Source organism: Cricetulus griseus (assembly GCF_003668045.3).
Source record: "Cricetulus griseus strain 17A/GY chromosome 1 unlocalized genomic scaffold, alternate assembly CriGri-PICRH-1.0 chr1_0, whole genome shotgun sequence".
NCBI classification, from domain to species: domain Eukaryota; kingdom Metazoa; phylum Chordata; class Mammalia; order Rodentia; family Cricetidae; genus Cricetulus; species Cricetulus griseus.
Window position 1 is genome coordinate 128824047 of NW_023276806.1, and position 59335 is coordinate 128883381.

Consider the following 59335-nt stretch of genomic DNA (forward strand, 5'->3'; position numbering starts at 1 on the left):
CTGAAACTGTTCCACACAGTAGAAGCAGAAGTGACATTGACAAACTCCTTTTACAAGGCTTGGAACCCAAGCTACACAAAGACATAACAAAGAAAGAGAAATACAGACCAATATCTCTCATGAACATTGATGCAAAAATACTCAATAAAATACTGGCAAACCAAACCCAAGAACACATCAGAAAAATCATCCATCATGAACAAGTGGGCTTCATCCCAGAGGTGAAGGGATAGTTCAACATACGAAAATCAATCAATGGAATCCACCATATAAACAAACTGAAAAAGAAAACCACATGATCATCTCACTAGATGCAGAAAAAGCCTTTGACAAAATCCAATACCCCTTCATGATAAAGGTCTTAGAGTGATCAGGGATAACAAGAACATACCTAAACATAATAAAAAGCAAATATACATCAAAGCAACAGCTAACATCAAACTCAATGGAGAGAAACTCAACTCCATTCCTCTAAAATCAGGAACAAAACAAGGCTGTCCACCCTCTCCATATCTCTTCAATATTGTACTTGATGTTCTAGCTAGAACAGTAAGACAACAAAAGGAGATCAAGGGGATACAAATTGGAAAGGAAGAAGTCAAACTTTCAGTATTTCAGCAGATGATATGATAGTTTACATTTACATAAGTGACCTGAAAAACTCTACCAGGGAATTCTTTTTTTTATTATTAGTTCTAGTTAGGGAACAAGCTTATTTCAAGTCCCTTCTCCCTCTCCCTCCCCTCACCCCCAACCTTCCTCCCCCACCTCCGGCCTACCCCCCACCCCATCCACCCACCACTCCCCAGGCAGGGTAGGGCCCTCAACGGGGGCTCTCTACCAGGGAATTCTTACACATTCAGCAAAGTGTCAGGATACAAGATTAACTCAAAAAAATCAGGAGTCCCACTATATACAGACGATAAATGTGCTAAGAAAGAAATCAGCGAAACATCACCCTTTAAAATAGCCACAAACAACAAAAAATATCATGGGGTAATGCTAACAAAACAAGTGAAAGACCTGTATAACAAGAAGTTTCTTTAAAGAAAGAAATTAAATGCGATACCAGAAAAATGGAAAGATCTCCCAGGCTCTTAGATAGCTAAGATCAACATAGTTAAAATGGCAATCTTGCCAAAAGCAATCTACAGATTCAATGCAACCCCCATCAAAATCCCAGCACAATTATTCATAGACCTTGAAAGAACAATACTCAAATTTATATGGTAAAACAAAAGACCCAGGATAGCCAAAACAACCCTGTACAATAAAGGAACTTCCAGAGGTATCAACATCCTTGACTTCAAGCTCAATTATAGAGCTATAGTCCTAAAAACAGCTTGCTATTGGTATAAAAATAGACAGGTAGACCAATGGAATCGTATTGAAAACCCTGATATTAACACACACACCTACAAACAACTGATTTTTGACAAAGAATATAAAATTATACAATGGGGAAAAAGCAACTTCAACAAATGGTGCTGGCATAATTGGATGCTGGCGTGTAGAAGACATATCTATCCATATCTATCACCATGCACAAAACTTAAATCCAAATGGATCAAAGACCTCAGTGTAAATCCAGCCACACTGACCTCTTAGAAGAGAAAATGGGAAGTACCCTTGAACAAATTGGTACAGGAGACCGCTTCTTAAACATAACACCAATAGCACAGACATCTTGATCTACAATTAATAAATGGGACCTCCTGAAACTGAGAAGCTTCTGTAAGGCAAAGGACACAGTCAGCAAGAAAAAATGGCAGCCCACATAATGGGAAAAGATATTCACCAACCCCACATCTGACAGAGAGCTGATCTCCAAAATATACAATGAACTCAAGAAGCTAGTCTCCAAAACACCAAATAATCCAATTTAAAAGTGGGGTACAAAACTAAATAGAGAATTCTCAATAGAGGAATCTAAAATGGCTGAAAGACACATAAGAAATTGTTCAACATCCTTAGCCATCAGGGAAATGCAACTCAAAACAACTCTGAGATACCAACTTAAACCAGCCAGAATGGCTAAAATCAAAAACGCCAATGACAGTCTATGCTTGAGAGGATGTGGAGAAAGGGGAACACTCCTCCATTGCTGGGAGGAGTGCAAACTTGTGCAGCCACTTTGGAAATCATTATGGCAGTTTTTCAGGAAAATGGGAATCAGTCTACCTCAAGATCCAGCAATTCCACCCTTAGGCATATACCCAAAGAATGCTCATTCATACAACAAGGACATCTGTTCAGCCATGTTCATAGCAGTGCTGTTTGTAATAGCCAGAACGTGGAAGTAACCTAGATGCCTCTCGACCGAAGAATGGATGGAGAACATGTGGTACATTCGCACAATGGAGTACTACTCAGCGGAAAAAACAATGGAATCTTGAAATTCACAGGCAAATGGATGGAACTAGAAGAAAAAAACCATCCTGAGTGATGTAACCCAGTCACAAAAAGACAAACATTGTCTTATATGAGTGAGTTTGTACTCACTCATATATGGATTTTAGACATAGAGCAAAGAAGTAGCAGTCTACAATCCATGCTGCAGGAGAAGCCAGGAAACAAGAAGGACCCTAAGAGAGACAAACATGGTCCCCAGAGAAAGGGAAAGGGACAAGATCTCCTAAGCTAATTGAGTGCATGGGGGAACAGGAGAGGGAGTTAGAAGAGAAGAAGAAAAAAGGAGGGGAGAGGAGGACATGAGGGAGCAGGAAGACCTAGTCAGGTGAAGAATAGAGGAGAGCAAGAAAATAGATACAATAGATGGGGCCATTATAGGTTTAAAGAGAATTCTGTCACTAGGGAAATGTCCAGAGATCTACAAATTTGACACCAACTAACAATCTAAGCAATAGTGGAGAGGCTACCTTAAATGCCCTTCTCTGATAATGATATTGATGACTACCTTATATGCCATCCTAGAGCCTTCATCTACTAGCTGATGGAAGCAGATGCAGAAGCCCACAGCTAAACACTGAGCTGAACTGTGGAATTCGATTGCAAAGACGGAGGATTGATGAACAAAGGGGTCAAGACCAGGCTGGAGAAACCCACAGAAACAGCTGACCTGAACAAGGGGGAGCTCATGGTCCCCAGACTGATAGCTGGGAACCCAGCATAGGACTGTTCTCCAGACCCCCTGAAGGAGGAAGTCAGTTTGGAGGTCTGAAAAATCTATGGTGCCACAGTCTATGGTAGTGGATCAGTATTTACCCCTAGTACACAAATGAACTTTGGGAGCCCTCTCCACATAGAGGGATACTCTCTCAGCCTAGACACACTGGGGGGGCCTAGACCCTGCTCCAAATGATGTGACAGACTTTAAAGATTCCCCCATGGAAGGCTTCACCCTCCCTGGGGAGCAGAAAGGGGATGGGATAGGGGGTTGGTGGGGAGAAGGGGAGGAGAGGAGGGAGAGGGAACTGGGATTGACATGTAAAAGAAGCTTGTTTCTAATTTAAATTTTAAGAAAAATGTTTTGTACCCAAATACATTCTACCACATTAATTTACTTTTTATCTCCCTGCAAACAAACATTTTTCAGAATAAATTCCCAATCAAAACAAATCATATTTTTCTAGTTAATGCAATCCTGATTTTATTTCTAATTTAACAATCAAAGGTAGAAAACAAAGCAAGATAATCAGACAATATTAAGCCCAATAAGAAAACAAAATAGCTTATGCTAAATTGGAACACTCAATATATCTTCCAGCTCAAATGATTCTGAATAGTTTAATGGATTCAGTTTAAAATGACAGTCAACCAGAAACAAAATTATAATAACCATGATATCAACACCTAGAATTACAATCATCATCCCAATCCACAAACCTACATGCCAGCATAAAAATACAACTAGATCCCAGCAACCCTATTGCAATATAGCTGAAGCACAAGACAAGGACTTCAAAATAGCTATCATGATATAGAAAAGAATAATTAATGCAATTAGTCGAAAACCTATTTTAATATGTACACAGAAAATGTTTCTAACATGTTACTAATTTGTTTGCCATATTCATAGGAGAAGCAATAATATTCATCATACATTGTTATTTTAAAAGAAAGTCACTTGCTATCATTATACTCAGCTAAGAAAAAAGTAGTGTAATAACATGACATTGTTTCAAGGTACCTCAAGATAATTGGATGTGTTTTACTAAACAAAATATAATTTCCTATGTATTTTTATAGTAAAAGACAAACATAATACATTGAAAAAGTAGCTATCCATGACTATGTTCAAGGACCTAAAGAAAATATGAATGAATCCACTAAGGAAATCTATGAAGACAAACAGTGGAATTAAATTAAGACAACAGATCAAGACACCAAGGTGGAAATGGGATAACTAAAGAAAACCCAAACTGAGGTAAAAATGGAAATGGAAAATTGGGGAAGTGGCACAGGAAACTCAGAGGCAAGCCTCACCAACAGAATAGAAGAGATGGAAGACAGAATCTCAAGCATTGAAGATAAGATAGAAGAAACAGATACTTCAGCCAAAGAAAATGTTAAAACTAAGAAAATCCAATCCAAAAAAAATCCAAGAAACATGAGACACTATAAAAAAAAATCAAATCTGAGACGTTCTCCTCCAGAGTCGCGTGGTTTCCTGCTTCAACAGTGCTTGAACGGAACCCGCGGTCAACCCCTCCGACCCCAGCCGGCCGCTTCAGGACAGAACCCTTTGCAACCTTGTCGCTCCCCCGCTCCAGTGTCGCCACCGAGCCCGCCGCCGCCATAACCACCACCGCCTGACCACCACCGCGTCTTCCTCGCAAGTGCCCCAGAACTACCACCAGGACTCAGAGGCTGCCATCAACCGCCAGATCAACCTGGAACTGTACGCCTCCTACGTCTATCAGTGTCTTGCTTCTTTGACCGGGATGATGTGGCTCTGAAGAACTTTGTCAAATACTTTCTCCACCAATCTCATGAGGACAGGGAACACGCTGAGAAACTGATGAAGCTGCAGAACCAACGAGGTGGCCGAATCTTCCTGCAGGATATCAAGAAACCAGACCGTGATGACTGGGAGAGCGGGCTGAACGCAATGGAGTGTGCACTCACTTGGAAAAGAGTGTGAATCAGTCACTACCGGAACTGCACAAACTGTCTACTGACAAAAATGACCCCCACTTGTGTGACTTCATTGAGACCCATTACCTGAATGAGCAGGTGAAATCCATCAAAGAGCTGGGTGTCGACGTGACCAACTTGCGCAAGATGGGAGCCCCTGAAGCTGGCATGGCAGAATATCCCTTTGACAAGCACACCCTGGGACATAGTGAGAGCTAAGCTGACTTCCCGAAGCCACCAGTGACGTCACTGAGGCAATGCACGCATGTCAGCTGCCGTTACCTTTTCTATAAGTCACCCAAACATCTGCTTAAGTTCTTTAATTTGTACCATTTCTTCAAATAAAGGATTTTGGTACCCCCCCAAAAAAAATCAAATTCTGCATACAGAACACCAAATGAACTAGACAGGCAAAGAAATTCCCCACAACATATAATAGCCAGAACACTAAACGTGCGGAACAAAGAAAGAGTACAAAAGAAGCCGCAAGGAAAAAACATCAAGTAACATCTGAACAGACCTATTAGACTAATATCTGATTTTTCAGTGATGACTCTAAAAGACAGAAGGGCCTGAATGGATGTACTTCAAATTCTGCAGCCATAGACACCATCCAAACTACTATGCCTAGTAAAACTTAGAATCATAATAGTTGGAGGAGGACATTCCACAACAGAACCAGATTTAAGCACCATCTATCTGAAGTACAGCTCTACAGAAGGCATTAGAAGGATGTTTTCTTCAATGGAGCCTTGCAGCGGATATAAACTACTCTAAAGGGCAAACCCCATACCCAGCAGCAGATGGCCAACACAAAACGAACTCAATGGTATTTTGGGAGGTTTTCTGTTTCATAATGCTTCATTGGGGCTATCTCCTGGAAGACAAAGACCATACATTCCATCCCTAGGATATCTGAGATTCATCTGAGAAGAATGAGTCACTCTAACTTCTGGCCTTCCTGCTGAACAATTATAGCTATCATTTAATATGCTGACAGAATATTAGATCCACTCCAGCCACGAATTCGTCTCCCCACATCCAGTTTCAACCACAATAATCTTTCTTAAAGCCTTAATTTCTACTACTCACACATTTTTTGTCTTTTCTAGGAAACTCCTGTTTGGAGGTGGGACTAGGCTGGGAAACTAAACTAATAGAAAGACATCCCTGAGGCCTGTTTCCCAGATATGACTGATACACATCCATCCCATATGTTCCAGTGATGAATAGTTCCTGCTCTGATTCTTTGACTATTAAAGGAATGAGATTATCCACAGACCCAGAGTGGCTAAGAAACAAGAAGGGCCCAAGGGGGGGATGCATGGATCTCCTTGAGAAAGGGAAATGTTTTTGCAAGTAGTCTGGGGGCAGGTGGGAATGGGAGCAGGAGGGATAGAGTTGGAGTTGAGGGAGAGAATACTGGGAGGGATGACTGGAATTGGGAGGAGGGGGCATTTGAGGACCAATGTAGAAACCAAGTACAGTGGAAATTCCTTGGAATCTGTGAGAGTGACCCTGCAAAACTCCTAGCAATGGGGGATATGGAGCCTGAACTAGACATCTTCTATAACCAGACAAGACTCCCAACAGTGGGACTAGGACACCAACACAGCCACAAAACTTTCAACCTACAATCTGTCCTGCCTCTAAGATGTGCTGAGGTAATGGTGACACAGAACTTGTGGGAGTGGCCAAGCCATGACTGGTCCAACTTGTGGCCCACTGTATGACAGGGGACCCACACCTGACACTGCCTGGATGTCCAGGAACCAGAGATTAGAACAGAATCAAACACACCTGGGAGAGGGTGGATTCAATGAAATGATTGCTAATGATAGTTTGCTAAACTCACAGATCAGTGCCTAACCCAATAGTCATCAGAGAGGTGTCATCCAGCGATTGATGGGATCAGCTGCAGAGACCCACAGCCAAACACTAGGCAGAGTCAGGGGGACCCCATAGAAATGAGGGAGGATTTCATAGTGGTCAAGGACGTTATGAGAACATAGCCTACAGAATCAACTAAGCAAGGCTCACAAGACTCACAGAGATTGAAGTGACCTGTATGGGTCTGAGCTTGGTCTTCTGCATACGTGTTATGGTGGTTGGTGTAGCTGGGAAAGTAGATCTGGGGAGGGGGGGATATAAGGGAGGACTGGGAAGAGTGGAGGGAGGGAAGACTGTGGTCAGGATGAATGTATGAGAGAAGGATAAAAGAAAAAATAATTAAGTTTTTAAAAAAAAATAAGATTACACTGGAGGTTCCTGGAATTTCCTGGGACATCTCCATTTACTGCCAATCTCTCATTCCTATTCATAAATAGTGCCTGAACTATCTTCAAAGTATGAGTTTTTCAAATATAAAAAGTCAAAATGTATATGAATCATGGTTTATTACAGAAAATTAACAGAATAAATGCTTCCTACAAGGATGAATATGTCAGAGTTTGAAATCAGTGATTACTGTATTGTCTTCATATAAATGTAAATGTTTTCAGCACTCTACATTGTCTACTGCTCTAGGTGAAAATTGAGCTCAAATTATCATCTATTTACATGCATCCGTTATTTCATGTGTCATTTATTGGCTTTAAAACATATATTTAAAGTAGCAACATGATGCTTTTATATACATAAAAATGGGTAAAACAGTCAAGCAATTTAACCTACCTATAATCTTAAAGGAATCCCCTTTTTGTATCTAGTAAAATCACCTAGGATCTCATAAATGTTTCTGATAAGATACAATAACATAAACCAGCCAGATGGTACACCCGTGTAGCCCTAGCACTCTAGAAGACTGAAGTAGCAAGATCATGAGTTTACAGTTGCCCCAGGCCAAACAGCAAGAAGCCAGGCAGGTTCCACCACCCTTGAGACCCAAAATAAACACACAGAGACATATATTAATTATGAAACTGTTGGATGGAGGCATAGTTTCTTATTGGCTAGCTCTATCTTAATTATTAACACACTTCTATTAATCTATGTATTTCCACATGGTCTTGGCTTACTGGAGTATGAGTTGTGCATCTTTTCTTCCTGGGATCTACATGATGACTGTAGTCTGACTACACTTCCCAGAATTCTCCTCAACTGATAGCCCCGCCTATCCTTCTGGCCTGGCCACTAGCCAAACAGTGTTTTATTCATTAACCAATAAGAGGAACATATATACAGAAGAACATTCTCCATAACTCCATTGTATCAATATACCGAATTTTCTTTATTCATTCTTCTGTTGGGCACATCTATGTTGTTTCCAGTTTCTAGCTGTTATGAACACAGCAGCAATGAACATGACTGAGCAAGGGTCCTTATGGTAAAATGAGGCTTCCTTTGGGTATATATCCAAGAATGGTATAGGTAGACCAATTCCTATCTTTCTGAGGAATCACAATATTGATTTCTAAAGTGGCTGTACAGGTTTGTACTCCCACCACGAATAGACAAGCTAGGTGTAATAGTTTACATTTGTAATTCCAGTACTCAGGAAGTTAAGACAGGAGGATCAGACCTTCAAAGTTCTCTTCTACTACAAAGACAGTTGAGAACAAACTGAGGCACATGTGACCCTATCTCAAAAAATAAAGTCATAAATACAAAATTAAGTGACGAGCTAATAAAAAGGTATCACAGCATAGTGGATTACTAAATGTCTGTTTCCACTTACTAGATATTATGAACAGAGCAGCAATTAACATGAATGAGCAGATATCTCTATCACAGAATGGAGTTTGGGGAATATATGATGAAGAGAGGTATAACTGGATCATATGGAGGATTTATTTTTAACTTTGAGGAACATCCACACTGATTTCCATAATGGTGGAACCAGTCTGCATTCCCATCATCAGTGAATAAGTGTTCCATTTTCAACACACTCAAGCCAGAATTTCATGAAGCAACCCAGTCCTAGGAAGATAAACTATATGTTTTCTTCCATTTGTGGATGCTAGCCTTGAATCTTCAGATGTGCATGTTCCCTTTGGGATACCCTAGAGATAAGGATATTAATAAGGGGGATATCAAGAGAGGGGAAACATAATAAGGTGGTATAAAGGTATTAAAGGGAGCATAATGGTACAAGATGACCTTAATACAAAAGGGGAGGAAATGGGAAGGTAGATAAGGGAATATAGGGAAGGATAGCTAACACTAAAGTCATTCAGAGAAAGCCATATAGAAACATACTACTGTAGAACCTTCCTAAAATACACACATATATTACATACATTATGTGAAATTACTCTGCAATGGGGCAAAAGTGCCCCTACTAGATACCATGGGATAACAAATAAAAAGCCTAGTGCCAAGAATGTGTTACCCCTTTGCAGAATGTTGACAAGTGAGACCCCACAGATCCCCAAATATTACATGCTATTGCTCATGTTCTTGGTTACCCTCAAAAATGTGTTGGTAAGACCCTGTTGCTGAAGACATCACACATTTGACTTGTAACGAGGAATCAAGCTGCCAAACAGCTGGAAGCTTCATCTCTGCTAGTTAGACTTCATAGTACTGGAATGAGCTGTGTGCTCTACTAGAGGAGAAATGGAATCACCAGTCTTATCAAGCTATGAATTCAACAAGCTACAACAATGATATCTTGTCATCACATGCGCACTGGTGCAATGGTGGCACAAATGTCAAGGAAGTAACCAGCCACTTTCTGATTGGATTAAGCCAAACCTATACCTAGCACTGTTATCAAGACCAAAGGTCTTTGGGTAAACAGGTCATAGGCCATAGAGGTCAATCTAATACTATTATTCTACTAAATTGTTTTTCCAGAAGTTCTTTTTAATAAAGTTTTAATAAATGAATGAAAGAACATAGTGTTATACTGATTCTTAATGACTTGTTGTTATACTCCTAGATTAGTGCATCAGTCAATCCTCATTGCAAATGGATGGAAATTAAAACAGAGACCCACTGGTCTCCAGAGAGAGTGCCAGGATAGGCTCCAAAGCTACACAAAGAAACCCTGTCTTGAAAAAAAAAAAAAACAGAGACCCACAATTGATCAAAGTGTACATGATAAGAGGCGATGGAACGCTCAGCCCCAAACAAGACACCTGTATCATACCCCATTTTCTCAAGGCCAGACATTATTTTGGAAGTAGGCACAGAAGGATTATAAGAGCCTTAGATAGTGGATGACTACAAGAAAAGGGTGTTTCCTGGATTTATCCTGATAGTTGCATCTATAAATTCAAAGCAGTTGATACAGCCCAAGACTTACAAAGGCTCACACAGATAGAATTCCAACATGGAAAGATAGTTTCTTTTTTGCATTTTTTATTAAATTATTAATATTTTCACATGTAAGATAGTTTCTTTTAAGGGTTCAACTCTTAGTGGGTTTCCCACCCTCCAGGAAAAGCCATAAATCCAAGACTATATAGGCAGGCAAAATTGTACTTGATGGGTTTCAAAAAAAAGACACAAAGTTGGATGGGCATGGGAGGGGGAGGGTAAGGGGTGAATATGATTGAAATACACTAGACAAAATTCTCAAAGAACTAATAAAAATGAGACAAACTAAAAGTGTTTTAAAATATAAATGGTTGTTGAAAAGTACTTAGTATGCATTATAATACAACTCCATGGCCATTATTTTGATAATAGCTTATGCAACTAAGTGAATAAGGAAGTTATAACTGTAAATGCTGGAAATAATATTTCCACTTTTAAATTTTCATAGCCATTTACTTCAAAATATTAAAAGGAAGATGCTTCAAGCTTACCAATGTTTTTGTTTTTATACATTCTTTTTCTTGTGTGTATGTTTCTGGGGAATCTTTTATTCCAACTTTTTATTTGAATTAGAAACAGGATTGTTTTATATGACAATCCCAGGTCCCTTCTCCCTCCGTCCTCCCCTACCCCCTGCCCAGACTTATGTGTCATGTATCTTTTCTGCTCCCCCTGGATGGTGAGGCCTTCCATAGGGTGTCACCAGAGTCTTTCGTATCCTTTGGGATAGGGCCTAGGCCCAACCACATGTGTCTTGACTCAGGGAGTATTCCTCTATATGGAATGGGCTCCCAGAATCCACACCTATGCTAGGGATAAATACTGGGCTTCTACAGGAGGTCCCATAGATTTTTGAGGTTTCCTCACAGAAACCCATATTCCTGGGGTCTGGATCAGTCCCATGCTGGTATTCCAGCTATCAGACTGGGGAGCAGGAGTTCCCGGATGTTCAGGTCAGCTGTTTGTGTGGGTTTCACCAGCCTGGTCTGGACCTCTGTGCTCTTCACTGGTCCTTCTCTGCATCTGGGTTCCAGTTCAGTTCGGTGATTAGTTATGGGTGTCTGCTTCTACTTCCACCAGCTGCCGAAGGCATATAAGTCAGTCATCAATCTCATAATCAGGGGAGGGCATTTAAGGTAGCCTCTCCTCTGTTTCTGAGATAGTTAGCTGGTGTCATCTTTGTAGATCTCCAGACATTTCCCTAGTGCCTGATTTCTCTGGAAACCTAAAATGTCTCCCTCTATTATGATATCTCCATTCTTGTTATTGTGTATTCTTTCCCTGGCTCATACTTTCTGTTCCCTCATGTCCTCAGCAACCCTCTTCTTCTCCCCTTCTCATTCTCCTAGCTCCCTCCCCCCTCTTCCCACGTTCCCAATTTGCTCAGCTCAGCAGATCTTGAACCTCTCCCCTTTTCCAGGGAACCATGTATGTCTCTTTTAGGGACCTCCTTGTTTATTAGCTTCTGTGGCAGTATGGATTGTAGGCTGGTAATACTTACTCTATGTCTAAAATCCGCATATGAGTGAGTACATACCATGTTTGTCTTTTTGAGATTGGGTTACCTCACTCAGAATGGTTTCCTCTAGATCCATCCATTTTCCTGCAAATTTCAAGATTCCTTTTTTTTTCCCGCTGAGTAGTACTCCATTGTGTAAATGTACCACATTTTCTCTATCTATTCTTCAGTTGAGGGGCATCTAGGCTGCTTCCAGTTTCTAGCTATTACAAATAGTGCTGCTATGAACATCGTTGAACAGATGTCCTTGTTGTATGAATGTGCTTCTTTTGGGTATATGCCTAAGAGTAGGATTGCTGGATCTTGTGGTAGACTGATTCCCATTTTTCTGAGGAGTCGCCATACTGATTTCCAAAGTGGCTGTACAAGTTGGCACTCCCACCAGCAGTGGGAGTGCCAACATCCACATCCACATCCTCTCCAACATGAACTGTCATTGGTGCAAATAGAATACAAAATCATATCAGAGAAATCATCCACCATGATCAAGTAGGCTTCATCCCAGGAATGCAAGGATAGTTCAACATTCGAAAATCCATCAATGTAATCCACCATATAAACAGACTGAGGAAAAAAAACCACATGATCATCTCACTAGATGCCGAAAAAGCCTTTGACAAAATCCAACACCCCTTCGTAATAAAGTTCTTGGAGAAATGAGGGATAACAGGAACATACCTCAACATAACAAAAGCAATATACAGCAAGCCAACAGCCAACACCAATGTTTTTGTTTTATCACTGAGGGAAAATTTTTTGTAGGTACTTTTTTATTTTTGTTTAAATTACAAACAAGATTGTTTTACATGTCAATCACCATTCCTTCTCTCTCCCTTTCTTCCCTGGACCCACTAACACCCTACCTATCCAATACCAATTCTGCTCCCAGGGAGAGTGAGGCCTTCCATGGGGGGGGATCTTCAGAGTCTGTCATTTCCATTGGGATAGGGCCTACACCCATCTCTGTGTGTCTAGGTTGAGGGAGTATCCCTCTATAAAATGGGCTCCTAAAGTCAGTTCCTATGCTAAGGATAAGTACTGATCTACTACAAGAGGCCCCATAGATTCCCGAGGCCTCCTCACTGACACCCACATTCATGGGGTCTTGAACAGTTCCATGCTGGTTTCCAAGTGATCAGTCTGGGGGACAAGAGCTCCCCCTTGTTCAAGTCAGCTGTTTCTGTGGGTTTCACTAGAGTAGTCTTGACCCCTTTGCTCATCACTCCTCCTTCTCTGCAACTGGATTCCAGTTCAGTTCAGTTTTTAGCTGTGGGTATCTGCTTCTACTTCCATAAGCTGCTGGATGAAGGCTCTAGGATGGTATACAAGTTAGTCATCAATCTCATTATCAGGGGAGGGCATTTAAGGTAGCCTCTCCACTGTTGCTTAGATGGTTAGTTGGTGTCATCCTTGTAGATCTCTGGAAATTTCCCTAGTGCCTGATTTCGCTTTAAACCTATACTGGCTCCTTCTTTGATGGTATCTCTTATTTTGCTCTCCTCTATTCTTCCCCCTACACAACCTTCCTGCTCCCTTATGTCCTCCTCACCCCTCGTCTTCTTCCCTTCTCATTCTCCTAGCTCCTACTGAGGAAAAATTTAGTAGTTGCAATAGCTTTACAGGCTTTCACCTTTCCATCATGATAAGGAGAAAAACATAGAGATGCAGGCTGGTTCTTGACCATCTGAATTTTTTCTCATGTGTCTCAGTCTGTACCTGTTGCTATGACTGCATCTTTAGGTCTCTAAGGACACTGTCTCCACTGCAACATATTTCAGAACTGTTTGCTCAAGATCATTAGAGAGACTCATTAGTGATGTCTGAACATAGGTCACTGAGGACTCGGATATTTATTTAATTAGTTTCAAGTTTAGGAAATAAATCAAATGCCAATTGTAACAGTGAAAACCTATCCAAAGAAATCACCATGTCCATGCTTTTAAAAAAGATAACATTTGTGGTTATATTTTATTTTCAACCAAAAGAAATCTAGAATGTATGCCTAAGACAAAAGCAAACCAAAGTCCTAATTAGAGACTGAAGAGAAAAAATTTGGAGGGACTATAGGGCTAGGCCTTGCCATAGCATCAGAGAGAAAGCAGGGATAGGTACACTGAAACTAGAAATTTCCATATGAGCCTTTGCTGTTAGGTTCTCTTCATCAAAATACACTTTGGAACTCTTGCTAAAGAATCAGCTGAACCTACTATTAGCTCTCAGAAGAGTAAGGACAATGGCTACTTCATTCAACTTCATATTTGGTGATGATTTTGTCTGGTAAGCATATTCAATCTGGCATAAAGCTACTGTAAATCAACCAAAATCAACTGTTATTACTTGTATAAATTGTTACATACAAATGCACAGATAGTCCTGGGTTGTGTTTTAAGGGTGTTGTTTTCAGTGTGAATTTATAGATGGCCAGTGCTGTGGTTCACAACCTCATTCTCCTGTTTAAATAGAAAAGATGTATGCACTAAAAATCACCCAGTGTGATAATTTATCCTGATGTGAAAAATATTGTTTCTCCAAAATTTTTTGATAAAAAATATCTTTGGAAGATGTAATTATTTTTTTAAATGTTGCCTCTTAAAAGCTAGGATTGTTGCTTTAATGGAGTGAGTAAATGAAGGTTTATTTTGTAGTCAGTGCCATCACACAGCATAAGCAAGTTACCACAAACTAACTCCAGGAGTGGACACTTGGAGATACAGGTTGGCAACCCCAGAGAGGTTAAAAAGAATGCATTCCCTTTACTAAAATCATCCATAGTTCCCGGGAATGTCATGGATCTTCAAAAACCACTACTGGTTCTCCTTCCCATTGATGGTGAAAATCTGCCATATGACTAAGGGGGGATGTAGCCCTCGTCTCTTGAGGCAGTGACTACTTGAAGGGCAAAAACGGCAATTGTTCACACAACATGCTATTTCATTAGGGAAATGGAAGCAAAATTGCTTTCTCTTCTTAATAGTAACTCAAACACTGGAGATGGTCATTCAAATTTTAAAATACACTGCATTAAATGTGCTGCTGAGACAAAGTATCACCTGGGAATAACAATAAAGCAGCTAATATTTTAAATAAAAAATTAAGAAGTCCTTAACTCTTATTTTTTATATCATTAAAGTATCCATTGAAGAAACAAAAATGGAAAATATAAGGGAAAAATCTTTATCTGTAGGAAGTGGTAGTGAAAGCCTTAAATGGAAACTAAAATGCTGACTATTCAATGATGTGATTGTGAATGGAAACATGATAGGCCAGAACCTATATCAAACAAAACTGCCATAAATCTTAAAGAGGAAGAAAATCGGACATGGTGATACACACCATTAATCCCAGCGCTACAGACACAGAAGATGGTGATTTCTGTGAGTTCAAGGCCAACACAGTCTATATATAGTGAGTTCCAGGCCAGTCAAGCCTACATAATTAGACTCTGTGTAAACAAGGAAAATTTTATCTTGAAAAAAAAGGTATATCTAACAAATCATACTGTGGTGATTAGAGTGTTATTACTGTGGTATTGCCAAACTGTAAACTCAAGGAAAAATTATGTAAAGTTCTTTCACACATAGAAAACATCCTGGTACACAAGGGTTCTAAATAAACGAAGCCTTTGTTCTTGAGGGTTACATTTGGAAGAATTATGAAACTGTGCAAAAAGTGCAAACACACTTTTCAGACATTTTAACAGTCTTAGAAAAATAAAGAGAAATATAATAGCATACAGGAAATTGTTTTAAAGTTTAGCAAGCATTCATGTTGTTTTTAATGTAGGTGAAACTTTAAAATGCTAACAGTTAACAAAAGTACAGAGAGTTCCTAACTTTTAACACAAATGTAGTGTGGTAAGTTCAATAGACTTACATGCATTTATAGAGATGCAAAAATATTTGTTATATATCACCATGTAAATAGCATGTGAAAATTATATACTAAGGTATATAAGGTATGTGAATTCCTTGACTTCTGACCTGAATATATTACTGACAAATAGCTTAAGAAGGCTAAAAGATTGCCAGTAAGTAAGTTATGATGACAGCTAATGCTAGAAGGAGATGCCACTTAGCACTGTGAACACCATGGAAAATAGCAACGACTTTATTCACTAGTAACTCTCTTATTTCAAATATGAAAAGAAAATCTCAAAGTCAAATGTAGAAAAATACAAAATTTTAAAAATTATGTCAATGGCATGGGCTGAGTTAATGGCTTGGTCAGTAAAGGACTTGCTGTGAAAGCATCAGTGCCTGAGTACAGACTCCCAGCACTCCATAAACAGCTGGTGATGTGATACATGCCTGTAATCCATTGACAGATCCCTGGAGTTCACTCATCAGATAGCTTTGCCAAGTCAACAAGCCCCAGGTTCTGTGAAAGACCTTATCTCAGAAAATAAGATGGGAGCAATAGAAGATACCTGGTGTGGACCTCTGGCCTCCAAATACATGTGCACACAAATACATGGACACCTACAAATACACTGCAAATGTACATGTGCATATACCATACACACAAAAAAAGGTTTAAGTCAGTCACAAAACTATTTGAAGATGAAGTCAAAAAAGAATGTAATGCCCCTTTCAGTGTGTAAGTCAATGGTGTAGGTATCTATATACTGATAAACTATTTCTTCCACATTGATTACCAATCTAGAACTGTGTTTGTTTGGGTTGCTATCTTGGTTTTAATAAGCTTGATTCAATAAGCTTGCTTTCTCAGAGAAAGTGCCAAAGTAGAATAAAGGACACAGGAGCACAAATGAACAATGCAGACAATGACTTGTTAGGCAACTTTTAGTAAAGGGACATTCAAACTAATAATCAGAAATAAGTAGTTGTTCAGAGTCAGTACACAGAAAGTATGTGTGGTGTTTTAAATTTGTCTTTGAACGTGATGGTAATAATAAGTTGTTAGAATATTTTCCATACTAAAGGACATATGATTTGTTTTCTCAGCTTGGATAAAACATTTTCTATGTGTAGACAATTGTGTATCCTAGTAACAATGAGTATGAATTGCACACTAATGGAGAAATATATAAGTAATCATCAGAGATACTATGGAGCAATGTAGAAATTTCAACTTAAAACAGAAAACATACTTCACAAATGTGTGCTTATCATCACAGCAAAATACAAAATATGTTATAGTTAAAGCAATACAGCCTGTTCATGGAATCCAGATGAGTTGTTACATGTTTATATTTTATCAAGGACCAAATGGGCTAGAGAGATGGCTCAGTGGTTAAGAGCACTGGCTGAAGTTCCAGAGGTCCTGAGTTCAGTTCCCAGCAACCACATCATGGGTCACAATCCTCTGTAATCAAGGACCAAACATTCTAGGAAAGGCATGATTGCATTTGAATGTGCATCTTTCAAATACAGAAGAAATAGACATATGAAGATAAGAATCTTATTGCAACACCATAGGAAGATCCAGCTATACGTAGATTACAAACATAAAACTGAAGACTATGAGTGTCATAGCAGTTATTTAGTTTATCTTTAAAATTATATCACAAACTGTCAAACCAATTGACTAAAGTCAATTGTTGAATAGCTAAGCTCACAAGAATATCAACAGTATCAACTACCACTTGCAGAAGAAACTACAAGTGAATAAGTTTATTATAGCAGTTTTCTTCTACCTGGCATTGCTACTTTTCAAGTAAGACATCTCTAAATGTTACAATGTAGTCAGTGATGAAAAACAACACGATAACCACCTTCATTCTGTTGGGACTAACAGATGACCCTCAACTTCAGATTCCAATTTTTGTGCTTCTATTTTTTGCCTACATGTTGAGTATAACTGGGAATCTGGCAATCATATCACTCACTACATTGGATTCCCACCTTAAAACACCCATGTACTTTTTTCTACAAAATTTCTCCATATTAGAAATTGCATTTACATCTGCTTGTATCCCTAGATATTTGTACAACATAGCAACAGGAGACAGGTCAATTACCTACAATATTTGTGTCATTCAAGTGTTTTTCACCGATGTTTTTGGAGTAACTGAATTTTTTCTCCTGGCTGTTATGTCCTATGATCGCTATGTGGCCATCTGCAAACCCCTGCATTATGTAACCATCATGAGCAGCAAGGTGTGTCACAAGCTAGTTCTCTGCTGCTGGATTGCTGCCTTGCTGATCATACTCCCACCGCTTACTCTGTTCCTAAATTTGAGATTCTGTGACTCAAATGTTATTGATTGTTTCTTCTGCGATGCATCTCCCATCTTGAAGATTTCATGTTCAGACACTTGGCTCATAGAGCAGCTGGTGATTGTCTGTGCAGTGCTAACCTTCATCCTGACCCTCGTGTGTGTTGCTCTGTCCTACGTACAAGTCATCAAGACCATTCTAAGATTCCCCTCTGCCCAGCAAAGGAAAAAGGCCTTTTCCACTTGTTCTTCTCACATGATTGTAGTCTCAATCACCTATGGAAGCTGCATTTTCATTTACATCAAACCTTCAGCAAAGGAATCTGTGGCTATAAATAAAGGTGTGGCAGTTTTAATGACATCAATTGCACCCATGTTGAACCCATTCATTTACACTCTGAGAAATAAGCAAGTGAGACAAGCCTTCAGTGATTCCTTCAAAAAATTTGCCATGATCTCAGTGAAGAAAGGGAAAGATCAAATATAGAAATAAAATATTAATTAAGCATAAACCATTAAAGTGTGTATATGTTTGTCTCTTCTTGATTGGATCTCTATCTGGATGAACCTTCTCAATAACTTTTGAGAAAGAATCAGCAGAACAACTGTGAAAAGAAAATAGAGGAGATGAGTACTGGGATAGAGGCTTAAGTGAGAGTAGGGACTGGGAAGAGGAGATCTTGAGAGAAGGGTTAATAACAATTAATGTTGTGTAAAAAGCATTATGGAAACCCACTACTTAGTAAGCTGATTAAGAATATTTTAAAGGAGTTTGAACACATGTGCTCTAACTGGGAGGTTTATGCTGTTCCCAGGAGCTACAGGTTATGATATGAAAATTCCAGTGACAGGTATGGGATACCTCCCTATGTCTTTTTTATTAGGGAAACCCCAAACACCTCCAAAACAGTACAGGATATTGCCCCTGCTCTTGGTTATCCAACATAACTACATGATATAGCTTATTGTTGGAGACAGCATACAGTTTGGTTATAAGACATAGGATAAATCAACCTGGAACTGAGCTGGAAGCTTTGTCCCTGCTGGCTAGCTTTCATTGTACCATAAGATGCCATGCAGGGTGTTAGAGGGGAAAGATATCAATTTCTTAACCAATAGTGAGCCTTCCATGCTGAAACAATATTGTTATCCATGCATGATATACTGACGGATGCAATGTATGCTATGTATGCTACAGGGGTAACCAATCACTTTCTAATTGAATTTGAGACCCTCCCTACTGGAAGAAATTCATGCCTGGTAATGTACTTATGATCTGATTGTGGCTAAAGACATCATGGACCCTAGGTGGTGAACTGACTACTATCATTTCGCCAAGTAGACATGTTAAATGGGCTTCTAAATATTTGTGTTTATCCCCATAAGTAGTGCTATCTTCAAAACTGGCCAAAGTAGCTTCTTTTAGAAGGGTTAAAGACTCATAATTGGTGAAAAGTGTTGAGAGTAAGTGTTTGTGTAGTGATCATCCCTAAAGAAGACATTTATATTGACAATAAAGCTTCAGAGTCCACCCATAAGGTGGAAGTATGAACTGGGGTCCAGGAGCAGGAAACAATGAATTCAAAGCACAGGTGCATATGCCAGCAGTCAAGAAATCCACATCAACAGCAGGGTAGAGAGGCCACAATGAGCTCCAGGGACAGTCATGGAGTCCTCTGTTATTTCTTGACCTAAAATCCAAGTATCAGGAGATAGGTTGATATGAAGTCCTACCATTGCAGTGTTAGTTGTCTGTAACTTTATTGCATTGAGAGTTAATGTTATTATCCCAGTCTATCATGTCTGCTAATTTCTTGGACCTGGTTTCTCTAGTGTGATTTTAATATAGTGCTGTGCCCCTAAAGTCTCATAATCTACCCCCAATAAACTTATAGAATGGCTCCTTTTCTGTTTCCAAGAATAAATCATTCATCAATCTGTGCTGGATTGGTGGTATCTGGTACATAAACAGAGTTAAAAGCTATTTTAAAATTAGTCTCCTAGAGCAAGGCACAGCATGAAAAACTGCTTCATATACTATGGAGTGCAGGGAAGTGATAGCCTGATTTCATCATGGTTGCTATCCAGTTTTCCCAGCTCGATTTGTTGAAGAAGCTTCTGTTCTCCAACGGATATTTGCGGTAGGGTCCCACGAGCCTTTCCCCCACCCTATGGACAGGGACAGTCTTGTGCTGGCCCATTGAAAGTAAGTACTGGGAGCTCATGATTGCAATGATTGTATGGTTCCTACAGTGTGACATTTTACAGCCTTTCTCCTTTTCTAGTACATTCTTTTCACCCCCTATCAGCACTATGTCAGGAGTATTTTGGCAGTGTTAAATATGTTTACAAATATACATACATATATGTGCATGATCTAAGTTGTACCATTAACTATAAAACTAGCAGAAGTAATTAGCCCCCAAAATTGTGATTGTTCAGATATTTTCTTGCCATGATATCTGAATTTTCCTTTGTTTCAATTACAATTTTAAGATGAAAGTAAGCGAAGTCCTGATGGTGTGGAGATGTGGAACAAACGTAGGAAGGGCAGTGTGTGCTTCGGGTCTTCAGTGCTATGTGGGCTCGCACTCACTGCAGCTGCCGAGTCTCCCTCCCTCTGAGGACACTGTCCTCACTGCTACATTTTTTGGGATTCTTCCAAGTTCATTACACAAGGTCCCTTGTGGCTATTTTACTTCAGCTTTGACAAATAAAACAAACAATTGCCCTGTTGTCATACAAACCTTCTCACCTGTTCATGAGAATCAAATTATCTTCTCTTTCAAAACCAGAGGAAACTCTTAATATCAAAAAGAAAGAAGAAAAAGGGAAAGAACACCATATGATGTTCAAACCTGGAGCATTTTAAAGTAGGTAAAACCCCTAAAACATGTCCAGAGCACCATGTTGGAGGTGAGAATCTCAGCAGATAAAATCATTACAGTATCCTAAGGTGAGTGGAGATGTCTGAGAAATAGCCAGAAATTCCAAAACAAGTCTTTACTAGCAAGATCCACCCAGTGCAAGAAAACTGATGCTACTACCCAGTGAGAGCTATGATTGACACTCCAAAGAGTGAGTACAACTTCCTAGTTGCGCTTACCTTTCTTTATGAAAATTAGAAAAAATGTTTCAGAGAAGCACATTTGATATACATTTATCAATATTATTCATGTATGCACTATTATGAAATATTGGAAATGAATATTAAATGGGACTTTCCCCTTTTGTAGACATCATAAATTCAGTAACCCACCTTAGTCAGTTGCATAGTAAATGAGTGTTATCTAGATTGTTACTTTAGTAGTCTGGCATGAACCCACTTTCACTTCAAAGTGAAAATAGCATCTGCTCACATGAAAATCATCTCTAACTGTGACTGGATGGTTACCTAAAAGGTGATTCACTGGATGGCCTCTACAATTAACATTTTTTATTTATTTTTTATTAGTTCAAATTAGGAACAAGTTTGTTTCACATGTCCATCCCTTCTCCCTCTCCCTCCCCTCACCCTCACCTCTCCTACCCCACCCATACCTAACCCCCATCCCATCCACCCTCCACTCCCCAGGCAGGGTAGGGCCCTCAACAGGGTCTCTGCAAAGTCCACGTCATCATCCTGGGCTGGGGCTGGGCCCTTCCCCATGTGTCCAGGCCAAGAGTGCATCCCTTCACGTGGGATGGGCTCTCAAAGTCCCTTCTTACACCAGGGAAAAATACTAATCCACAACCAGGGGCCCCATAGAGTACAGAGGCCTCCTCATTGACATCCATGTTCAGGGGTCTGGATCAGTCTTGTACTGGCCTCCCAGACAGCATCTGGGGTCGATGTGTTCCCCCTTGTTCAGGCCTACAGTTAACATGTTTTTAATCCTCCAAATACATATAGGAAGAATAGCATGGCTCATTTCCAATATTTTTTTCAAATTTTGTCTCTTAATATTTTATAGAAGAGGAGAGTCTCCAGGACTGGAAGCAAAGACAGGTATTTTAGAACAAGGGATTCCATTCTGAGCAGCCAGAACCATGAGTCTACAAACTGAGCTAAATGCTAAAGAACAAAGAATAAAGACTTGGCAGGAGGCTGGGTGAGCTGCAGAGACAATCTTCCAGCACCTCCAGAATTTGGCTACTTTTTCCTGAAGTCCCTGGGAATGTCTTGGAACACCAGAAATCACAGGAACCTCCTCCCTCTATAATTCTGACTAGAGATTGGGGTTTTATTGAATGTTAGATATACTAAGTAGCTAACCTTGCTCCCAATTCTAAAGGAAGAAAACTTGGAAGTTCATTTTTACATTTTTGTTTTGGGTTGGTTGGTTGGTTTGGGTCTTTTATTCTGTTTTGTTTTATTTTTTTGAGACAGGATCTTTCTATATAGCCTTGGCTGTCCTGGAATTCCCTACGTAGACCAGGTTAGCCTCAGACTTAGACAGATTTACCTGCCTCTGCCTCCTAAACATTAGGATTAACAGCATGCATTACCATACTCAGTTGGCAAAAAAAATTAAACTGTTCACATTACAGCCTGCTTGAGACCTATAGTGAATGTTCTTTCTGCTCATTTATATAAGCAAATCTCAGATATTACACATACTGGCTCATGGTTTAAAATGTTTCAGATTTTAATGTAATTGATTGCTGAGAGAATGAACATGATGTCCTTAAACATGAATTTGTCACTGGAAGAATGACTGAAGAAGTAAAAATGGCAATAGGGAAAAGGTGGTATTATTGGATCATTTAGTTGGGGTGTTTCGGATTAAGCTAGGCAGGTGTCAGACATTGAAAGTATTTGTGAGATGTTTTAAAGTAAATAGCATATGACAAGTTACATAGTCAATTGTAAAAGTTCTATGTACAATACTTATATTTCTATATTATTTATAATATCTAGTTATATTTTCAGAAAGAAAATGTAGATGGGGCATAGAACATTAGCTGCTTTGTTATTTTATTTTACATTATTTTTCTATACCAGACCAAATTTTCAACTGCACAAATTATCCATATGGTAAGATAAATGGGAAGTATTATTCTTTCTTGTTGCTTTAAAATACATAAAAACAAAATAGTTGACTATACTTTAAAATTGTGTGTTAGCAGCCTGTAAGAGAAGACACTGAAGCACACTCCTCATCTGAGGACACTATATGTCAGGTTTAAAATATTTTTAATATGCAAAAAAATTACACTTGTGGGGGGGTTGTGAGCCAGATGACAACCTCAGGTGTCATTCTTACAATTCACATTTTTTTGGAGACAGGGTGTCTCACTAGTCTAGAACTTGTCAACTAGGCCAGATTATCCAGCCAGCAAGTCCCAGCAATCTGCCTGCCTCCACCTCCCCAGCACTAGGATTACAAGCATTCACCACCTAGCCTAGAATATTTTAATAATTTATTTAATTTTTTTATTTTATGTGCATTGGTGTGATGGTGTCAGATCCCCTGAAACTTGAGTTACTTAGGTCCTTTGGAAGAGCACCCAGTGCTCTTAACCACTGTGCCATCTCTCCAGCCCACATAGAATTTATTTTAACATCGGTTCTTAGGATTGAACATAGGCTCCTGTGTTTGCAAGCAAGTACTTTATGGACTACGCTGGAGAATTACAAACATCAGATTTCCTTGCCAAAGAGATTGTTCCTGACATTGTATGTCTGAAAATGAAATGATAAAATACAGGAGCACAATGAAGGAATTATAACCAGATGTATAATAACAGAAGAATCTACTGAGGAGACGCTTGTTCTATAGTGATAATAGAAAACCCTATAAATTCATAGGGCTGCCTGTGAAGATCCTTGGTAACATTTGCCACAAGACCGCCACTCACCTGCACCTTCATGTTCAATTCTGTGTCAATACTAGTTTTCTATAGTTGCATGGTAAACAGAAACTGTGATTAACTGTGGAAGGCATGCAAGTACTACCCCTGTGTCCTTTACAGTGGTTGATACCAATTTCAAGAGGCCATCAAAGGGTCATTTAATTAACAGCCATACAATAGCATCATTTTTTATGCTCTCAAACTAGAGGCATTTGGTTGGTATCATATTATTTGAGATCCCTTATATACACTGTAATGTAAAATTCTCAAAGCAATAATATTTAAAAAATAATTTGACACACTTTGGAGTCACATGCTGCCAAAACTTGAAGCTAACAGTACAGAAAAAAATGGTTTTCTCATAGAATAATGTCATTTAAAATTGCTATAAAGTAAATATATTCCTAGATTCTAATGTTCTCAAATTGTTCAGGGTTGAGTTTAGCTCCTTGATGAAACATTTGGTGCCTGTGAGCTGCCAAGAATGGGATTCAAAGGAGGTAGGTAGATCCCTGAGGAGGTTGTCACTGTAACTTAAAGTTATCCATTGAGATTACTCCCTGTGTAACTCCACTGTCTTTCATACTTCCGGTTCCCATGAAAAACAAGATGCTGGTTAAATATACTTTTCTGAGACAGTAACGTAAATGTGAGGACTTGACTTTGTACTTATCTTAGTAATAATGGATTTTTTGATTAGTTGTATTTATGTTGGGGGAGCACAAATGTGTCACAGTGTATATGTGGGTGTCTGAGCACAACTTGAAGGAGTCAATTCTGTCCTTACATCATGTGATCCTGAGATCAAACTGAGATCATCAGGCTCACACTAGGCACATATACCAGTTGAGCCATCTTGCCAAACCAGAAAGGAATATTTTCATCAGTGCGTTAGATCCACTCTTTCTTCTTTTTCATTAGCGTCTTCAAAGAAAATCTTTCATTCATTGATGTGTAAGAAAAATAACAAGCCCTGCCGGGCGCTGGTGGCACACACCTTTAGTGCCAGCACTCGGGAGGCAGAGACAGGAGGATCTCTGTGAGTTTGAGACCAGCCTGGTCTACAAGAGCTAGTTCCAGGACAGTCTACAAAGCCACAGAGAAACCCTGTCTCGGAAACTCCCCCCCCCCAAAAAAAACAAGCCCTAAAAATGCTGACCAAATATGTTTAAATTATGCATATTATAAGTAAGCTGTGATAAAGGAGAGTAAAACACTGCAAAGGCACTATTGACCCAAATCTGGTATTGCAAAATTCATCTACTAATTTATGATATATGTGTGGTATTTGTACATATAAGCATGTATGAGTGTGGGTGTTCGGACTCATGTATGCATCTGCATGTAAAGGCCAAGAGGTGGTGTTAGATGTCGTTATTCTCCAAACACTCTCCACCTTATTTTCTGAAACAATCTGTCACAGAACCTAGTGTTCACTGGTTCACCTAGCCTGGCTGGCCAGTGAGCCTCAGGGGTCCTCCTGCCTCCATCTTGCCATCTCTGGGATTACAGGTATGGGCCACCATACCCAGCTTTTTTCATATGGATTGAAAGGATTTCTGGATATAAACAATGCTTAGGCTGAAAACCAATGAGATATTGGTATCCTTGGGTTTGATTCAATGACTATTAAAGAAAGATGTAGCAGAAAGGGAGCATGATTGTTGGAGACAGTGCTTCCAACATGCGCTTCCTTTAAAGTGGTTATTTGAGACCTAGTATAGCATGTGGGTTCCATGCCTACCTTTATTAGAGGGAACACATAAGAAGAAAATGTCTATGGAATGAAATGTATGTGTGTAGAATACGGGGCAATGTGGCTGTATATAATCTGAATTTCTGAAGAGAGATCACTACTAGATATACATAGAAGGACTATAACATGTAGATTCTATTCAAAAGGGCTGAGATGCAGCCCAGGGATAGAATGCTTGCCTAGCATTCACAGAGCCCTGTGTTGATTCCCAACACTACAAAAAATAAAAATAAAAAGTCACAAGTTAATCCACTTAAAAACCATAAAGCTTTTTGCATATAGTTACCACAGACCACACCAAGTACACCCAAAATAGCCGATTTTTATACAGGTTTTTTATACAGGTTGGGTTTGAAATTATAACTGGCAGTAGATTTTGGAGAGCCTCTATAGAAACTCCAAGTCATCATTATATAGATGTGTTTTGTGAGGGATAAAGACACAAGCAGGATAGGAAACTTACAGTGAACTTTAATTTCAACTTCAAAACATGAAAAACAAGTGTTCAGAAGTAAATTAAGTCTTAATGCTGAATGGATCATCAATGAAAACCAGTTTAAAATTAGACAAAAATTATAAAATTCATTTGAATAATGGAACAGAAAGGAAGAGAATCTTAAATTAGTATATGGTAATTGTTAAATTGATCTGTAAGAAATATCACTTCAATATTGTAAGACACAGAAACTTACAAGCTTGAGAAAATAGTGGAAATATTAATTACCAAGACAAAGAAGACATTTCGTGTGAACCAGTTACTTTTTGGGGGTTTACTTCTCAGTGGTTAACAACTATGAAACTGTAGCCTCCATGTATTCTGATAGAATACCTATTTTTTTCATGAGACTAGATAAAAATCAGGAGTCAGCTATGAGGAACCATACAATAACAACATTCATTCTCCTGGGACTAACAGAGGATCCACACATTCAAAGTCTGCTTTTAATTTTTCTGCTGTTTACCTACCTGCTGAATATAACTGGCAACTTGGCAATTATCTTACTTACATTAATGGATCCTCACCTCAAAACCCCGATGTACTTTTTCCTACAAAACTTTTCCCTTTTAGAAATCTTGTTCACATCAGCTTGTATCCCTAGATACTTGTATAACCTGTCAACAGGTGACAAGACTATTACCTACGGAGCCTGTGCCAGTCAAGCATTTTTCACCGATCTCTTTGGAGTAACTGAGTTTTTTCTCCTGGCCACCATGTCCTATGACCGCTATGTGGCCATCTGTAAACCCCTGCACTATTCCACCACCATGAGCAACACTGTCTGCAGAAGACTCCTTCTTTGCTGTTGGATGACTGGGTTATTCATCATACTCCCACCCTTTAGCCTGAGCCAAAATCTGCAATTCTGTGATTCTAATGTCATTGATAGTTTTCTTTGTGATGTGTCTCCCTTCCTGAAGATTTCTTGCTCAGACACGTGGGTCATTGAGCAGATGGTTATAGGCTGTGCTGTGCTGACCTTCATCACCACCCTTTTCTGCGTTGTTCTTTCCTATGTGTATATAATCAAGACCATTATCAGATTCCCTTCTGCCCAGCAGAGGAAAAAGGCCTTTTCTACCTGTTCTTCCCACCTGATTGTGGTTTCCATCACTTATGGAAGCTGCATCTTCATCTATGTCAAACCATCTGCAAAAGACTCAGTGGCTACCAACAAGGGTGTGATAGTACTAACCACTTCCATTGCTCCCATGCTGAACCCTTTCATTTACACCTTGAGGAACAAGCAAGTCAAGCAGGCTTTCAATGATTCAATCAAAAAAATTGCCTTAGAATGCCAAAATTGATGATTCAAGTTTTTTTCTTTTTTATTGCCTTTTTATCATTTTTATTTGAATTAGAAACAAGATTGATTTATATGACAATCCCAGTTCCCTTCTCCCTCCCGTCCTCCCCTACCACCCCCCAACTAAAACCCTACCTATCACATATCCTTTCTTCTATTCTTCACCTGACTCAACCTTTCTGCTCCCTCATGACCTCTGCATCCTTCCTCTTCTTCCCTTCTCATTCTCGTAGCTCCCTCCCGCCTCTTCCCATGCTCTCAATTTCCTCAGGGGATCGTGACCCTTTCCCCTTCTCCAGGGGACAATGTTTGTCTCTTTATTAGTTTCTCTGGCAGTGTGGATTGTAGGCTGGTAATCCTTTACTCTATGTCTAAAAACCACATATGATTGAGTAAATGATGATTCAAGTTTTTATAAGATATTGATGGCCTAAGCCCTCTCTAGTAGTGGAAACACACTATATTGTACAATGAATACATACTACTAATAAAAAGTATATGCCAAATAAAAATTTTAATTCAGTGACTACTAATAAAATATTAAATTTATAAGAAAAAAGTAATAATAATTTTATTTTTCTACCCATAACTATCCACAACTAACTCTTTGACTTGTTAAATATAAATTCATTATCTTATCCATGTTAAATAATCAAAATAAAACACAAAAAAGTCATCTTACATCAAATGGACCTAACACATATCTACAGAATATTCTACACAAACACCAAAGAAAATACATTATACTCAGTAGCTTTTCTAAAATAGATCATATGTTCACTCACAAACCTTAACATGTACATATATGAAATCAGTAAGTCGTGTGTGTGTGTGTGTGTGTGTGTGTGTGTGTGTGTGTGTGTGTGTGTTGTCATATTCATTATTGTTACTTATCTAACAGTAGTAACATATAGAGTCTTGAGACTGACATCAGGTATCTTCTTCAATAACCCTCCACCTTATTTTTTTTTTTTTGAGACAAATCTCATTGAGCAGGAAACTCACCAGTTGACTAGAGCATCTGCACAGCAAGCCCGAGGGCTCCCTCTATCCTCATTTCCCCAACTTGGGTAAGCATGTGCCACCACTCCTGGCTTTTTATGTGGGTGCTGGGGACCTGAACAAGGAAGGGTCTTCATGCTTGTACATCAAGCACTTTACTTGCTGAGTCAGCACCCCAGCCCAAGAGCTGTGTTTGCTAAGAAATTAAAACTATCCTAAGTGATATGAGTATAAGAGTTTCAAAATACATGAAACAAAAACTGATAAAGCCACAAGACTAAGAGGAAATATGTATAATTGTTGTCAGAAATTTCAACACATTTCTGTTAGCAATTAATTAAACAAATATCCAAAAATTCAATAAGTAGACAAGAATTAAGCAATACCCTCCATCAACAGGATCCAACTGAATAATTTATAGAACACTTCAACCAAATGAGAGCAGAACTGTTCTTAAGTCCACAGAATATTACAGTGATAGACAATATTTGAAGACCTATAATAAGCCTTGACAAATTTGAAAGAATTAAAATTATACAAAACATGTTTTCTGGTTAAATGGAATTAAGCAAGTCAGTTTTAAAAGATTTATGATGTGAAATCATAAGTGGAACTATTTCTTTCTTTATCTTCTTTTTTAACTTCTTTATTGACTCTTTGGGAGTTTAATATTATGCACCCTAATTCTGCTCACCTTCATCCATGCCAACACACACACACACACACACACACACACACACACACACACACACACACACGGAAACAAATCAAAGTAAGCAAGAAAGCAAACAAAAACAAAACCACAACAGAAAAATCCCTTTGCTTCTCCTTCTTTTCTGCTTCTCCAACACCTCTTTACTTGTTCTGGTAGCATTGGAGGCTTTAGTATGTCATAGAATATACCTCTTTGTCTAAAGAAGTAGGACACTTTGGACCAGGGGGAGACAAGTAAGACGAGGGAGAGAGAAAAGAGGGGGTGATAAGCAGCAAATACCAGCAAAGCACAATGACACATATCTATAAAACATCATAAACTCAGTATTTTATGCACATACTAAAACTACTTAATAAGTTTTTTGAAAAAATGGATTTCTGTAAAGTGTATTTAGAAGATCATCAGAATTTGTGGAGGGAAAATATGAAATGCAGCTAAAGTAGCCTTTATAGAGATGTGCATGGCTCTACACCATGGTGATTAAAATAATTATAGACATGTCATTGGTCTTGATCTTCATTACACATCCATGCCATCTATAAGGGATATGGATAGTGTTCTATTAGAACACTTTACCATGATCAATAAAATTATCATTCAGTAACTTTGGATCAAATCACACAAAGAATGTGGTTCAGAAAATTATCAGTCTCAGCCATAGCCCATCAAAATATTCTTCAAACTTTTGCTCAATAGAGAAGTATCCCACTTTTCTTTTTACAGCCTATCCCTTTCTCCAGAGAAAAAAATTTCAATCAACATCTATCAAATACAGGAAGTCAGGAGTGATGTGACATAGTTGGGTCATGTGAGAACTGTCAGTAGAGTAGCACTGAGTAAACCAAGGGGGACAGTGGAGATGTCTCCTTCATTGAGGGCAGCGGGAGCATGCCTACAGGCAGCTGCCCCATTCCTTAGCACAGCACCGGTGTGAGAAGCAGAGAGACAGCCAAATAAAATAAACTGTATTCTCCTTCACTGTGTAGTAACACATCCAAGCCACACAATTTTAATCTCAGGTCTTGAAGAGAAAAACCTCTCCGTGGCTTCAAATATCTAAAGCAGTTTTGTTGCTTATCTAAAAATACAAACAGGAGGGGATATAATGAGAATTCAATCCTGAGGGAGCATGAGGGAGCCACCAAGTTTGAATTCTAAATGTTGATAAGCCTCTTAAGTATTAGGAGAAAACCATAATGTGGCTTGCCAAGGAAATGGAATCTTGAAATTAAGATAAGCTGTCATCCTTCATCAGAGTGTAAGGCATTCTGACTGGTCAGTTCTCTGGGTTTTAATATTTACATCTATAAAACATGGATTTTTTATTTTATTTGAGAGTAAATATTTCACTTTGTATTAGATTTGTGTCCAATATAAGCTGAGCATGACAGGGCATGCCTCTAATCCCAGGTGCTTAGAGATGGAGACAGAATCAGAAGTTTGAGGTCATCCTTAGCTACAGAGTAAGAAGAAAATCCTATGAGAGATACCATATCAGAGGGAGCCACTATACGTCCGAGAAGAGATCTGGCTGGCACTAGGGAGATCTCCACAGAACTACAAGGATGACACGATCTGACAATCCAGGCAATGGAGGAGAGGATAACCTAAAAGCCCTTCCCCTAAAATGAGATTGATGACTACTCTTTATGCCATCCTAGAGCCCTCATCCAGTGGCTGATGGAAGCAGAGACAGATATCCACAGACATACACTGAGCTGAAATCGGGAATTTAGTTGAAGAGAGGGAGGAATGAAGAGCGAAGGGGTCTGTACCAGGTTGGAGAAACCCACAGGAACAGTTGGCCTGAACAAGGGAGAACACATCGACCCCAGATGCTATCTGGGAGGCCAGTACAAGACTGATCCAGACCCCTGAACATGGATGTCAATAAGGAGGCCTCTGCACTCCAGGGAGCCTCTGGAAGTGGATTAGCATTTTTCCCTGGTGTAAGAAGGGACTTTGAGGGCCCATCCCACATGAAGGGATATACTCTGGCCCTGAACACATGGGGAAGGGCCCAGGCCCAGCACAGGAAGATTTGGTGGACTTTGCAGAGCCCCTGTTGAGGGCCCTACCCTGCCTGGGGAGTAGTGGGTGGATGGGGGGTAGGTTGGGGTGGGGAGGAGGGATGGGGGTGAGGGGAGGGAGAGGGAAAAGGGACTTACATGTGAAGCAAGTTTGTTCCCTAACTTGAATTAATAAAAAAAAAAAGAAAAGAAAATGTAAAGCATCAAAGAAAAAGAAGATAATCCTAAAAGAAATATGTACTCAACAAAGAAACCCAAACAGAATTCAGATGACATTAAACCACTCTCAGGGTCCCAGAGGACATTGTCCCTCTGCTCTACAAATTTTCACAGTGTTGATTATACCACCATCAACTTGCTAGTAACTTCTGAAATTGAGTCACTGAGGACTGTTTTGTTGTTCATGCAGTCATTCTGTGTGTGCCAGTAGCAGTATAAAACAAGTGCTGCTGTTACAGAAATTACAGGGAAGCCTGCTCTGCTCCCTCCTCGGACAACCCCCCCCCCCGCAGCCCTAGAATGAGCATCTAGGGTTGCTAGAACATTAGATGAGCATCTCTGATGGGCTAAAAAAAAAAAAATCCCTGTTCCTTAAGATCACTCCTCATTCTTGGAACAGAGAGAGTGCTAGGAAATCTAGTGTAAGATGTAATTTTAGATGTGGCAAGAGGGAAGGGGACTAAGATTGATCTCATTAGAGAAGGAGCAATGAAAATCCAGCTTACAATTGTCCAGTGTCGGGAGAAAGAGAAAGTCACATGCCTATGTGAAGACTGAGGTGAGTGGTGAGGTGGGGAAATGTGACTGGGGACAGAACACAGGCAACCCTCCTCACCAGCTACTGCTCCACAAATTGTGCTTCTCTCAAGGGCCTCCAATAAATAGCCATCAAAAAGCAAGTATGAATTGTTGTGATGCATTTTTCCATATTCTCAGAGATACAGGCAGAGAGTAAACATATTTAAAATTTGGGACTCATCTCACTACAACTGATGCTTCAGAAAAGGGAGGAAAGCAATTGGCAATCATTTCTGGTAAATCGTTAGTCTGAGGGAACACAAAGCTGGAATCTTCCTGCAGTGGCCACTCTTTCCTTCTCCTAACTGTAAGGACCAGTTGATAAGTCAGTTATTACTTCATAGGAATATAAAAACTATGGAAAAGCGCTCGCTACCTCCCCAAAAAACTATTACTGTCAAAGGATCCAAACAATATCCGTGTGAGAAATAGCATTCAAAGCCTCCCATTTCCAGCAGGTACCAAAACCATTTCAGCACTTTTAGGGGGAGATGCAGCAGACTCTTCTACAGCCTAAACAATCATTCTTACATGTTTATAAGTAAAATAAAAAATACCTTAAATACATATATTTTTAAACTCAATAAATAGAGAATCTGTGAAGGAAAGAAACTGAATCTTAAATGCTCTTAGAACCCCCAAACTGACTATGTGGTTTTGTGTAGGTTAAATCACTGAGAGATGTCTGTTAATGTTAATTGAAAGGACACTTACTCAGGAGAAGCAAAGGTTATTATTCACTGAACAAAATTGTTTCAGGATATATTTGAGCTGAAAAATAAATAACTCTCCATCTCTCAGGAAATTTTTTTTCTAGCTTAACATAGACCACAGTGTGCTTGATAAAGTAAGGTCAAAGGATCTGCTACCACAGGCTTCACAGTGCTGTCAGAAGTTATCGGTTTAATGAGCATCATGCATTAAAGCACAGTCCTGAAATCGGACACATTACTATGCCAAATACTTTAAGTGTTGAACTAGTAAGCATCAAAAGCCTCTGTGGTCATGATCATTCCCAGCAAGTAGAAGAATGTAAGTTCTGATAGGAAGGAAGGAATGCTATAGGAGACGGGCTTGGAACGAGAATGCCAAAGGCTGTTATGACAGTTTTAAACATTCTACAATTAAACAGGGAAGGAAGAAGGAGAGGAGACAGGGGAGAAAATTAGAAAAAAATCTGACCTAGTACTGTGTTCAGTCTGTCAGTCTCTCTCTAGCAAATATGTAACAAGATACTCTCTCTCCCTTAGCCAAGGAGAGGGGTGCTTTTCCTTGTTCCAAAATCATGCCTCTAAACACTGGGCACTATGCCTTGCTAACTCAGATTTTAGTGACAGTGTTGATTGCCAACTTTGATAGAAAATCAGTCTGAATGAACTGAAAAATTATGAATAGCTACCAGGATAACTAAGAAGACGTGTCAAGAAACAAGCATGGAATCATTATTAGCCTAAATCCAAAGGTTTTGCTGCAATCTTGTGTTGCTGTGTCACAGAAAATGAAATATTATCTGCTATTGTTGTAGCCTGAAAGATCCTTTTGGGAATAACTTGTTCTTAATCTCAGTGTTATGCTCTGTAAATAATGGGTGTTTGTTAAGTATTTATATGAGTGAATAGATGTTGGATATTTAATTGAACAATAAGAAAGATAAGAAATCTACAATATCTTTGATGCTCAACTGGGAAGGCACACATTTGGTACAACTGAGAAACTATTTTTTTCTGTAATATAGAAGTTTATAGGACTTATAAATAAGCCTTTGCATTAACCTAAAAGTGCTTATTGAATAATTAATCCCTACTAATAATACAAAGAAAACCATAAACTAGTGCTTATTTATTATGAACTACTGTTATCCTTATGAGAATAAATTCATCACATTTTCTTGTTATAGAATAGAGTATTTAACTATGTAAAGATATGTTGCATTTGTTTGTGTTGCAGAATAATTGTTTAATTATGTAAAGATGGCTGCTTTTGTTTATGCTGAATTTGTTTAACTATATAAAGATGTATTGCAGTTTCACCTTGCCTGTCTAAGGCATCTGATTGGTCTAATAAAAAGCTAATAATAAAAAGCTACCAATAGCTAAGCAAAGGAGGGATAGCCAGGACTGTCAGCCAGAGAGAAAAGGGGAGCCAGCCATCCAGTGGGGGGGGGCAGACAGACACGGAGGAAGTGGGAAAGCAGGAAGGACAGTAAGTAGATGAGATAAATGAGCCTCAGAGCAGCACATGGATTAATAGAAGCAAGCTAATTTAAGTTAAAGAAAAAAACTAGCTAGAAACAAGCCTAAAGCTAAGGCCAAGCATTCATAATTAATAATAAGTCTCCATGTCATGATTTGGGGGCTGACAGTCCAAAAAAGACTGCTACATTTTCTTTTACAGAGTGGACATCTGAGAAAAGCTTCTTGAAAACAAATCTCAATAAAGGTTAAGTCTCAACATAAAGAAAAGGAGGTGTGACTGAACCAATATCATACTGACATTCCTGAGCATATAAATTTGAGTAGAGACTTGGACTGCTTAGGAGTGCTAAAATGGACAGTGATGAATGCCAAAGAGAAAGGTAAGGTACTTTTTGCAATTTGTTTACAAAGACTGGTTTATACAAACCCAGGTTCCTTTATGTTTGGTTGAATAAGGTAGGTAGGTAGGCAGGCAGAAAGATGGATGGGTGATAGATGAGAGATAAGTAGGTGATAGATTAGGTAGATAAATGATAAATGATAGATAATAGATGATAGATAGATAGATAGATAGATAGATAGATAGATAGATAGATAGATGTAGATAGGCAGGTGATAGATAAATATATAGATGATAGATGATGACAGATAGATGATATATAGATAATAGATGATAGATAGATAGATAAATGATAGGTTTTAAAAACCTGAAAATAGCAAAAAGATTAGGATATGGTTGGTGGGGTAGTGGAAGAATGATCTAAGGAGGGAAACAAAAGAATAGGTATGACTAAGAGGGCAGGGTTATCAGGTGGGCAGTACTGCAGGCCCCCCTCTGAGCTCTATCCTTTACCTAAAGCATTACGGTAGGACTACATCAGGTTTATGCTCAAATTCTAGAACATGTTTCCTTGCACCACCACTTCAAAGATCTCAAAAAACTTTCTACCTAAAAAGTCCCGAAACTTACTAAACAAATGTTTTTCATTGCCAAATACAGGAATGATGAACCAAAGGCCACAACGTGTATTTCACACTTTTAATCTCCTTCTTTAGGGTTAATCTGCAATTCAAATAACAAAGCTGTCACTTTAAAATGAAATGCTACTGTTAAAATTAATGACAACAAAGTAAGATGATCAGCAAAAACTCCTATCTGGCAGATGTTTCTTGGTTTGAGAAATAGAGCATTTCAGAATGGTGGAGATGAAGAATGATTTAAAAAGATGAGAGGGGAGTAAAGAACTCCAGAGTTGCCAAGACTTCTTTTAGGCAGAGTCAGGTACAATCTATACCCTGACACAACCGCTGAGAAATTGTATGCCGTACATACACATGACTTGTGTTTTGTTTGGTTTTTATCTGGCATCTGTAGAAATGTAGAAAATGTAGAAATGTCAGAGAATTATACACATAAGAACAATACAGATATTTCCACAGAAGACACCAAGTAGGACACCGGTGGTGTAGCTGTAGTAACAGATTGATTGTCGAGTGAAAGAAAATTGTGTGCATGAGGGCTCCCTGGCTGGGATGTCTTCACTCAGGTCACCATGCCAGATTCTTCTAACACTTCTCTCTTCAGATCCAAACACGCATGACTTGGCACAAGACAGGGATGAGAAATCATACGACAATAACAACATTCATCCTGCTGGGGTTGACAGATGATCCAAAACTACAAGTTCTGATTTTTCTATTTTTGTTCCTCACCTACATGTTGAGTGTGGCTGGGAACCTGACCATCATCACTCTCACACTTTTGGATCCCCATCTTAAAACGCCCATGTACTTTTTTCTCCGAAATTTTTCTTTCTTGGAAGTCTCTTTCACCACTGTCTGTATCCCCAGATTCCTGTACATGATGGCTACAGGAGACAATACTGTTACTTACAACGCTTGTGCTACTCAGTTGTTTTTCATTGTCCTCTTTGGAGCAACAGAATTTTTCCTTCTCGCTGCCATGTCCTATGACCGCTATGTGGCCATCTGCAAGCCCCTGCACTACACCACCATCATGAGCAACAGGGTGTGCACCGTTCTCGTCCTCTCCTGCTGGTTTGCTGGCCTGTTGATCATCCTCCCACCTCTAGGCATAGGCCTCCAGCTGGAGTTCTGTGACTCCAATGTGATTGATCATTTTGGCTGTGATGCCTCTCCCATTCTACAGATAACCTGCTCAGACACAGTGTTTATAGAGAAAATTGTCTTGGCTTTTGCCATACTGACACTCATTATAACTCTAGTGTGTGTTGTTCTGTCCTACACATACATCATCAAGACCATTTTAAAGTTCCCTTCCGCCCAACAAAGGAAAAAAGCCTTTTCCACCTGTTCTTCCCATATGATTGTGGTTTCTATAACCTATGGCAGCTGCATTTTCATTTACATCAAACCTTCAGCAAAGGAAGGGGTGGCCATCAACAAGGTTGTGTCTGTGCTCACAACATCAGTCGCCCCTTTGCTTAATCCATTCATTTATACACTTCGAAACAAGCAAGTAAAAGAAGCCTTCAAAGACACAGTAAAACGAATTATATTTCTCACAAAGAAGTAAGATCTTTAGGCTGACCTAAATTTAAACCTACGTAACCATGAGCAGCATTCATGAACCTAACAATGTATGTTTTCTTCCCATCACATATATTCATCAAGATAACTTTTCCCTAAGAACAGTTTTCTCTTATACTCCAAAAATGAAAATCAAGTAAATTGTTTCACATCCTTTTATGTTTATTTTACTTAGTTTATTTTACTTAGAAGTTTATTTTCTTCAATTATTGTATTTTTCAAAGATTAGATTACACAGATTCCCAGTGTCATACAAATAATAAGATTTGTGTCTCTAGTCATATGTCCTTCTCAAGATGTGGGATCTAAATACCCATGTCTCACTCACTAAATCATGTCTCACTTCTTGAGAATACTTTGATCTCTATTCTTGACTCATAAAGGGTATTTAAAGACTCTCTTTTAAAAAAACATGTACCATGTTCCAATATGATCAAAGTTCCAGTGCTAAGAGGTAACAACTTCAGCTGTTGATATTTCATTGGTTTGTCTCATGAAACCCATGAATGGGGTACTGACAAACCCATCACTGCTTGGAGTGTTCCTGCGTTATCCATTCTCTGAAGACTAAACACCTTTCCCTATTGCCCTGCTATCTCATATTCTATAACAAGCTGGCCACAATCAATGAACTGAAGTTTAGCTCATCTTTCGGCTGCTGACTCAAGCATCTTAGGGATGGTGTATCTGGTGCTATCTGTGTATCAGTATCTGGGAAGTTCATGTGATCTGTGATATGCTCCTCTGAAGAGTTCTGCTGTACCAGAACTCTCCATCTAAATACCTTATTTAAAGGCAAAAGGAAATGAGACTACTCTGTTAGTTTTGTCGAAAATTTCTAAGGGAGGACAAAGTGGGGAAATGAACATCCCTTTGAGACAGACCTGATATGTGAGCTTTCTTGGTGACAAAGACAGGTGTTGCTGAATGTGTGAGAAGGGGATGAAAGATCAAGGTAATTGTTTAGGTATGAGTGAAGATCACATGCATTAGTGATGAACTCTGAGTTACCAGTAATTTATTGGTGTCACATTAAGAAAACAAATAAAAGCACTTTCCCTTGTTGTCATATAACCAAGAATGAGCTCAAATTTGAACTCTCTCCACCACACTCCCTGTATCTTCCATCCTCTGTCTGTCAGTTGCATTAGTCTGCATCTGTGTCTGCATCAGTATCTGTGTCTGTCCCTGTGTGTGTGTCTGCCTATGTGGTTGTACCTGTCTGTCTCCTTCTCTGTGTGTCTGTGTCTGTGTGACTCTCTCTCTCTCTCTCTCTCTCTCTCTCTCTCTCTCTCTCTCTCTCTGGGTGTGGGTGTGTGTGTGTGTGTGTGTGTGTGTGTGTGTGTGTGTATGTCAGAGAGAGAAATGAGTTATATGTTCCTGTATGTGTCATGTGTGTCTGTTATGCAACTGTCTGTCTGTCTGTCTGTCTGTCTGTCTGTCTGTCTGTCTGTCTGTCCCTAACAGAGGGATTCACTCTGACTTTATTGAGCAGCACAGAAATATCACATGAGGAAGGAATGGGATACTTTACAGAAAACTTTAACAGCATTTTAAAGGGATTAAGTAACTGGCTCCATTTGATCCCAACCAACCCAGATAACAAACATTGCTTATCAGCCAATATCTATAAATGGTTGCTTTCAACCTTTATGGTAGAAAAGTTGTTTACAACTTGTGTTTGCTGCCTTCAGCAAATAATATACATGCATTGTCTGCTTCAGGGGCATGGGGCATTCTCCTCTTGGTCACCCACTTGATATGAGGAAATGCAAATCAGGCCACCCTGTGCTGTCTTTAGCACAGAGCAGAGGTAGATACAAAACATCAATACTACGGCCACTCTTACACCAAATCCAGTCACTACTGAAACTGACTGTACCAAGTTTGATCAACCAAAATATTCAGAACTTTGTAGCATTTACTTTTACATAAAGATTAGAATTTCACATGGAAATAGCTAATTTTTCCACATGTCTCTATGCCACCCTGATCTCAGGTCTTCCTTCTGTACCCCTCAGCATTGTCAATTTCTTCCATCAAAAAGTTTTTCTGCTGGTTGAGTCAGGTGAAGAATAGAAGAAAGGGTATGTGATAGGTAGGGTTTTAGTTGGGGGGAGTTGTAGGGGAGGATGGGAGGGAGAAGGGAACTGGGATTGTCATGTAAATCAAGCATGTTTCTAATTCAAATTTAAAGCATGATTTTAAAAAAAGTTTTTCTGCTACTGGAAACTAAGGAATGCCTAGAGTGGGAGAAATAGTTTTGCCCAGGGAAGAGCTCACCAATGTTTATCAATATGAAATGATCATCCCTGAAAAATACATACAGTAACATTGTACAAACTGGGCATATTATATTTAGAAACATATGTACATATATATATACACGCATGTAACAGCAATTAATGAAACAAGAGGCCATGAATTTGAAAGAGAGAAAAAACAAAGGGAGGATGATGTAATTATATTATAATCTCAAAAATAAAAGAAAAATAAAATTGTTTAAACAATAGTTCTTTCTTGAAGGGGAAGATCCATGGAGAGAGAAAACCTTCTTACCCATGTCTCATATTCCTGTCAAGACTGTTAGAGTACAAACCTAAAATCTCAATCTCAGAACTCTATTGAAAGTTGCCTAAGGATATCCAGCTTCTACTCTTTCTCAATATTAGTCATCCTGATACATGGAGTTTATCATTTGTAAATACTGTTTTCTTAAACTCTTCCAGAACCTTCTAGCTTCCAAGTTTGAAAAGTTCATTAACTTATCAGAAGTTCAGAAGTTGATCTTTAGATTTCCTGGCACAATGTATTTAAGACAGCACTCTGCTTCTGTGGGCTTCTTCCCCAGAAGTTCAGACAAATTACAGTTGTGGATCACCCTATAAAATATCTGACCAAGACTCCTCAAAGCTAGCAAGATCGTTCATTGAAAGTGAGGAAAATTTGAGCCTATCTCAGCCAAGAGGAGCCTAAAGTACATTTCAATTCAGTATGATCCATTCTAGATAAGATTCCGGGATAGAGAAGGCTACTAGGTAAAAGCCTTTAAAAATCTGAATAACGCTGGGCCTGGGCGTTGGTGGCGCAGGCCTTTAATCCCAGCACTCGGGAGGCAGAGGTAGGTGGATCTCTGTGAGTTCCAGGCCAGCCTGGTCTCCAGAGCGAGTGCCAGGATAGGCTCCAAAGCTACACAGAGAAACTCTGTCTCGAAAAACCAAAAATAAAATAAAATAAAAATCTGAATAACTGTGATTGGAATGTAAAATGAAATCAAAAATTTAAAAAAAATAAATTAAAAATAAATAAATAAAATCAGAAACATATGACCTGCGCTCAATGCTCCCCTTGCAACTTCCTCACTAGTCCCTCTGGGATGCCTTCTCTTAAATATCTATTTAACCTTTGTTCTTTAAGATGACAACAAAGGGTTATTATTAATCCTCAGTACCAAGACCCCTGGGGAACATATTGTTTGTTAGCACAATTGATCCCATAGTGCCTATTCTGAAGACAGGGGAAAAAATGTTACTTTGAATATTTAAAAAATCTCCAAAAATCTAATACGCACTCTGTTCTAATAATCACCTCCCCCAAGAACAGAGAGAGCCCTAAAAATTCTCTGGTATGTCACTCACAAATTAGTGAATATTTGGAAATTTGTTTGGCACTTTATAGCATAAAAAGTGTAAAAGAAGGAAATTTCCCCAAGGTAATGAGACAATCACTGAGATGCACAACTGTGAAAGGTTAGTCACAGCACAGGTAACACACTGAAGTGCCACCTGAACGACTAACATCATAAGTATTTTCCATGCAGATGGGAAATCCAGATGGCATATGTGTTATCCACTGTGTGCCAGGCATTATTCCAGGAAATGTGAATGGAAATAATAGCATGGCCACAATACAACATGATTGTTCACTAAGTGGATTGTTGTGACTGCAGAGACAGACATAGAAACAACCATAAGCTGATGGCCAATATGACTCTCACAATAACAGATCTACTGTAACAGAAATATGATATGTCTTTACTCTCACTTGTGACCACGAGTATTATCATCTAGAATCACAATATCCTACTGACTTTGTTATATTCGTTGGGATCATGGGGGCAGAACCCTAATAAATTACACACTTGACTAGATTAGCAAGAAGGTTTATCCATGAAAGAGAACAAAGCTATATACTGTTCCTTTTTCAGAAAGATATACAATTCATTTTTGTTCCTCAATTCTTGCTACTGTAAATCCAGAATAACACTTTATATGTACCATGTGTGCTTTTATGTACACATTATATATGCAAATATTACTTACTTTTAATTCTGCGAAGAGAAGATATTTTTTATTTTCATAAAATAAAGTTTAAATCAAGATGTTACTTCAAAGCCAGAGAGATGACTCAGAGTGCAAATTTCCACCAGTCCTGGCAACCTGAATTCAATCCTTGGGACCCATACTGCACAAAGACAGAACTGAATACCCGGGTAGTCCTCTAAATTCCACTGGCTCCTCTTTCTCTTTTTAACATTCATCAATTCATCCAGTTGGTTGGCTGGTTAGTTAGTTATCTATTTATTTATATGTGTGAGTGTAGGCTACCGTGTGCCATAGCATGCAGGCGGAGACACCATCAAGCACTAGCGAGCCTATCACATGTTCTTCATACTTTCCAGACAATCAGGAAGTCATTCAAAGTGATAACTGAGCCAAAGTTGTCTAGCGCTAACTGCCCACATTAGTCTCTTAAATAATCCTGCCAGTCAGTTATTCAATGGGAATAACGTAATACTCACTGCTTCCTGACCTCCCTATGTGTCTTACAGGTTTCTCCTCATTTTTGTTGTTGGCAGAGAGGGGGTGGTGATGGTATCTTCATGGCCTTTTCCCCATGTATACACTATTTCCACACTTTAGTTCAATAAATCAGAGTTGTTCTTTGACACACTGAATGAAATACCCATTTCAGGGTATTTGATCCTAAGATCATCCCTCCTCCAACTGTGAAACAGACCTCATTTCCACACACAAAGACATTGCTCCAGTAACCAACACCTCCCAGCCCCAATCATAACCTCTCATCTCTCCAACAACTGATCCCACGTCCTCATGTGTATATATATTTTTTTTCCATTTTAGAGAGTGGAGAGATGATTTAGTGGTTAAAGTGCTTACCATGTAAGCATAAGGTCAGAATTCAGATCCTCAGAAGCCAGGTAAGTGCCAAGCGGGTCTGCAGGACTACCTGGAATTCCAGCCTTGGATGACAGAAACAAAGGATCCCCAGAACAAGTTGACTAGCAATTCTAGCCATATAGATAAGCTCTGATTTTTTTTGGGGGGGGGGGTCGAGATAGGGTTTCTCTGTGGCTTTGGAGACTGTCCTGGCACTTGCTCTTGTAGACCAGGCTGGTCTTGAACTCACAGAGATCCTCCTGCTCTGCCTCCCGCGTGCTGGGATTAAAGATGTGCACCACCAATGCCCAGCCTAAGCTCTGATTTTAAATGAGAGACCTTGCCTCAATGAGTAGAGTAGAAATGCAGTAGAAGATGATTGAACCTCAGATGTTCACATGTGTGCACACACATGCATGTATGTGCATATACACATGTGCCCACATATGTGCAAACATAGTACACATTCATCTCACATGCACAGGAAATTGGGAAAAAATTAATATCAGTATTCTGGAGGTTGAGGCATGAGAATCGAGACTTCAAGACAAGTCTAGGCTATATAGCAAGACAAGGGGTGAGGGGCTGCAAAATAATCCAAGTCAGTACTGGAATTTTAAATAAAAAATACAAGTTGTTAAAAATTTACTGTAGTCCAACTTGAGTGACTTTGATTTAAAACATGACATTGGATTTTTAAAGATAACTTGGAGTTCAGCCTGGTCTCCAGAGCAAGTGCCAGGATAGGCTCCAAAGCTACACAAAGAAGCCCAGTCTCAAAAAAAAAAAAAAGATAACTTGGAATTTGTAAAGACAGAGACTTGATCTTATGTATGTATGATGTAAAGCTGTCAATATGAAATTCGTGAGAAGGACAAGAGAGAAAAGGTTAAGGTTTATGGTTTAATTAAAAAAATTGTGTTTCAAATTTTTTAAAAATATCAAATTGTTAAATTCTCCTTTTTTCTGTTAAAAGCAGATAACCAACCTTGGATTTGTGTCAGTGATGCAAAGGTGGGTTAACATATTAGTAAATTTATTAGTACCTATGTTATCAACACATTTAGAAAGGGGGAAGCTACAGAGAGCGGGACGTCCGTCTCCAGGTCGCAGCAACTGTGGTGTTGATCACCTGGGAACGGATTAAAAATGGGCGATGCTGAGAAAGGTAAGAAGATTTTTGTTCAGAAGTATACCCAGTTCCACACTGTGGAAAAGAGAAGCAAGCATAAGCCTGGACCAAATCTCCATGGTCTGTTGGGAGGAAGACAGGTCAGGCTGCTGGATTCTCGTACACAGATGTCAATAAGAACAAAGGCATCACCTGGGGAGAGGATACCCTGATGGAGTATTTGGAGAATCCCAAAAGTACATCCCCGGAACAAAAATGATCTTCGCTGGAATTAAGAAGGGAGAGAGGGCGGACCTAATAGCTTATCTTAAAAAGGCTACTAATGAGTAATTCCGATGCCTTTTTATTACAAAACAAATGTCTCATGACTTTTAATGTGTGGTATAATTTAATTCACACACCAAAATTCAGATCACGAATGGCTAACAATGGTTTTGTTGGACAGTCCTGATTTAAGTAAAAGTGGCTTGTAGTAAAGTGGATACGATCTTTTTTAAAATAACAATTCCAGTTGCATAAATACTATCACTTCTCTCCCTTTCTCAAGATAGGATTGTACTTAATTATTAAAGTTCAACTTTCCACAAAGATGGGGGTGTCACCTCAAACCTATTGAATGGTTTTATACTTAAATTTATATAACTGGGCATATGAGTATGTTTAAACACTGGGAAAACTCTGTTACTGTCTCTGAAATCTGTGTTTCAGTTTGTATTCACTGGTCCATTACAGGCAATGGCTAAACATCAGGAAGGAACGTGACTTGATGACGTCGTTTTAGTTAGAATTCCCTAAGTCAAGGATGTTGCCTTTTACCACTTAAAGGCACTTACTGTGGTCTATGTGTAATATCAAATAAAGAGTACTTAGCACAAAAAGAAAGAAAGAAAGAAAGAAAGAGAGAGAGAGAGAGAGAGAGAGAGAGAGAGAGAAAGAAAGAAAGAAAGAAAGAAAGAAAGAAAGAAAGAAAGAAAGAAAGAAAGAAAGAAAGGGAGAAGCTATATATTTGTTGACTATAATAAATTTATCAGGTTTGATAATTTATTCAGTACAAATTTTTAATAAGATTAGCATTAATAGTAACTCTTCACAAACTATGAACAAGTTAATCCTGAACTGTCATGTCAACGCTAATTAACTAACTTGGCTCTTTTCCACCCCAGCTGTAGGTTACTAAGTAAATCAATTTGGCCGTTGTAAGGATTCAGGCATTATGCCAGCCTGCCCCTGTCACCTGGCAGAATGCACTCAGGCAGTACTCTGGTCAGCCCAGGGTTCCATGACTACTAGTCTGCATGCAGTTGCAAAGGACCCCTTTAAAAGACAGACCCCACCCACCCACCCACTTACGCAGTTCCCCTGGGTCAGACGGGACTTTTCCTATCTCCCTCTTCTGTCCTCTGTCTCTCTGTCTCTTTGCCTCTTTTCTCTTTCCTTCCCCCCTTTCCGTCTCTAATAAAACTTCTCACTAAGTTCTGTCTGCCTGGCATGTTTGCCCCCCACGTTGGTCACCCTCGCCAAGATTCCCCTAGCGCTTTATCATGACCGCAGTGGTTTATTGCAAACAGTGGAAGAGTGAGTGTTCAGTTCTCTAAGAACGTCTAATAATTAGTGGAATGAATGGCAGACTATGCCTTGGATTGAAGAGGGTCCAGAAATGAGGAAAAGCAGTCAAATGTGATAGCTTTTTTGAATGACTTTCATAAGTCCAGCATCTATCAGGGAATTTCTAAGATGCTTCTTTGAACTCCACTGAAGAATCCCTCAAGCAATAAGAAGAAAAGTTAAAAGAAACTCCATACATGCTTTTCATCTGATACTTTGTCTTGCACGTGACCTATCTCTAATTCTATTGTTGCCTGTTTCTCCAAGGACTCTGTTCCAAATAATAACTGTTTATTTTTTTCCTCCCGAATTTATTTTACTATATTGTTAATTAGTGACTTTTTAAAACCATGATCCCAGGGGCCTTTTGTTTGTCTAACCAGATGATCCCTAAACTCCCTTGGAAGACCAACAGATAAAACATATACCACACCTGTTAGTATGGAATTTACAGGGAACGCTATTGTCCTGTGTAAAGGTCAAAGACATTGATTTTGCCCAAAACCAGAGTGGGTTTCTCACCATCATCAAGGGCTTAAATTCTTTCAACTCTACAGAAATAAATGAGCATTTTTCCAGAACCAAAGTCAGAAAACATCCTTTACCCAGTGACTTCTAAGATTTATTGAAAGCAAAGGACATTTGAGGAAGACCTGGCAAATTGTGGGAACCTAAGTGCTCTCTAACTATTCCTCAGCTGGCTAGTGAGTGATGCATTGCTAGTGAGTGAAGTTCCTGGGTGCATTAAAAGCACGGTGGTGATGCTGTGGCTAATAAATGCCTGCTCTACAGAAGCCATGAACAGAGATCTGAACAGTGAGTATGGTTTCCTTAGACGTGTTCATTGTTTGACATCCAGAGCCTAAGTAGTTCAAAGCTGTAGAACAAAAATCATTGACAAAGAACCAGTGGGCTCAGCGGCACTCCTTCAGAGAAAAAAAGGAACAAACAAAACTGGCTTCCTCACATCTAGGCCACTTCTTCAGCTACTTCACTCAAACTCAAATAACATTTTATTTATTTATTTATTATTATTATTATTATTATTATTACAAGTGTGTGAGTATTTGTCCTGCATGCATGTATGTCTGGTGCCCTCGGAAGCTGGGAGAAAGTGTTGGATCCCCTAAATCTGAATCTGGAATTAGAGGCAGTTGGAAGCTGTCCTGTGGGTACAGAGGATCAAACATAGGTCTTCTGAGAGAGCAGCCATCGCTCTTAACTGCAGAGTCATCTCTCTAGCCATTTGAATAACTTTGAAAATGACAAATTTTATTATTCTTACATAGAGATAAAATTATATTCTTACTTATAGATAAAGTACTCTAGTACAATTTGGAGGGATTGTGACTAAAAGTGGTTGTCTTTCTGACTCCTAACAGTTATCTCAATATACTGAGGTCCTTCATTAAAATTTTAAATCTTAAATATCAAAGCACTGATAATATAACTTCTTTGCACTTTGCATGTAATCAATTGACTTTGAAGGACAAATGGTCGGGTCTCATTCGTTCGACCATGTCCTAGGTGTCTGCTGTGCTCAAGGCAATGATCCTGTCCTGAATTTTCAATTGTTTATAAAACAAGCCATGATCTATGTTCTCACAGAGTTCACTATAGAGGATGAAAAGAAAAGGTAAATGGGTACATAACTAAAACTACAGTTAAGTATCCTAGCATAAATAAGCAAAGCAGTGTTTCAATAACACTACAAGTAATTAGAACATCTATGTTTCTCCAGGAGGATATTTTGACAAGGTATACTTAAACTGAAACCTTTGGAATAAGATTTATTCATGATAGAATACAAGCATGGCATTTTGGAGAGAAAGGGGGGGGAAACCTGTAAAGATCCTTCAGTGAAGAGAATCTTAATGTCTTCAAAGAATTGAAGACTTAACACTTAACTTAAACAAAAGATGAACTCCAAACTCTACACAGTGATGTGGTCATGAAGGACCAATGAACCAAGGAGAGATGCTTGAATTCCATTCCGTGGGAAAGAGAATTTCACTGAGCAGTGCTATAAAGTTAGTTTACACTTTGTAGCTAACCCTGGCCAGTCAGGGAATCTTGTCCCGTGGAGTCTGAGCAAAAGGCCATAAAACTGAGGTTAGGAATTGGTGCAGTTAATTATTGTTCCTGGTACTGCAACTAGCTCAACAAGTCATACAGCTGGCTACATTTCCTAGTAAATAAGATTGTATTCTTTTAGTAATAGTTTATCTTAAAATCCAATTAGCAAAGCATTTGGTTTGATCTAAAAGATACTTTAAAGTTTTATCACTTGATAGTGTATGATTATTTGGCAGCTAGGGAAATTACAGCTGTTTTCTTAAGCTGTGCTCTAAGACAGATCTTAATGGAAACTTATAACTCCTGACTCTGGCAGCATCTCTTTGAGTTTATTTTATTTATCAAGACTCTGTGTAATCCTATTAACATTAATATTAATGCACAAAGCCACCTTCCAGACAATCCACAGATAAAAATGCCCAGTAGATCGGGATGTGTATTTATGAGATACTCACACACTAGAGAAAGAATGCAGTTAACACATTTAAATTACACACAGAAGCAACAAATATTCTAGAGTCTATATTTCTTGAAAGCTCTGCAAATATGAGTTTTTCCTCCAACAGAAGTTAATGATGGTGGGCTGACACTTTGAATATCAGCTGTTATGTCCTGTAATAAATGATAAAGGCCCTCAGCACTGTCTTTAGAATAGAATGGCATGAGCAGTTTTGTGTACTTTAAAAAGGGGAGAACCACATAAGGTAACTAGTAGACAATGTGGATTGTATAGGAGATGAGGAACAGAAGTTGAAAGCACAGTGTGAGCATCACCACCCTAACATTAAACCAGGATAATGACCACACTGAAAGCTATTAGATTCATGCCATTACAAACAATGCATATCAAAGACTGTGTTTTCTATTAATTAACCTGGAAATTTCCAGGCAGCTGCTAATCAAAGACTGCCCCAGCTATTTACTATTAAAAAATAAAATATTCTGTCAGTACAGTAGTAGGAAACTATAAGAGCTGTCTGGCTGGTTTTCAGTAAAATTATCAGCAGTATTAGTCTAAGTAGCATTAACTGCTAGTTGTCTATGTAGCATTAACTTCTCGTTACCATGGTAACAGTTTATTAACAAGTAATAGGAGAGCAGAGGTGGAGAGGGGAACAGGAGGATTGAAAGGAGGGGAAGCTATGTTCAGTATGTACTGTGTGAGAGAACAATAAATTAATTTGCGGGGTTCAAGACAGGGTTTCTCTGTGTAGCTTTGGAGGTTGTCCTGGAACTCTCTCTGTAGACCAGGTTGGCCTCGAACTCACAGAAATCCACCTGCCTCTGCCTCCCAAGTGCTGGAACTAAAGGAGTGAGCCAATCAACACCTGGCTAAATTAATTTTTTTAATAACATCTTGCCTTCAGCTAACATTTGTGTTCCCCTCATGCTCCATTATGCTGGCAGTCCTTATCCTTAATCTAATTTCTCTTATTTTTAGAAACAGGCCATATTTAGGAATCAATTATGAAAAATTATACAGCAATAACTACATTCATCCTTGTAGGACTAACTGATGATGCAAATCTTCAAATTCTGCTTTTCATCTTTTTGCTTCTAACCTATTTACTGAGTGTGGTTGGGAACCTGACCATCATCACTCTCACACTGGTGGATTGCCACCTTAAAACGCCCATGTACTTTTTCCTCCGAAATTTCTCCATTTTGGAAGTCTCATTCACAACTGTCTGTATTCCCAGGTTCCTCTACACAATGGCATCTGGGGACAATACTGTTACCTATAATGCATGTGCCACTCAGTTATTTTTTGTCATTGTCCTGGGTGTGACTGAGTTTTTCCTGCTGACTGCCATGTCCTATGACCGCTATGTGGCCATCTGCAAGCCTCTGCACTACACCACCATCATGAGCAGCAGGGTCTGCATCAAGTTCCTTATTGGCTGTTATTTAATCGCTCTAATCATTGTCATCCCACCTTTCGGCATGGGCTTTGAGCTTGAGTTCTGTAACTCCAATGTCATAGATCACTTTGGCTGTGATGCTGCTCCCATCCTGAAGATTACCTGCTCCAATACAGAGGTAATAGAGCGGTTTGTCTTGATCTTGGCCGTGTTGACACTCCTTTTCACATTAATGTGTGTGGTAATGTCTTACACATACATCATCAGGACCATCCTCAGATTCCCATCCGCCCAGCAAAGGAAAAAGGCTTTCTCTACATGTTCTTCTCATATAATCGTGGTTTCCATCACTTACGGCAGCTGCATTTTCATCTACATTAAACCATCTGCGAAAGAAGGGGTGGCTGTAAATAAGGTTGTGTCTGTGCTCACGACTTCAGTTGCTCCAGTCATGAATCCCTTCATCTACACTCTGAGGAATAAGCAAGTGGTTCAAGCTTTCAAAGACATGATCAAAAGGATAGCCTCAATCACAAAGAGCTAAAAGACCCCTGTGATGGTTAATGCCGTAAACTTGACAAGTCCTAGAATTACCTAGAAACAAGCCTCTGGCATGCCTATGAGTAATTACAGACTAGGTTAATGATGGCAAGATGGCAGACTTCAGCTCTGAGCAGCACTACTCCCTGAACTAGGCTCCTGGACTGAAGACAACAGAGAACTGAAGGCTAGCAGTCATCACTCTCTCATCGCTTTCCAGCAGAGGACACAATGTGAGCATCTGCCCCAACCTCCTGCCACCGTCCATTCAATATGGACCGTAATCTCAGAGTGTGATCGAAAATAAACCCTTCCTTTCTTTAGCTTGTAAGGTAGTTTGTCACAGCATTGAAAAAAATGACTGATCTGGAGATTTTGAACTAAGAATCAGAGCCATTGCTGTGATTAACTCAACTGTGTACTTGTTAGATCTTTTTTTCAGGATGAAAGGGCTAGAAAGGGCTTCAAATGCTATAAATAGAGCATAGTGAGATGTTGCTGTTACAGTCTGAAAGATCAGAAGGCTAAGAGAAGTGTGGGCAGGGGAGGCTCAGCTCATTAGGTTTTAGAAGGGAATAATAACTCTATCTGCAACTTTGCAAGGGGCTATTCATATGACATGCTGGCAAAGAATCTGGGCTATGTTCTGCCCATGTGCCAGGAAGATTAATAGGGTTAAATTAAAAGATAATAGACTAATTTGGTTGGGGGAGGATATTTCAAGACAAGATAGCACTCAGGCTGTGTCACTGCTTGCTGAATTTATCCAAATCTACGATGAGAAAGAGAAAACAGACATTTTTTGTTTTGTAGATTTTTTTATTTGAATTAGAAACAAGATTGTTTTACATGTCAATCCCAGTTCCCTCTCCCTCCCCTCCTCCACTACCACCTTCCCCCCAATTAAAACCCTATGTATCACATATCCTTTCTGCTCCCCCTGGAGGGTGAGGCCTTCCATGGGGTGTCATCAGAGTCTATCGTATCCTTTGGGATAGGGCCTAGGCCCACCCCCATGTGTCTTAGTTCAGGGAGTATCCCTCTATGTGGACTAGGCTCCCAAAGCCCACACTTATGCTAGGGATAAGTACTGAACTACTACAGGAGGTCCCGCAGATTTCTGAGGTTTCCTCACTGAAACCCATGTTCCTGGGGTCTGAATAAGTCCCATGCTGGTATCCCAGCTATCAGTCTGGGGACCAAGAGCTTCCAATGTTCAGGTCAGCTGTTTCTGTGGGTTTCACCAGCCTGGTCTGGACCCCTTAGCTCATTACTCCTCCTTCTCTGCAACTGGATTCCAGTTCAGTTCAGTGATTAGTTGTGGGTGTCGGCTTCTACTTCCATCTATTACTGCTGGATGAAGGCTATAGGATGGCATATAAGTCAGTCATCAATCTCATTATCAGGGGAGGGCATTTAAGGTAGCATCTCCTCTGTTGCTTAGATTGTTAGCTGGTGTCATCTTTGTAGATCTCCAGACATTTCCCTAGTGCCTGATTTCTCTGGAAACCTAAAATGTCTCCCTCTATTATGGTATCTCCTTTCTTGTTTTCTTCTATTCTTCCCCCGACTCAACCTTTCTGCTCACTCATGTCCTCTACATGCCTCCTCTTCTCCCATTCTCATTCTCCTAGTTCCCTCCCCCCTCTTCCCGTGCTCCCAATTTGCTCAGGAGATCTTGTCCATTTCCCCTTCTCCAGGGGAACATGTATGTCCCTCTTAGGGTTCTCCTTGTTTACTAGTTTCTCTGGCAGTGTGGATTGTAGGCTGGTATCCTTTACTCTATGTCTAAAATCCACATATGAGTGAGTACATACCATGTTTGTCTTTTTGTGATTGGGTTCCCTCCCTCAGAATGGTTTCTTCTAGTTCCATCCGTTTTCCTGCAAATTTCGAGATTCCATTGTTTTTTTCTGCTGAGTAGTACTCCATTGTGTAAATATACCACATTTTCTCTATTCATTCTTCATTCTTGAGGGGCATCTAGGCTGCTTCCAGTTTCTGGCTATTACAAATAGTGCTGCCATGAACATCATTGAACAGATGTCCTTGTTGTATGAATGTGCTTCTTTTGGGTATATACCTACGAGTGGAATTGCTGGATCTTGTGGTAGTCTAATTCCCATTTGATAGACAATTTTTTAAGTCTCTTAGTTGCCCACCAGAATCAGATAGTAAGACCTTACTTCTGAAGACCTCACACTCTTTGGATGCATGATACAGACAAATTAATCTGGAGGCATCATCCATGCTGGCTAGCTTTCACAATGTTGAAAGGTACTTTGCAGGCCATTGGGGAGAGGAAAACACGTCATTCTGTTAACTTATATAATACAACATCAACCTGCCAGACAAGATGTGCCTGTAGTGAAATAGTGCTATAACTGTTACTGGGGCAAACAGCTCAACTCTGATTGGATTTAAGTCATATTCTGAAGAAGGGAGTTCATACCTGGTACTGTGAACCTAGTCATAGGTCCATGGCTAGAGATGTCATAAACCCTAGGGAGGACCCTACTGCTTCTGGACAAGTTTGTGGTTATACCAGTGTATTCATATCACCTTCAGCCTTGGTCAGAGATGCTTCTTTCTGCAGTGACTAGCAGTGAATGTGGAGACTCAACAGCTGGTCAAGATCCTAAGAATAAGTGACTGTTTGGTGCTCAGCCTTCAGTGGAATATCCATATCGCTTTTTCTGAGGCTCATGGGACATCATGGAAGAGCAGTCAGGAAGAATGTAAGAGCCAAAAACATGGGTGGGGCATGAAATACTTTTAGGCATAACATGGCCCCTGCACTTAGGAATTTGCAGAAGCTTCAGTTACGGGCAAAGGGCCTATATAGAACAGGGCCCAATCATCATTCAGTCATGGATAGGAGAAGGGCTCATGGGTCAAATTCCTCCTTGGTGATCTCTTGGTGGTCGATCTGCTGGGGGAAAGTAAGCCATTGTCTTCAGAAGTGTAGACAGTAATGAGTATAGCCATGCTCTGATGGATAGCTCCACACCCATGGCCATGTGAGCAGCCCTGGTTAAGCTCAAAGAGTCACAAAACAAAAACACATGAAAATGAGAAGGAGAGATGTTCAGAGAAGGGGGTTGAATAAGACAAGTGGGGTGATGAGTGGGGCCAGATTGCTTTAAACACGAGTATAGAATTGTCAAAGAACAAATTAGCAGTTTGAGTGAGGAAAAGAGCCCAAGATGCTGAAACAATGATGAAGAAAAAGAGGCTATCAAGTTGAAAGGTGGAAGCATATGGGAGGGCCTTGAAGGAGTGGCTGGGAGGGGCAGGAGAGGGGAAAGGAAGGAGGGAGAGTGATTCTATCTCAACTAAAAACATATTAAAAATAAAATATATGTTTTTAAGAAGGCTCAATTGTTAAAGAGAAACTTTCTCCACTGAAACAGTAGGAAAGACTCCCTGAGAATAAAACCTTACCCATCACAGGTTTCAATTTGTGAAAATACAGTTTATTTGAAAAGAGAGCCTGACCTGAGAATACATCTGAAGGAGTCCCCTGCTTGAAAACTGTCACCCAGGGAAGTGTTATGCTAGAATGAGCTTGAAAGGCACAGAGAGGTCTGTGGGCTAAGGGGAACAGGCTCCATCTGGAACTGGCAGCGAAATTTGACGGTGCCACCCATGTGATACTGGTTTTGCAAGTACAAAAGATGCAAAATTGAGGGGCTCACAGCATCTTGTCTCCTGTTTTCAGACAGCTGCAATGGTTAGGCAGTGTGAAGCAGGGATGGAATATGTGCAAGGAGGCCATGAGAGGCCATGTCATGAGACTGTGAAAGTGAAACCTAGTTTTCAGTGGAGACCTCAGAACTCCGGAGATTGCAAACCCATGGGACATCCGCCAAGGAAAGCTACCAGCATGCCGTGGAACAGGCCTAAAATAGAGGCTGTGTGTGCTTTGGGAGTCAGAACTAGAGATATGGAGCTCAGATGACCATTACAAGTCCCAGAAGTCCAACCTGGAGCTAAACAATTTGGTGTTTTCCCTGCTGTATTTAATCCTTGCCTGGTCTTTCCTTGCTATAGCCCCATTCCTCACTTTGGAATAAGAATGTTTATTCTGTGTCATTGCATATAGTAACTATAGGACATGTTTTTATTTTACAGGAGCTTACAATTAAGATATTGTCTTGAGTATCAAAGTAGACTTGGACTTTCCTACTTTTAAACAGTGATGGAACTATTAAAGAGCATGAGGAATTTTTTAATTGGAGTGAATGCAGTTTTCATTATGAAATGGCCATGACCCTATGGAGGAAAGGAGGAAACAATTATGGCTTAAAAGTGAAATGCTAGTGTTTCAAGTTAACAAAGGGTGGTTGCGATTTTGTGAATATTGTCAATTTCGCATCATATAGAATTGCCCAGGAGACAAGTGTCTAGTCATGCCTGTGAGGGGTTATATATTAGGTTAATGATGGTGGGAAGACCCACCTTAACTATGAGCAGCACTACTCCCTGGGCCTCTAGTCCTCAGCTGAATAAAAATGAAAAAGCACTCTGACACAAGTATTTATTACTCTCTGCTTCTTGACTGCAATTGCAATGTGACTAGTTGTCCCAAGCTCTTGGTACCATATACTCCCTGCCATGGTGGGCTGTACTCTTGAACTGTGAGCCAAAATAACCCCTTCCTTCCATAACTCTCTTTTATTGTTTGATAATTTCATACATGCAAATAATGTGTTTTGATTAAATCTGTGCCCAAACCTTTCCTTCTGATTCTTCCCCTATCTCCCCTGCCACCACTTTACCCTCTCAGATTCATGTATTCTCTCCCTTTAAACACACTGAGAACATTTAGTGCTACCTTTATGGGAAAGGGTGTAAGACCATCTCCTGGAGCATGGGTAGCCTCTGAGGGCTCACCTCTGAAGAAAATGAACTCTTCCTACCCCTGCAGCAATCAGTTGCCAATAGCTCTTCAGTCAGGGGTGGGGCCTCATGAGTCCTTCTCCCATCCAAGCTAGGATTTGGGATGGCTTGGCCTTGTGCAGGTCTTGTATATGCAGTCACAGCTGCTCTGAGTTCATGTATGCCGATACCAGTTTATGGTACCAGGCATAAGTTCAATCTTGTAGAATAGGCCTGAAATCCAATCAAAAAGTGAGTCATTACTCTCATAACATTTGTACTACTATTGCACCAATGGGAATATCATACCAAAAGGGGCATTATTGTAGCTCACAGTGTTCCCAGATGGAAAGACTATTGAATTTTCAGCACAGCCGAAATAGCTCAGTTGGGAGAGCATTAGACTGAAGACTATTGAATTTTCTTTCATGGTAACATGCATAGAACCATCCAACACTGTGAAAGTTGACCGGTATGGGTGAAGCTTCTAGGTCAGTACTAGTCTGATACCTCCATGTCCTATTATTTAAGTCTGTGGTGTCTTCAGCAATAAGGTTTTACCATCAAGTTTTAGAAAGTAATCAAGAGCTTCATGGATTCTGTGGGAACCCACTGACTCAGAAGATGTAACCATACCTGGCACTAGGCTTTTTACTTGATAGCCTGTAGTGCCTGGGTGAGGCACTGTCCACCTATTACAGGGTAACTCCACTTAAACACCTTCTTACATATGTATACATATGTAGGAAACTTTTGTAATAGAACTTTTCATATGATATCTTCTAGAGTCCTTAGTGTTAAATAGTTATCCCATTCTGTACACCTTCTGGATGAAATCTAATTTCAATGGATACTTCAGGATGTTGAAAATTGGAACATCATGGAACATTCACTAAGGAAAACTGCAAGCATATAGTGGAACAGACCTGAGAGAAAGGATATATGTGTCTTTCTGGTAGTAAGATGCTAGAAGAGTAAAATAGGTATTAGTGCCCCCATCTCCCGCCCTTTTTTGTTTGTTTGTTTATTTGGTTGGTTGGTTGGTTGGTTAGTTAGTTTTTCAAGACAGAGTTTTTCTGTGTAGCCCTGGCTATCCTGGAACTCACTTTGTAGACCAGGCTGGCCTTGAACTCACTTTGTAGACCAGGCTGGCCTTGAACTCACAGAGATCTGCCTGCCTCTGCCTCCTGAGTGCTGGGATTAAAGGTGTGTGCCACCACCACCACCACCATCACCACCACCACCCAGCTTCTATTAAACCCTTTCAGTTCCATCGCTTTCTTCTTTCCTCTGCATAGCTTCTTCATTTTATCCCCTTTAACTTGAAATGTCTCCCCAAGGTCTGGTTTCCTGTCTTCTATGGATACTTCAGTTTAGACACACATATCTAACCATTCTAATCTTTCATCCATGTAGGAGAGAGAACATGTAGAGAATATGTACTCAAAATGACTATTTCCAGCCCCATTACTTTCTATCTAAAACCCATTATAAATCCAATTATTAATAGTTTAATCCTTTTGTCTTAGTTTATTCACAGAAATGCATAGAAATAAATATACAGCTTATATAATATATCTGCTATTACTCACAGGACCAATATATGTATACCCCATGAAGTCATAACATTGATGCTCATGTAGTCCTCATACACTGGATTCTATATCTTGATTTGGATCTCAGATTATCCAAGAACATTAACAGTGACTATTTATATCTGCAGAAATGATCCTGTGAGGACTCTGTATGATGAAACATTATTCTGTATCTCTCACTTCTCAGGGATGTTTAAATATAGACTGAAACTTTCCTCTATTTGCTTAAAATTTGGGCAATCTTTTTACAAAAGCCCTAAGTGTATAAGCAAGGCCTTGTATTTCTTTTATTAATAATTTACTTAACTTTATTTTATGTGCATTGGTGTGAAAGTGTCAGATCCACTGGAACTGGAGTTACAGACAGTTGTGACCTGCCATGTGGGAGCTGGGAATTGAACTCAGGTCTTTAGGAAGAGCAGCCAGTGTTCCTAACTATTAAGCCATCTCTCCAGCCCCAAGACCTCATATTTTTATCATCTGTCTATGTTTTTGTGCATCTGTTGCCTCTTTTGGAATATCAGAAATTTGTGTGGTTAACAAAATATAAATGGCAATTTATATTAGCAACATATTTCTTTTATCCAAATTACCCACTGAAATGATTTTGAAATTATTTCCTGAATATTTATAAATATTTGTAAACATCTGTTCTGAAAAAACCATTCTCGTTCACAAGATTCACCATCAAATAAACAATCCCAATTAGTGCTTCTTCACCTTTTTACTTTTGCCTCTTTTCATCGCTGTCTCTCTCATTCCTCATCATTTTCAGAAATGATGAGGTTATATCTGGGCTTTTCCTGACACCAACTCAGAAGAACCTTTTCGTTATCTGTTCCCACCTGGATTTCAATGTTGAACTTCTGAACAAGGTGAAGTAAGAGAATGTTCATTAACCTCTCTCCCCCAAACCAGGATCCCCAGGGCTGCTTGAACCTCTTCAGTCAATTGATCCCCCAGTGCATGCTCTCAGCTCAGCAAATAGAGCCTGGACCACCATGAAGAAAACATCATCTGGGGCCAAGAGTGAGTTCATATTCTACCTTCTGATGTCGTCAGCTTCGAATCCTCTGGACTAGGAAAATCCAGGACTACTTTTCTCCTCAGAGTCCTAGTTACTGACTCTGTTTTTAAAAGATAGGATGTCCAGACAGTTTGATTCTGCTTCAGTCTGAATGAGCTGGGGAGCAGAGATCATCAAGTCACTGCTATATATACTAAGAAGAGATGGGAAAGCAAAAGGCGCCTATTTTTTGAGGAAGGCCCTCAGAATGTCACAGATTTCTATAAGACAAAGTGATGGCAGCAAATGGAAAAAAATCAATACAATTTATATTATTGTCTAATTATATAACTTATACATTTTATCTGCCTTTAGGACCTTTAGGGTTAAATTCCTATTGTAACCATTTAGACATTCAGGTTAAAAAAAAATGTGATTCATTTTTGCAGCTTCCATGACTTTGAGTCCCATGTGTAGCAAAAGTGTTCTGTAAAACTTTGTTTTATTTGCATTTATATACAAAATGTAAAAACAATTCTGTTCAAATATGCCTGAAAGATGCTACCTTATGAATATTTATAAAAACCATAATTAGGAAATGTCCTGAATAAGGCAAGAAGAACATTCCCAGATAATGTGATTCTTTAACCACATGAGCTCACAAATAAGGAGATTTGAGATGCTCATGAAGTGTGACATACAGATTCTCTTTAAAGACCTTATATCAGCTAGCAATGGAGACACATACAAGACCTGAAGTGTGGAGGCAGAGCAACCACACGTTCAAGGCCATCCTTGCCTATACATTTTGATATCAGTCTGGGCTACATAAGACCTTGCCTTGTTAGATCCCCAGAAAAACTCAGGTATCCGGGGTCCCAGGCCATGACCGCCGTCACCCCAGTCACCAGGCAGATTTGAGAGCTTGATACAAACAATAGTTTTTTAACGAGCTAACCCCATGTTAGCTCCGGTCTTTCACCCCCCCAGCCATGGCGGATGACTAGCAAAGACTCCTCGAACCGGCTGCCGAGCGATCTTGTAGGGCAGCGTAAGGGGAGTGTCTAGGGGTACGCACAGGCTCAGGATTGGTGTGCCTCCAGGCTTGGAGGGCTTTCCCTGTGTTGATTGGCCAATTGGTTGTTATGGCCCATAGGCCCTCCCAGGGTGATTGCTATGCTCTGTGCGTCATTGCTGTGCACTTGTCCGTAAAGCACACCCAGAGCCATAATGTATAGCACCACCAGCTAACTTCTGATTGGTTCCTTGCCACGAGGCAGGCATCTAACCTCTTAGTGACCAAGGCAAGGTCATAGCGAGCACGTGTTACTGTCATGGCTGTCAAAATGGGGGACTGGTCCCTTCAGCCTCAATAAAAGAAAGGAAAAGAGAGAGAGAAACTTGGGTTATGGCTTCATGTGATTTCCTGTAAAAGTTCACACATCTACATGTCCAAAATGTTTTCTGTGTGATGTAATGTATTATCAGAGAAAGCAAATCTAACCCAGAAATTAATGAGTCCCCACCACTTTTAAATGCCTGCTTTAAAGTTCCTATAATCCCTTCAAAGGTTAATAGAATCTTCTCTGCAGGAAAGTAAAGATCAAAGATTGCAAATGCATTTGAATGACGCATATGGTCTGTTGCTCTAAAGCTAATACCTTATTGACCATTGACCCCCATCAGGCATGTGGAACCTTTCAAATTATAGAGTGGCATATTGCTAATTCACTGATCCATGACTACTAATGGACAGACACATTCAAGGAAGATTTGGGGTATTTTGAGTAGAAATGAAAAGTTGTACTTTTTTACATCAAGGAAATCAAGGGAGTTAAATAGAGGAAATGTGAGAGATTACATTAAACAATGAAAGATTACATGAAAATGATGAGCAGAAAGAGGAGTCTAGACTAGAACCTGTCAATCAAAAAAGGAAGATAGGCAGTAACACTGGGTCAACCACAATGAAGAGTGGTACCCACATTTAGGAGTAGATTGCCAACATAAATGAAACTCCATGGTGGGGGGGGGGGTTGGGGGGCATTGGAATTTCTTTGAAGAGAGAGAAAGAACATGAAATTGGGTTGATAAGGAGGTAGAAGATCCAGGAAGGGTTGAGGTAGGGGACAGACTATGATCAAAATATATTGTATGAAATTCTCAAAAAAAATAGAAACTTTTGAAAATAAAGTAAGGAAAGCAATGCTGGGGAGAATAAATTTGTAGCTGTTCTGAAAGGATGCATCAGCCCAAGGCATCTGCTAAGCACCAATGCCATTTCCTGATGGAAGGAGGAAGGAAGAAAGGGGCTTTTAAGGGTCTGGAGGCTCAGAGAATTACAAAACTCACAAGGCCCCTTACTGCTTGTTAAGCAGTAAGCAAATGCTGAAGGAGAAAAGACCCCAGCAGAGATCCTTGTAAGCTGCTGGGGCATCTCCAAGGATAAAGCTAGGTGCAGATGGGCTTTTCTGTGGTGTGGCTAACTTTGAGTCATCAATGCTCCCATAAGTAATGCGTTTGTTCTCCAGGCTAGGCTTGAGTGGAGCCACTCCTTTTGTCTGTTAGCAATTTCCCTCTGGGATGATGATGTTTGTTTGGTCACATCTCCTAAAGAAAAGTCACCCCACAACCGATCACACAGACTTATTGGCCATTGTTTGTGAGGCAGACACTTCTTTTATTTAGGCTCTGA

At 39.6% G+C, this 59335-nt stretch overlaps 4 protein-coding genes and 2 pseudogenes across 4 annotated transcripts; all 6 read left to right on the plus strand.

Annotated features, from left to right (window-relative positions):
* Window positions 1-5341, plus strand: part of LOC100770584 — a 7978-nt pseudogene extending 2637 nt beyond the window's left edge.
* A 12248-nt stretch (window positions 5342-17589) lies between these two features.
* On the plus strand, window positions 17590-18543 carry LOC100768575 (olfactory receptor 6C2-like). The gene has a single exon (XM_027391863.1). It carries the CDS (start codon window positions 17590-17592, stop codon window positions 18541-18543), a length of 954 nt encoding a protein of 317 aa, XP_027247664.1.
* A 7974-nt stretch (window positions 18544-26517) lies between these two features.
* On the plus strand, window positions 26518-27453 carry LOC100768871 (olfactory receptor 6C2). The gene has a single exon (XM_027391864.1). It carries the CDS (start codon window positions 26518-26520, stop codon window positions 27451-27453), a length of 936 nt encoding a protein of 311 aa, XP_027247665.1.
* An 8357-nt stretch (window positions 27454-35810) lies between these two features.
* On the plus strand, window positions 35811-36749 carry LOC100769149 (olfactory receptor 6C2). Its single transcript, XM_027391865.1, has one exon. The coding sequence runs from the start codon at window positions 35811-35813 to the stop codon at window positions 36747-36749; it is 939 nt and encodes a 312-aa protein (XP_027247666.1).
* Window positions 36750-43086: 6337 nt separating this feature from the next.
* On the plus strand, window positions 43087-43405 carry LOC100769435 (annotated as a pseudogene).
* Window positions 43406-48223: 4818 nt separating this feature from the next.
* Window positions 48224-49162, plus strand: LOC100769718 (olfactory receptor 6C2). Its single transcript, XM_027391866.1, has one exon. The coding sequence runs from the start codon at window positions 48224-48226 to the stop codon at window positions 49160-49162; it is 939 nt and encodes a 312-aa protein (XP_027247667.1).
* Window positions 49163-59335: the final 10173 nt, after the last annotated feature.

Coding starts and splice junctions, on each gene's coding strand:
- LOC100768575 (XM_027391863.1), top strand. CDS start 17,590: ATGAAAAACAACACGATAACCACCTTCATTCTGTTGGGACTAACAGAT.
- LOC100768871 (XM_027391864.1), top strand. CDS start 26,518: ATGAGGAACCATACAATAACAACATTCATTCTCCTGGGACTAACAGAG.
- LOC100769149 (XM_027391865.1), top strand. CDS start 35,811: ATGAGAAATCATACGACAATAACAACATTCATCCTGCTGGGGTTGACA.
- LOC100769718 (XM_027391866.1), top strand. CDS start 48,224: ATGAAAAATTATACAGCAATAACTACATTCATCCTTGTAGGACTAACT.